The 72,089-nt window shown below is 45.8% G+C and overlaps 1 protein-coding gene and 2 pseudogenes across 1 annotated transcript; all 3 read right to left on the bottom strand.

The window, feature by feature from the left end:
- Window positions 1-15,062: 15,062 nt before the first annotated feature.
- On the bottom strand, window positions 15,063-20,514 carry LOC146196102 (uncharacterized; annotated as a pseudogene).
- Window positions 20,515-30,110: 9,596 nt separating this feature from the next.
- On the bottom strand, window positions 30,111-37,588 carry LOC146196101 (uncharacterized; annotated as a pseudogene).
- Window positions 37,589-41,094: 3,506 nt separating this feature from the next.
- On the bottom strand, window positions 41,095-54,991 carry LOC146196100 (neprilysin-2-like). The gene is made up of 3 exons (XM_084596915.1): window positions 54,908-54,991; window positions 48,708-48,854; window positions 41,095-41,436 (listed from the first exon to the last, which is right to left on the bottom strand). The coding sequence occupies exons 1-3, from the start codon at window positions 54,989-54,991 to the stop codon at window positions 41,095-41,097; spliced, it is 573 nt and encodes a 190-aa protein (XP_084453041.1).
- Window positions 54,992-72,089: the final 17,098 nt, after the last annotated feature.

Here is a 72,089-nt window from a genome sequence, read left to right as displayed (position 1 = left end):
ATTCGACAACCGTCCGTATTACGGCGAGTACCATCATCTCGTGCAGGAGCTACGACACACTGATCCGGAATACCATTTCAAGTATTTCAGGTAAACGACACGTAGATACCTATAACGAGTGCTGGCTATCGGTTGTTTTGCATGCCAGAACGTTGTTGCTCGATGAAAAGTGTGTTGTCATGCAGAATTTCGATTCATTTATTGAACGCAGGATGACGAAGGCTTCCTTCGATAAGCTGCTAGACCTCGTCTACGAAAGAAATCTGCGGGCTGACCCACCCGGGGGAAATCGGCAGTCGCCTTTTCCTATCCTCCCCTTCATCTTTCACGTTCCTATCTTCTATCCTACAACTCTCCTGTCCTCTACTCTCTTCCGGTTTTTCCTTACTTCCAGGTGGCGAGGGTTAACCTTGTGTGGCTGACTACCCTGAGTTACGCCATATTAGGTTATAGTTACGGTGTACAGCTGACGTGGACAGGACTTGCCTGCCAATTCCTGCCCCGTCCCCTCGTTGGGCTCCATGGTGGGTGGCTGGCGCCGCGGCCGAACATCATACATTATTTATGGCTTCTTCCTCCAAACAAACTGATCGCCTTTCCAAGAAAAGGCGGACCGATGTATCAGCCCAGTTCTTTTCAGCAAAGCATGACACTTTCCCTAAATATCATGTGATCCACAGTGAAAGCCCTGCCAAACAAGCTCGGCTAATATCCCCCTTTGCAGTATCTAGGTCTCTCACAACCATACTAGGCCCAGGATACAAAGTTAGTAAACTGGCTAGCGGGGATCTCCTGCTTGAGCTGCAAAGCAAACTCCAGTACAGCAACCTTCAGCAACTTACAACATTTGGGGATATCCCAATAACAGTCAGTGCTCACAGGTCCTTGAACACAGTCCAAGGCGTGATATCAGAGAATGACTTCCTGTCACTCACCGAAGAAGAACTTCTTGAAGGTCTTTCTGAGCAAAATGTGATCGGTGTACACAGGATCAAAATCCGGAAGAACAACGAAGAAATACCAACAAAGCACATAGTTCTGACTTTCAACTCCAGCAAACTCCCTGAATCCATTGAAGTCGGTTACATCAAAGTAGACATCCGGCCCTACATTCCAAACCCTAGACGTTGTTTCAACTGCCAAAGATTCGGTCATGGCTCCCAGAGCTGCCGTGGCCGACAAACATGTGCAAAATGTGCCTCAAATGAACACAAATCTGACGAGTGTGAAGCTGCGCCACACTGCGCAAACTGTGCAGGTGAACACGCCGCGTACTCACGGTCATGTCCTTCTTGGAAGAAGGAGAAGGACATCATTACCATAAAAGTCAAGGAAAACATAACGTTTAAAGAGGCACGACAGCGATATCTTGTTAAACAGGGCACTTTTTTGTTCACAGCCAAACCGAACTATTCCAATGTGGTGGAGCATGGGGGCAGCACACCACAACAGGATTTGGTCTCCGCCGAGGGTAAGCCTCAGGCAGGGCCATCTTTGCCCCAGGCAGAAGCAGCGAAAGCTGCCCTGCCATCGCAGAAACAGGGCACACTGGCCCCAGAGCCAACAGCCCAAAAGGCTTCTCCCCCAGAAGGGAAGCCTGCAACCAACACTCCTAACTATCCCCAAACGTCCAAAGCCCCTGAGGCAATGGACACAACCCCTTCCTCGTCCACGCTGCAGCGGCGGCATAACTCTCTAGAAAGAAAACGGAGAGAAAAACCTCGTATAACAGGACCAGAAAAACCTGAAACCTAAATTCAGGTACATTCCAAAAAAAAAAAAAAAAAATGGCGTTCCTCATACACTGGAACTGCCGAGGTCTCATAAACAACTACAACGATATAAAAGACATTTTACATTCATTTTCTCCTGTAGCCCTTTGCCTACAGGAAACTAACTTAGGACCACACCAAAACATTTTAAAAGGACACAACATTTTTCGCTGCGACCGAAAAGAAGCAAATAGGTTATCTGGAGGTGTCGCTATTGTAGTGCAGAATGGAGTAGCAACACGTGAAATTAGCCTCAAAACCAAGTTCGAAGCTGTTGCTGTCTCTATCATTCATTATAAAACAATAACTATATGCTCACTGTATCTCCAACCGCACCTAACTGTAACCCTTCATGATCTGGAAGAGCTTTTAGAACAACTGCCAGAACCATATCTGGTTGTTGGAGATTTTAATGCGCACTCCACTTTTTGGAGAAGCGATCAGACAGACACTAGAGGTCGTATATTAGAGGATTTTATATTATACAATGATGTCTGCCTGCTAAATACAGGAAAGCATACATACTGCTCCCCAAGCACGGGGAAAATGAGCGTTTTAGATTTATCATTTAGCTCCCCATCAATTTTTACTGATTTTAAATGGGACGTCTTTGACAATCCTCTAGGAAGTGATCATTTGCCTGTCATTATCAGCCTAACACCCTCACCCTCCATCACTCTAAACAAACCCAAGCGGTGGAAGCTGCACCTTGCGAACTGGGCTCTATTCCAGTCTGAAGCCAGCCTGGAAAAGGTCTTTTCCGAAAAACTCAGTGTTGACGAGATAAATGAAAAATTTACGGCCTGCATCATTGACGCAGCACTTGTAGCTATACCACAGTCTTCAGGAGTGGTACTGAAAAATCGCAAAGTCTGGTATTCTCAGGAGTGCAGAGATGCAAAGAAGAAACAAAACAAAGCTTGGGGAACCTTTCGCAGGTACCCTACAAACGAAAACCTCGTAAAATTCAAACAGGCGAAAGCTAGGGCACGGTACATCCGCCGAAACGCTGAGAAGGCTTCTTGGCAAAAATACATATCATCAATAAATAGCTCAATCACATCGAAAAAAATGTGGGAGCTTGTTCACAAACTGGATGGCAACTTCTCCCCGTACACAGTCCCCTTTCTAACATCTCCTGGCACCCAAACAAACTTACAGGAACAGGCAGATATTCTAGGCGATCATTTTTCTGCAATTTCAAGCTCACTACACTACCCAAAATCTTTTATAACATACAAAAACAAGGCCGAAAAACAAAAACTGCCAACAAGTGGAAGTACTAATGAAACATACAACAAGTTAATAACACTACAAGAAATAAACACTGTTCTATCTGCCGGCAAGAAGACTGCACCTGGCCCAGATCAAATTCACTATCAGATGCTAGCACATCTTTCTACACCTGCATTAGAAGCACTTCTGAAATTTTTCAACAAAGTATGGGTATCCGGGAGTATTCCTGAGGCCTGGAAAAAAGCTATTATTGTGCCTTTCCTGAAGCCAGGAAAGCCACCAACGGCCCCCAGCAGTTATAGACCCATAGCTCTCACAAGTTGCCTAGCAAAGTCTTTTGAAAGTGTTCTTAATACCAGATTAGCCTTTGTCCTTCATTCCCAAGAACTTCTAGACATACACCAATGTGGGTTCAAAACAGCATGTTCTACCACGGACCATCTAGTCCGCCTTGAAAACACTGTTCGTGAAGCATTTATTCACAAACAGCACTGCCTTGCCGTCTTCTTTGATATGGAAAAGGCGTATGATACTACATGGAGGTTTGGCATCCTCCGTGACCTAGCATATTTAGGCATACGTGGTAGGATGTTAAACTGTCTAAAGGACTTCTTGTCAAATCGCTCATTCCGTGTGCGTTTGGGCTCAACTTTTTCAAAGAACTTTGTACAGGAGAATGGCGTACCACAGGGATGCGTCTTAAGCACAACTCTCTTTATAGTAAAAATGAATTCCATAAGCACAGTTATCCCGAAATCCGTAATGTATTCAGCTTATGTTGACGATCTACAGATTGCATACACATCCTCTAACGTATCTACATGTGAGAGACAGGTGCAGTTGACCATAAATAAACTAGCAGCATGGGCAGACACAAACGGATTTCAGTTTTCTCCTCAAAAAACAGTGGCTCTCCTATTCTCTCTCAAACGAGGCTTACAAACAGATCCTACACTACACCTGAACAAAACGAAATTACCGGTGAAAAACGAACACAAATTTCTAGGCGTAACTTTTGACAAAAAACTCACCTTTCTTCCTCATATAAATGTCCTGAAGAAAAATGCTTCCAAATCTCTAAACATACTAAAAGTTCTTTCCCGTAAACACTGGGGCGCTGACAGGACATGCCTTAAACACATTTACAGATCTGTCGTACGCTCCACCTTAGACTATGGCTGCATAGTGTATGGGTCAGCTAGACCATCATATTTAAAAAAACTAGACCCGGTACATAACACAGGACTTCGACTCTCATGTGGAGCATACCGAACTTCTCCTATATCCAGTCTGCTTGTGGAAACAAATGAACCTCCTCTTGAAATCAGAAGAACTTCACTTACATGTGCCTATATATTTAAAATCAGATCTCTGCCAAAGCATATCTGCTATTCTCTAGTAACTAAATGCTCTTCTAGAACACTATTCACCAACAAACCCAATGCAGTGAGACCACTGCTCCTAAGATTTGAGCAAATGTGTCAAGAGGTTGAGCTACCGGATTGTTTACCTAGCATTGCCAAAATACCTAACCCTCTGCCTCCTTGGTACCTGGTCCCTGAAGTTTGCGACCTCTCTCTTACACAGTTCCAAAAAACAATAACCCCACAAGAGCACTTTATACAAGAATTCCTTCAGCTGAAAGAAAAATACAGTAACTTCACAGACTTTTACACGGATGGCTCGAAAACAGATCATTATGTCGGAAGCGCAGTTGTTCAAGGCGAATGGGAGGAAATAATGAGACTTCCACAGTGCGCGTCCATCTTTACTGCTGAATGCTATGCTGTCTCTGTTGCCATAGAGAAAATAATGAAAGAAAACCTCAGGAGAAGTATTATTTACACGTCTTCGTCTACAGAATGATATATAAAAACTGTGTAATCAGGGTCTCCATAATTTCTCACCGTAACTTAGTGCTCAAGACTTGGAACATGTAGAATTTGGATATATCTGCCTCAATTCTTGCATTTTAGTATTTGCCCTAGAAGAACGTCTTGAAACCCACATTTTTCTGGAAATCTCTTAGAAATTATGAATTGTACAGTGCGTATGGCTGTGCCTGACTGCCACCGTGTGCCTTGCAGAGCCTTTATGTCCGTAGAGCTAATGTGGTAGGCATTGCACCTCATTTCATTGACAAAAACTTGAGCAGCGTTGCCATCATGCGACTACTTTTTTGTGCTCCATATTCAATGCTGAATGCTGTTCCTGCATGTTAGTAAAATTGTGATATCAGTGCAGTTTTTTTCCCGGAGCTGCTTCTGTTGCTTGATTTTTCTCTTATTTGCCCGGCCACGAATTAATTTCACGAGACTTCCACAGTGCGCGTCCATCTTTACTGCCGAATGCTATGCTGTGTCTGTTGCCATAGAGAAAATAATGAAAGAAAACCTCAGGAGAAGTATTATTTACACAGATTCCCTAAGTGTAGTCACAGCCCTTCACACAAGAAATGCAGTTATACCAATACTTGGAAACATCATACACAGCATAGCAACACTTACAGATGAAGGACGAAGCATAAAAATTTGCTGGGTACCCAGTCATGTAGGAATCCGAGGTAATGAAAAAGCAGATATGTGCGCTGCCAAAGCTCGAGACAAGAAAATAAAACAAGTGCAGATACCATCTCAAGACTGCATGAAATTGGTACAGAGTAGACTGATACAAAAATGGCAGTCCACTTGGAACACTGAAACAAATAACAAGCTACACCTCATAAAGCCTGTAATAGAAGAGTGGAAATCGAGCACCCATCTTGAACGTTCCAAAGAAGTGGCTCTATGCCGTCTTCGCATAGGACACACACATTTAACACATAGTTTCATTTTAACTAAACAGGATAAGCCCCTGTGTGATTCATGCGGACACGAGCTAACAGTCATCCACATTTTAATCTCATGCAGACAACTTGAACAACTGAGGAAAAAACATTTTACACAGTTTTACAAACAACACATTCCTCTTCATCCAGCTTTGCTTTTAGGTGAAAATGCGCTTGTTGATTTGCCCTGTGTTTTCAGGTTTTTAATAGAAGCAAACGTCCTAAACAGAATGTAAGATTAAATTACATAAATACAACACTCTTAACCATGAAATTGGCGCATGATAGCCTAAGTTGCTTATGCGCCACTAAACCCAACACAACAAAACACAACACAAAGAAATCTGCACCCACCAACACACAGGAGGCCCATTTCTCCAGCAGAGAGGCTTGCTGTCACACTGAGGTAAGATGATCGCATTTGTCCAGTAACCAACAAATGGGGCTGTGTGCATGCGTACTGTGTTTGCACGATTATAACAGTTTTCCTCGCATCATCTGCTTGAAAACACCTCGCGTGGTGTTCGGCAACATGTAAATACGCAGCTTGCGCGTTTCTTTTTTTGCCTTTTTCCCTGGTCTTCAATGTGCCTATATCAATCGCAATTCTCATCAATACTCAACATATCTGCTACATATCTGCCTTGCAGTATTTTGTTCTTAATCCATATTGCGATGCATGATGTATGAATTTTTCACCGTATTATTAATGTTTGCAGCAATAAAGGTCATTGTGATATGTATTTGAACATTAATATGAAGCGCTTGTTCTGTTAATATTCCTCTGTAGATTCCTGGCCACTGGTGGATCAATACAAGATATCTCAATGAGTTACAGGATCCATGCAACTACAGAATTCATTGTTAAAATGAATTCTGTGGCAAAAATAATCCCACGGTCCATTATGTATTCGATATATGTTGATGACCTGCAAATAGCCTGCACATCCGCCAGCATACCAGTGTGTGAGAGGCAAATACGAATGGCATTAAACAAACTCACGGCGTGGGCAGACAACAATGGTTTTAAATTTTCCCCACAAAAAACAGTAGCTATTCTCTTCTCCCTCAAAAGAGGGCTTCACACTGACCCCACTCTGTATTTACAGGAATCTACACTGCCAGTAAAGCAAGAACACAAATTTTTAGGCCTGATCTTCGATAAAAAACTTACATTCTTATCCCACATAAATAACTTATAAAAGAAAGCTTCTCGAGCCCTAAATATCCTTAAAGTGCTCTCAAGAAAACGGTGGGGCTCTGACAGGACATGTCTTCTTCGAATTTACCGCTCTCTGGTACGCTCCTATGGAAGCATAGTGTACAACTCAGCCAGACCATCATACTTGAAACGACTCGACCCAGTACACAACACAGGCCTCCGTCTCTCAACAGGGGCTTACAGAACATCACCCATCAATAGTCTCTATGTTGAAACGAACGAACCGTCCCTTACCGACAGAAGAACCATGCTTACGTTTGCATACATACAGAAAATAAGATCTCTTCCGAAACACCTCTGTTATCCTATCGTTACCACATCACCATCCAGAATTCTATTTAACAATAAACCCCGAGCAGTCAAACCAATCCTTCTCCGATTTGAAGAAAAATGCAGAGAATTAGACTTACTAGATGCCCTCCCCAATATTGCCAATAGACCAGATCCACTTCCACCATGGGAGATTTTTCCATGTGTGACTTCACACTGGTACACTTACATAAAAAGCAAACTCCTCAAGAACATATACTACAAGAGTTTCTTTCACTAGATGAAAAATACAAAACATACAAGGCCTTTTACACAGACGGATCAAAGACAACTGATTATGTGGGGAGCGCAATAATCCAGGGAAGTTCGGAGCAAACAGTGCGATTGCCTCAGTGCTCGTCAGTTTTTACTGCCGAAGGGTATGCCATATTAGTAGCCGTAGAAGCTGTACTGCAAGAAAATACTAAACGCAGTGTTATATATTCTGACTCTTCATTGTCATTGCAGTGCTGCACCCTAAAAATGCAGAGGAGCCCTTAATTGGAAATACCATCAACAACGCAATAAAGGCTTACAAGCAAGGACAGGAAGTCAAATTTTGCTGGGTCCTTAGCCATGTAGGTATCAGGGGGAATGAGAAAGCCGATGAATGTGCTGCACGGGCCCGTAACGGTACAGTAAAACAAAGACATTCCTTACAAAGATTCCATGAGGATCAGCCCGCAGGGGGCATCTGCTAAAGCAGATGTTTGGTGTACCGTGCGACACCACGGACCCCAGCACCCACGCTAAGCCGTGCGTGGCATCGCCGTGTCCGGGGAAAAGGGGATCCTGGTGGTTGAGCCGAAGCCGAGTGTTCGGACCTTTAAGGCCCCTCGGCGGAGGCAACACACCACTTTGGCCCCAGCTTCACGTAGACGGCACCTCCGGGCTGACCCACCCGGGGGAAATCGGCAGCCGCCTTTTCCTGTTCTCCCCTCCATCTTTCACTTTCCTATTTTCTTTCTTAGAACTGTCCTGTCCTCTCTTACCTTCTTCATTTCTTCCTACTTCCAGGCGGCGAGGGTTAACCTTGTGTGGCTAGCTACCCTGAGTTACGCCATATTGGGTTATAGTTACGGTAGACAGCTGGCGTGGGCAGGAATTGACAATTTCTGTCCCGTCCCCTCGTTGGGCTCCATGGTGGGTGGCTGGCACTGCAGCCGAACAATACACTTTTTTATGGCATCTAAACTCCTTAACCCCGATCGTCCTCCTTCTAAAAGGGGGCGCACCGAGACCACCATGTTCTTCTCAAAGAACATAAACAACTTTCCTCGTTTCCACGTGGTCCACAGTGACCACGAGGAAATCACTGCACGACTTGTGTCCCCATTTGTTGTTTCCCGAACGTTGACTGAGGCCATTGGCCAGGGCTATAAGATAAAGAAACTTGGAAACGGTGACCTGCTACTTGAATTAATATACAACCATCAGTATCAGAAGCTAAGTGCAGTCGAATCATTTGGAGAAATACCGGTACAGATTAGCCCTCACCGATCACTAAACACTGCCCGAGGAGTCATCTCTGATGACGACCTTAGGTACGTGAGTGAACAAGAACTTCTTGAAGGCCTGAAGGAACAAAATGTAACAGATGTTTACCGGATAAAAATCAGACGAGATAACAAAGAGATAGAAACAAAGCACATTGTACTCACCTTTGCTGCAAGCACTCTCCCAGAATCTGTCGAAGTAGGCTACACAAAGATAAAACTGAGGCCCTACATCCCTAACCCACGCCGTTGCTTCAAATGTCAGAAATATGGCCATGGCTCTCAGAGTTGCCGTGGCAAACTCACATGTGCAAAGTGTGCCTCGCACGAACACTCTACAGACAACTGCGAAGAACAGCCGCTTCTCTGCTCAAACTGTGAAGGTAACCACCCAGCTTATTCACGCTCATGCCCGTACTGGAAAAAAGAAAAAGAAATAATTACACTGAAAGTCACCGAAAACATATCTTACGGAGAGGCACGAAAGCGGCTTTCTCTTCCTCAAAAGCCACACTACTCCGTTGTGACGCAGCAGGGCGCGGCATCACAGCGGTCGTTGGCACCTGCCCAGGAAGCACACAGTTCTTCCAGGGCAGCGCCACCTGCGCCCTCGGTGGAGTCAGCTAGCGCTACTCCACCACCACCCGCAAAGATGGCTGCGCGGACCCCCAGGTCAGCCGGCCCAAAGGCTTCGACCCATGAGTCGAGGCCTAAAACTGACAATTCTGTGCTTTCTGCACAGTCGTCCACCGCATCTGAAGATGTGATGGACACAACTTCTTCACCCCAGCTGCCTAGGCGGCAAAGCTCACTGGAGCGAAAAAGAAGGGGAAAAATCCCAATAACAGGTCCCAAGGACCTACAAACCTAAGTTTAAACTTGCCCCCTAAATAACTTTTAATTATGGCGCTCCTCATTTATTGGAACTGTCGAGGACTCTTAAAAAATTTAGATGATATATATGAAATTCTTGCGGACTATCAACCAAACATACTATGTCTGCAAGAAACCCATTTAAAACCAGCAGACTCAAATTTACTTAAGCAATATAATATATTCAGGAACGACAGGCAAGGAAGCTCTCACTCCTCTGGTGGCGTTGCCATTGTAACACAAAAATCAATCGCCTCTCGAAACATCTCACTCAACACAGACTTAGAGGCAGTGGCAATCAGAAGCTTAGTTTATGGTAAAATAACAACGGTATGTTCCCTGTATATTGCTCCAACTTATAAGCTAAGTAGCGAAAGTTTTGAAAAATTGATTGATCAACTTCCGGAACCTTGGTTGCTGGTTGGAGACTTTAATGCTCACCACCCATTATGGGGATGTACAAGAACGGACACCCGAGGTGTTCTAATCGAAAAATTCTTATTGTCCTCGGGATCATGCTTACTAAGCACGAAACAGCCAACTTACTACAATATAGCACATAACTCTTACACATCCATAGATCTAGCCATTGGCTCCTCGATGTTCCTGGCAGCTACAGAGTGGACTGTCATTAACAACCTATACGGAAGTGACCATTTTCCGATCTTAATAAAATATACTGGGAACGGAAATGAAAATGTGTCGAATCCCAGAAAATTCAAAGAAAATGCAGCCAACTGGAAGATGTTCAGGGAACACTCATCACTGCCTTGTTCATCCATTAGTGGTCTAGATGTAGATGAAACTCAGCGCTTGATCACACTGCACATTATAGAAGCTGCAGAAAATGCATCCCACAAACGTCAAGTAAGCCACGAAACAAACGAAGACCCTGGTGGAATGCAGAATGTAAGACTGCTCGTGAAGCTCAGAACAAGGCATGGTCGAACTTGCGAGGACACCCCACTGCCGAAAACCTAATAGCCTTTAAGCGAGCAAAGGCAAATGGCAGGCGTGTTCGACGCATCTCCAAGCGAGAAAGCTGGGCCTCGTTCCTTTCGCCTGTGAACTCTTATACTGACGCACACAAAGTCTACAACAGAATAAGAGCACTCAAAGGATATAACACTCTCACACCTCTTGTCAGCACTAGTGGCGACACACTAGAACATCAAGCAGAGACACTAGGGAAACACTTTGAATACATATTTAGCTCGGCACACTATACAGATTCCTTTCTGCGGCACAAGGTGACCGAAGAGAGTAAACCTATACATGATAAGAGACCATGCACAGGAGGGTACAATAGCCCGTTCACACTACAGGAGCTGAAGAGTGCACTAGACACATGCAAGAACACAGCAGCTGGTGCTGACAGGATCACATATGCAATGCTCAGGCACCTCCATGTGGACACCCTCGAAACCCTACTCTGCCTGTATAATAAAATATGGGCCACAGGACGCTTTCCTCAAGCATGGAAGGAAGCAATCATTGTCCCGATATTAAAATCTGGCAAAGAACCCACACTTGCACAGAGCTATCGGCCCATCGCCCTAACCAGTTGCTTATGCAAGCTTTTCGAAAAAATGGTAAACCGTCGTCTTGTTCACTTCCTAGAATACAATGGCCTTCTTGACACAAACCAAGCTGGTTTTAGGGCTGGGCGATCAACAGACGATCAGCTCATTGCATTTGAGTCCTATGCAAGGGATGCTTTTGTACACAAACAACACTGTCTATCTGTCTTTTTCGATCTTGAAAAAGCATATGATACCACATGGCGCTATGGTATTATCCGCGACCTCTTCTCTCTCGGTATCACAGGGAACATGTTGAACACGTTAAAAAGCTACTTGTCTGAACGAACCTTCAAAGTTCGTGTTGGCAATACATACTCGAAGCTGTTTATACAGGAAAATGGTGTCCCACAAGGTGGTGTCCTCAGCTGCACGCTTTTTATTGTCAAAATGAACTCGCTAAAGGGCGTGCTGCCAAGAACCATCTCTTATTCTTTATATGTCGATGACGTCCAGATAAGTTTCAAATCTTGCAACCTGGCCATCTGTGAACGCCAGATTCAACTAGGCGTCAACAAACTGTCTAGATGGGCTAACGACAATGGGTTTAACTCTGCAAAGACCGTCTGCGTGCTTTTCACTAAGCAGCGTGGCATTAGACCTGAGCCCAACATTACACTGAGTGGTCAGAGCCTTGCAGTTCAAAAAGAACATAAATTTCTCGGTGTAGTTTTTGATGAAAAGCTTTCCTTCATATCACACATAAAACAGCTGAGATTAAAATGTCTGAAGGCAATGAACCTGCTAAAAATTCTGTCCCACCAGTCCTGGGGCACAGATCGTGACTGCCTCTTGAGCCTTCTGAATAGCGTAGTTTTGTCTCGTATTGACTATGGCTCAATGGTTTACGGGTCAGCATCACCTTCTGCCCTAAAAATGCTCGATCCAGTGCACCACCTTGGCCTTCGCCTTGCCACAGGTGCTTTTCGAACTAGCCCAATTGCTAGCCTCTATGTTGAGGCTAACCGATGGTCATTACAGCGAAGAAGACAATTTACTGCTGTAAGATATGCTACCAAAATATTGTCTCAACAGGACCATCCTTGTCGCCGGCTCCTGCTTGACACAGCTAACACAGAACTTTTCACAAGAAAACCGTCACTAACACCACCATACCCAATAAGACTAGCCACTCATATTGAATATCTGGACATCCCGGTTGGCAGCCTCCATACAACTTCCATAAAAGACTTCATCGCCCCGTGGGAAATGCACACTGTTAATTGCGACCTAACATTCCTTCAAGTCGGAAAACATGCCCTTCCTATAGCCATACAACAGCACTTCATGTCTCTGCAGGCAAAATACATTTGTAATGAGTATTACACTGATGCTTCAAAGTCGACTCAAGTCTCATGTGCCGCACATGGACCACAATTTTCACTAACAAAAACACTGAACAGACATACAAGTATATTTACTGCAGAATCCCACGGTATCCTGTTAGCTGTGAGACACATTATAGAAAACAAAATACAGTCATCGGTCATCTACACAGACTCCCTTAGTGTTTTAACCTCCCTAACTTCTTGGAAATGGCACAATAAGAACCCAGTCCTGAATACTCTATTTAACAACCTTGTCACTGCCCATAAATTACAACTTAAAATTACACTTTGCTGGGTGCCAGGCCACCGTAGCATACCAGGTAACGAGGCGGCTGATAGGCTTGCTGTGTCAGCTGCCTGTCGAAATGCTACAGACATCGACAAAATAATATACCAGGACCTCAAGCCACACATTAAAAACAAAATTCGACAACAGTGGCAAGAGGAATGGGACACAGCGACTGAAAATAAACTACACACTATAAAACCTATCGTAGGCAGGTACACTACAGACAAAAGAGACAGATTGAAAGAAGTAGCCTTGTGCAGGCTGAGAATAGGTCATACACATACTACACACTCATACCTTTTAACAAACTCTCCTGCACCACACTGCTCGAGATGTGGTGATCGACTCACTGTCATTCATGTTTTAATCACATGTGCACAACTGGAACCAGAAAGAAGACGTCATTTTCCCTCCTTGTTCACTCATCAAATACTTGCACACCCATCCATTTTTATTGGCGGCAACCCAATGTTTCCTTTAAAACAGGTGCTTAAATTTTTATCACAAGTAGGCTTTTTACATGAAATTTCTTATCGACGTGGGTCTCAGCCCGCTCCTCCTTGAGAGGACGGATGAGATCCTTTAAAACATCTACTTATACATTGCATATCCATTATATATCGCAAATGAATTTTAGGCCCTATACACCATTGTTTTTAGCGATATTACAGAGCGAATACATTTTTAGGCCCTATACACCACTGTTTTTTATCCCTTCATGAAAAATCAACTATTCCATTATATAAACTTGAGTACACCGTTAACCTTGAGTTTGGCGCTCTTTGGCCTGAGTCGCCCTTGCGCCATTAAAATCCACCATCATCATCCATGAGGATCATACGGAGTAAACTAAGAACAAAATGGCAGACAGCTTGGGACAAGGAAATAAACAATAAACTACACCTCATAAAACCCATCCTAGGTGAATGGAGGTCGTGTACACATCAGGAGCGTTTCACTGAAGTGATTTTAGCCCGTCTACGCATTGGACACACACACCTTACTCATAACTTTTTACTCACAAAAGAAGTCCAGCCCCTATGTGAGAAATGCGGAGCTCAGCTCACAGCCAGTCATGTATTATTTACATGCAGACACCTAGAAACACTGAGGGAAAAATATTTTACCCGATTTTACGATGAACATATCCCTTTCCACGCAACATTGATTTTAGGCGAAGAAGCACTTATATATATATCAAACATTTTTAGCTTTTTAGGAGAGGCAGGCCTACTTAAGAAACTATAATTCACACCCAGCGCCTCAATATATATCATGATACACCTCATCCACTTTCTCATTTCTGAGAAGAAGACTGAGGTCCTTGATTTATATTGTTAAGTTCCTCGGAGGTCCTTGTCTGACCAAGGACTGCACCTAAGGAAGCCTAACATTTTAAGGGAGTCATACCTTGCCTTTGGCGCATGATGGCCTCAGTCGCCTATGCGCCATTAAAACCAACACAACACAACACAACAGTGGGAGAGATCCTAAAGGAAACTCTTCCAGCAATCTACGATTGCCGGAAACCTATTGTACTTGGGTGTCCAAGTGAGAGAGATTGGGAGAAAATAAGAGAAGAATATGAAGAGAAGTGGAATTTCCCAAATTCGATAGAGAGTATTGACGGCAAACATTTCGCAATCAAATGCCCTGAAAACAGTGAGTCAGACTACTACAACTACAAGGGGTACTACTCACTACTCATGCTCGCTATTGCAGATGCCAATTATCGCTTTAATATGGTAGACATCGGAGCTCAAAACCGGCTTTCAGATGGCTTATTCTTCAGAGAGAGCGTCTTGAAGACAGCCATTGAAAAGGGAACCTTAGGATTCCCTTTAGGAGTTTCTAACTGGCCGGTTTGTTTAGTTGGGGATGCAGCATTCCCCTTGCAAAATTATTTGATGCGTCCCTACCCTGGGAGAAGGCTAGAAGAAAGGAAAAAAGTATTTAACTACCGCCTGTCAAGAGCTCGCAGATGCACTGAAAATGCTTTTGGCATTTTAGTTTCGAGGTGGCGCGTTTTTGGGAATAGTGGAGGGCAAGCCAGAGCTCCTTAACTCTGATTGAAGCAGCGGTGGTCCTGCACAATTTCCTCATGGTTGACAAGGCATACTGCCCTGACAATTACGGGGACATGCCAAGTGAGGAAACTGTGCAGTATGGAGAGTTGCGGCACATGGTTGCCCAAATTGGCAGCAGTGCACCATCATCAAACCACCGGCCCACCTCAGCTGCCATAGCAATGAGGCACGAAATTGCACTATTTCATGTCTGCTGAAGGCTCATTGCCATGGCAGCTGAGTGTTGTCAGGCGGAGCTGATGTTATTGCATGCGACATTTTACACTATACCACTTTTGTATCCTTACAGCTCCGAATGGTTAAATTTCGTTCCTTTGCACGTATACATCTTCTTCCATTGCTTTTTCAGACATATATTACTTTTTCCTCTTGCCGCAACATAACAATTACATTAGTTCTTGTAATTATGTAAAATTTTTGCCCTTGCTATTTTCTTTCTTAACTTTGTTTGTTTATAAGAAAGAACTAAAATCAAATGCTTTAAGGTCACCCTGACAGCTTCGGGCCGCCCTGTGGTTTATTACCAATATATGTTTGGATGTACAATGCGATAAACAATAAGTACCACATAAGAAAGAAAATGAGTGCAAAACAGGTGCTAAAACTCAATATTAAAAACAGAATTCTTCACTTAGTGCAACAATGAGACAGAAAATATAAATGAAATACATATTATATGAAAAAAAAAAGTTCACACTATGTGCACTTTGCGATCACATGCTCCATGATTGACTTAGAACTGAAACAAAGTAAAGCTGTTGCGCTGGAGGCACTTTACACAAGTTTAAACAATGCATTTCTGAAAACACTAATGTGGCAACTCCACTTGTAGGCCATAAAAAAATACCTGCTACAATAATAATATAATATACCATTACCTGTAATTACAAATAAGAAGCGCTAACAGACATACACAGGAAAGGTGACACGGACAAGCGCTTACTGACAACTGATTTGTTTTGAAAAAAAAACACAATGTCTAGGCGCACCGTGGTGGTGCTAAACTAATCAGAGGCAGCAAATGTCACATGGTGTAAAGGGACGCAAAACCGATAAGAACAAAAAACTGTTGCACCAACTAGCCCAACAGAAAGTTCATTACCTGTAAACTTAACACGAATCCAGCAGAAAGTTCTTACCTGTAAGCTTAACATGAATGTTCGACAGAATAGCTTGGATTGACATTTGCACCGAGGATCGTTGATCACTAGGTCTGAGACTAACTGCACGGTATGTCTGTGATGGCCAACTATGGCAGGTGCTTTGCAGCTACCCGGGCATGGTCTCGGACTAAGTGACCAACATACTCCAATGCAGACGTCAGCAATGTTTTTGAGCATCTGTGTTAAGCTTGCACGCAGAATGAGGTACTTGTAAAGAAACTATAGTTCTGAAAACAGTCGAACTACAAGGCATTACTGCTAGCGTGTGTGGGGATTCACAATCCCCTTCCTCCATTATAACGCCCGCGCGTAATTAACACGCGTGATTACGCGCGCTGGCAGAGAGGTTGGCGGAGGAGAGGGCACGCTGGCCACCCCCCGCCGCCTCCAGGGATTGCGGCGACGCTGCCGCGGGCTTCCCTCTTTCCTGCCGGCGTAACCGGGAGGCCTCCTCTCCCGTTCCGTGTCGAGGAGCGCGACTGTAGCAACTCGCTGGTGTTCTTCGGCGAATGGGCGCGCACGCGCGCGGTTCATGATTTCCGCCGAGGAGACCACCGCCGTCACCGAGAATCGCACACTGACCGTAGGCACCGCAACGGGATGTGAGCGAGAAGCTGTGTCAGGTGAGCAGACACTTCCTCTCACCTACTTGACGCGCTTCCCTATTAGGTGGTTGTTATTGCACCCCCGTACGCGGCTTTCGCTCGCTACACGGCGGTTGTTCTTAATTGCTATTCTCTTGCCGTGTACTCGAGCAGTGCAATAAACTCTTGTTCGAGTACGCAACTCGGTGTTTGTCCCCTCTGGCCCGAACCCGCCGCAGTGGCGATTTCTCGCACCGCGGGTTGGGGGTCACAGCTCTGTCTGCTAGGGCTGGCACGTCGGGGCTAGAAGGCGACTCTCGCGTCTAGCCCCCCCGTGGCGCATTCTCTCTTCTTATGAGAATGAACACCCCCATACGTGATAGATCATAGACTGAGAAGGAAAAAACAACACGACGAACAATTCTTCATTCTTATTTCATGCGCTGTCATGCTGACAAGTCTTTTTTGCTATTCTAAAACCAAGTAGTGAAATTCACTCATTCAAATGGAATTTACCTAATTGCACAAAGGAAGCAAGCAGCAGACACGTCATTTAGTGCTTCACTGAAATGAGATCCAATATTACAGTACACATATTTGTTTGCATTGTCTTATCACAAGCTTCAGTATGAAATAGGGACCAAACATGAAAAACCTGTATATCTAGTACATTAAAAATGTCAGAAATGGAATACATATCACATGAAAAACAAGAAATAAGTTCACATTATGTGTTGCTCGCAACCATGTGTTCCCATGGATTACCTAGAACTCGAACAAAATAAAGCTGATTTGCTGTAGGCACTTTACGTAAGATTACAGAATGCGCTTTTGTGCTCCCTGACAGTAAAATAATATCTTCTACGACAGTAATATATATCACGGCCTGCAAGCTTAAAACGAATGCTTGACAGCATGGCTTGTACTGACATTTGAGCCGAGTAGCATTGGTCACTGGGTATGAGATCAACTGCAAGGTATGTTTCTGGCGGATGACTGCAGCAGGTGTTTTGCAGTTGCTCTGGCATAGTCTCAGACCTAGCGGCCAATACTCCCCAGTACTGATGTCAGCTCAGGCCATGTTCTCGAGCATCTGTGTGAAGTTTCCATGCAGCATTTAGTACTTTACAGGAACAAGATCCAATATCACAGCACACTTATTTGTTTGTACTCTCTTATCACAAGGCTAAGCATGAAAAATGGATTGCAGATCAAAAACTTGCATGCAGCATTTAGTACTTTACAGGAACAATATCCAATATCGCAGTACCATTATTTGTTTGTACTCTATTATCACAAGGCTAAGCATGAAAAATTTATCACAGATGAAAATCTTTACCCCTCTAATGCCCAGGCATTAAAAACGCCAGTCAAAAATTATGAACTTCTAGGATCCTGTTCCAAGATGTCCCATCATTGCAAAAATGTCCGTTTTTTAAGCGGAATGTTACAGCATACTTAATTTAAGGTGATTATGAGGATTTAAAAAAAAACCATAAGGCAATAAAAACTGCGTAAACATGCAGGCTCAAGTGGTAAATTAAGAGAAATTTAAAACATACAAGCATTTGAACCATGCAAGCTGTTTTGCCCTCAACGCAAGCATTTTTTTTTGCACGATTTTATCTTTCAGCAAGCCTGCAACATTTCTGGCCACAAACATAACTTTTCTTTTACAAGTACCCTTTATGTGGTTCAGTGGTTTGGGCACTCGGCTACTAAGCCAAAGGATGCGGGTTCAATACAGACCACGACAGCCATGTTTCTATGACGCAACACAAAAAGCACCCATGCACTGTGTGATCCAGTGGACGTTAAAGAGCCCCAGGTGGTCTAAATTATTCAGAGCCCTCTGCTATGGCCCACCTCTCATGGCCCATGAGTCGATTCAGAATATTAAATCTCACACTTTGCTTTCCTGTGAAAAATATTGACAAAAAAAACTTTCTGCATTATTTTAGCAATTCAATAGTTCAGCGAACAGAAGTAAAAAGTATCCATTTTTTTACACTGTATCACAGGCAATATGCTGGGCATTACAGAATTAATATGACTAAAAAATGAAACAATAACAATAATCAAAAAAGTGCATTTAGCTTAAATTACAGATTTCATTCCAGTTATTCAGCCTGGGATATTAGTGTCATCATTTGCACTTTCAGCCTGGATGCGATTTTCCTTGGCATCTATCTAAGCTGAGGCCTATAGATATTGCAAAAGCCTCATTTTCATTCATTTTTTTTTTCAAGTTGTCCCAAAAGCTGATCTTCAAAGGCGTCTGTTTTTTTTTTCTTTTTTCGGTTTTTCAGTTTGATGTGCATGACCTTGTGTTGGCGGTGCTGTGACGAGTGATGTTGGAGGTGATGACCTTGGTGCTGATGGTGTTGACATCGATGTACCTGGCATTGGTGTGGCTTCGAAAGAGCTTTCCAAAGTTGTAGGCGATGGTGGTGCGCTGTATTGTGTATAAGAATGTCCTCCGCAGTCTCCACATCACCGACAAAAGAGGATGAGGCGTCCAGGCTGCATACGGTTCTGCAGAGGAAAAGTTTACATAAACTGAGGAAAAACACACACTCGCGTTAGCGAGGCTCAAAAACTGTTCGTGTAGCAATCGTATTCGGCTGCGTCAATGGCGCTTGCTGCTCGCGCTGAAAACTTCCTGGGAGGAATAATGTACGGAACATGGGGAAAGGCGTCTTCCGGATTTTTAGCACTGATTAATATTTATATTCGCTCCTTTATCCATTTATAGTTTCCTACAAAGAAGACTAAATGGATGAGAGAAAATGTGCACAAAAGCGACTATCTTCATATCTTGCATAATCCGTGCTAAATGAAATCAGCACTTGTTGCCAATTTCAGCACACGAAGTATTTTTTTTTATTAGTACAACAAAAGCGGTAGTAACGCATACCTAAAAAATGCAAACGGGACGGGCAGGGAAAAAAATTCACACTCGCAAGCTAGGTTAGCTTTACTGCATGACAGCTGTGTGGTGTCAGGACGGGGTACACCGCTCCGAATGCAGGGAATAAAATATAGCTCTTTCAAGAAAAACTGCGAAAATACGATTCAGAAACGCATCATCAGAGGTGACGTAAGACTAAACAGCAGTAAATGGTGTCGCACAACACTGAAAATGCATAAAAACTCACTTCCTCGCACGGCCGCAGTCTCTGTAAAATGCCATAGACTCCGCGAACTCCCACGTTCGCCGCGAAATGTAGCCGCTGCCGCTCCTTTTGCTATGTTCAATAGCTTTTAGCTCGCGGGTGTACCTGTCCCTCAAATTTTTCCATAACTTATGGCACTCTTCAACTGAAATCGGAGAGGCAAGAAAAAAATGAGTAACGGCGATGACATACTCAATCACAGAAGTGCTCGCTACTCAAAGCGCATCAAGCAGTACGCACCTGTTGCGAGGCCGCATTGGATGCGGATTAGTTCCCAGGCATTGTTTTTGCGCTCCTGGTCCCTGTAATCCATGCGCTTCGTGTTATACACGCAAGGATGTTGTTGGATCAAGTCCAGGAAGCGCTCGATGACAGAGCTGGCGACGTCCACCATGCTGTCACTGGAGGCAGCCATCTTGTGTTGGTAGTGAGAAGCGGCAACGAGAGAGGGCGCGCGATGCGGACGAACTCCGCGCGGCCGGCGCGAAATGGAGGCGGCTGCATTCGGCGCCGGGTGCCATCGGATCGCGTCGGAAGCCGTCGAACACGCTGGCGGTCAGGTGCCGCCGGAGTATAGAGGGCCGCGTTCTGGCCGACGTGACGTCGCCGTGCCACGCTTGCGCGCGCTCGCTACGTCGGAGTATATTGGCGCCTTAAATACTGGCTGGCAGGTTTTCGTGCCTCTGCAGCTGAAGTTAGGCAGGCGAAGGGAGACATGCTTTTGTCACACTGCCATGGGATGCATTGTTTGGAGTAGGGGTCGAGTGGGGTGAAAGGGGGACTTGAATGAGGAGAACCAGTCAGAAAAGGACGAAGAGAAGAGCTGTACACCAGGGCCACTGAGGTAGCCCATTGTCCACGGGCAGGGACTGAGGCCAATGACCTTCGCCAAGCCTATCCGGGCACAGTGTCCTTTGTTTTGAAACAGTCATGGCTTCTTTTCCACTGTGCACTGAGTCTCTTCACAACTTACTGATATCGAAGAATCAGTGCTCGGCTATGCCAGGTGACAGATATCCCCTGCCAGCACCATGCCTTTGATTTTTTTTTTATCACGGCGCTGAAACCGACGTCGCAACTGCCATTGAAATTCCTTTGCCTACCACAACACTCTTTGCAGTGGCGTAGCCAGAAATTTTTTTCCAGGGGTCTGGCATTGCTGCTCAGCCTCCTCAGTATCGAGATACCTGTCGCCAACCTGTCACCTCTCAACTGCGCCATAAATTCTGCATGCAAAGATTGCACGGAAGAATAGTAGCATCCGGGACTTTCGTGATCCATCGAGTATCCTGCACATGAATTGTTTCAGACGAAAATCATTCGTTTAATTTAACAATTGCAGAACTGAAAATTCTTCACAGGCAGTTTTTCAGCCATATAAAATTAACATTAGCTCGAATACGTAGTGTTCTTGACGGACCCGCGGATGAAATTGTTCTCTGCACCCTCTCCAGTGTGCTTATAATTTTGATTATAATGCAGCATCTGCACTCTAACAAACTAAAGTGTTACGAACAGACGAGGACTCTCAGCAGACCACTTCAACATAAAAACACCGAGATTCAGTGCGAACAAGAGGCTCGAGAGGGAGAAGACAGCGCGGCGTCAGAAGATCGAGTTTGGCCTGTGGAGGCTGCGCACGTGGCGTCACGCTCTCTCCTAGTTTTTTTTTTATTATTATTTCCCCACGCATTCCATCTCTGCGTGCTTTTCAGCTTATCTAGTAGTATGGCTTGTCTCCTTTGTATGGTCCGATGGATGATTTCAGAAAACTAAATGCACCTTTCGCTTTTTTTATTCCCGCAGAAATCTCTTTTTGAGCGTGAAAAAGACATATTGGAGACAAAGTCCAGATTGATTTCCGGCTCTGGTAGCTGTTTTGGTCTGCGGTGTATGACAGTACAAAAAAATATCGTGGGGGCCTAGAGCCCCATAAGCCCTCCCTCTGGCTACGCGCCTGACTCTTTTTGTAGTAATCGGGCACTCACTTCTGAAACGCATTTGGTCGGCTTCTGGCGATCAGAGCATATTTCTTCTGATGCTGCTGCCCCTGTGCTGTGGCCTGTACCTACCAGACGGGAGTTCGCTAATCATTGTTTATTGTTATCCATTTAGCGATAATTGAGGCAGCACACTTAAGGTTGCACTATTTTGTGCACGCTCAGCAATCGGCAACTTTCACCTAGCCTCATGGGAATCCCGACCTTAACTCTATGTCAAGTAGTATGGAGATAACAGTCAATTTGTTTCATAGAAAGGCGCAAATGTTAGTTATAGTACTACTATTTGCTGCTCGTGCTTTTTGCAGTTACCACACCGGCCCTACGATGAGCTCACACTGAATTGCTATAAGATGGCGTGACTGAGCGGAATATTTGTGAAAGAATCAGGGGGAAGACGAGACAGCATATCGTGGTGGTGTCTCTTTTTCCTGCAGCCTTAGGCGGAAAGTAGACCTTCTTCCTATATTTGGCTGCCATAACTACCATATCTGGCTTCTAATCAAAGCAGCGCCGCTGAGATTTCGTGCAGGAAACTGAACTTATGGTCTTCGAGACTTCACTTCTGCTTTGCTGCAGGAACCTTTCCGTCCCGTCATCCCTTCGCTTACGGCGCTCTTCATGTTTCCATTTTCAGTGGGTATGCCTCGTTGTGCTAAAAATTAGTTGTTTTACTGCCTTCTAACACCACGTACTTGATCGAGTAGGGCTCTAGTTCGCTCCCATCCGTTAGACGAACGAAACTTTTTCGAGTAGCGCCATTGTGTATGCCCGAAAGCTCCTTCGCCGATTTAGCCGCGATGCCACGCGCAAAGGGGAGTTCGCTGTAGGTGCTTTTTCAGGAACCGACGTCCCTGGCTTCATGGACGCCACAACGCTGCACAATAACTGCGTGTAGTTATTGTGCAGTACTGGAATACATAAGCCCAGACTCCAAACACACACGTGTCATGCACCGCCGCGCCAACGTCGTCGCACACGTCAGCCAAAGCCAGTCTGCGCATGCACGCAACGCCGGACGCGTGCATCGCGAGCGCTGACGCTGCGATCTGTCCCTGCCAGACGCGCTACACGCGTCGGAAACTAGCGAGGGGTTTACAACAATAGGAAAGCACCACGCGGCTGTCCCCTACTCCTTTCTTCTAGTCCTGAAGTCCTCTTAGCTCCCTCTGCTTCTTTTCTTCACAGAATGGTTTTCTTCACGGTTTTCAGATTTTCTGAGTCGGTCGAGAGGGTGAGCGAGCCAGCACGACGAACATGCAGGTGCATTCCCCTTTTGCGAAGCCTGCCGTGACGCCGGCGTCGACGCGTCGCGGTGCGTGGAAAGTGCTTTGGAGTCCCCGCTTTATTTACGGCAGTTACGAGGGTTTAGCTACAGAGGGAATGTGAGAATTGGCAGCCATGTTTGTCAGTTCTTCGATTTTTCTTACCGTTTCCTTGGGCTGGATTTCTTTTTTTTTTTCATCAATGATGAACCGAACAGCCTGCCTTCACACATTCGTGGGGACAATGTTTGCAAACAGTGTAGGTTCGCCAGTACTAGCCTAAATGGGGCGATCCCCCCTCCGCCCCCCTCGCCTTCTTCCCCCAATCTTCATTGGAACCGCTGATGAACCAACAAGAGTATCTTATTGTACGATCCCCAGACATGTAAAAAGAATTTCGGGGCTGGTAAATAAAATTCAAATTATGAAATCATTGTCAAGAAACACATGTGCTAGTTGCAAAGCGGCGCATATTTGGATAACTGCTCGTGATGTCTCACTTTTCTGGTCATCTTATTGCTCAAAATATATTTATTTATTTTATTTACATTACCCCTCAGGGCCAGAGGCATTACATATATTTTGCATATATTTTACATTTATTTCAGCAAAATCATGTTGCGCTAACGCTCTCGAGTGCTGCTAGTTGGCAGTCCGCTTTCTCAACATACCTTATAGCTAACGGTTGACCATGCGCGAACTAACAAATGTCGCAACAAGAGCGCATACTGACTTGAAACTAGAGCTCGCGGTAGTTATTATAGCTGGAGTACCATTACCAATGTATGCTTACTACCAGCGCTGGTTCATTCGCCTTCAGCTCTCCTGCTCATGTTGCACAAACAGCTCAATCTAAAACATAAAAACAAAAATGGGTGCGGGGGGGGGGGGGGGGGGGTTACCGTTAGCTTACCGTCAACGCTATATAGCGTCGTGTGTTTCAATGTTCAGACGGGTACAGCACTGATTTTCAAGTAAACTTTATTGGCAAAGAAAGGGTTTTTGTACAATCTTTGCTGTCATGTGACTCAGCCCTTTGTCTTCCAATAAAGTTCGTCAGCGTTGTCCACGTCTATCTGCGCTGCCATACCTGTCTAAATGGACTACCAACCAGTCCAACAAAAGGCCTTCCACTTTTATTACAACAGCAATTTGAGCGCATCTCATTGGGAAACAGCTTTCGATACATCGAGACAAATATTTCGAGCAAGACATGTATATACAGTTACAGACAACTTTTTTTTTTAATTTTCACACAATTCTTCAAGAAACACTCCACTAACAATTCTTGACCGGAAGGCAGCGAAGAGGTAGCAGTGAAGCGGTAGCAGCGACTGACTGATGCCGCTGACGCCGGTAGCGAGTCAAGTCAACGTGGCTCTGCGTTTCGGCTTGGGATGCATGCACCGTGATCCGCTTAGACCGGAGAACACCGTCGCCGCCACAAAGGAAAAAGGTGGAGTAGAAACACGCAGCGGCGAACGGTGGCAGGAGTGCGCGCTGCACGCCAATTGGCCAAATCAGGGCAGCGCGAGGAAGTACATGTCCGGAAAAATTCTAGGGGCACTAAGTAACCAAAGTGTCGTCTTGCATTATTCTTTTGTTGGACATAAAATGACAGAAGTAAATTATTTGGCTCCAAATGTCTCAGTGGCAGCCAGTTATACATTTTACCATGGTTATCGCTAGTGACTGCCGTTCTATGGTTGGTTTGAAAGCAGGTGATTCAGATAGTGCATAAATAAATAAGTAAATAAATACATAGCAAGCACACTGGATTCCCATGCAGAAAAGACGTACCTCTGACCAATGAAGAGGACAGAGCAGATTCAAAGGGGAAGGAGCGGTCTAACGCGCTTGCGAAACTAACCCGCTTCTACTGGCGACGTCGCCTCATAACTACCTGTTACGCTCCCCCCTCCACCTCATTTCCCCAAAAATTTAGCCTGAATGCATTGCGCCAGCTGTGTGGTGCTTACCCCCTTGGTAGGTATTTCACACCCATTTCGCAGTGCCGACTCTTTTCTCTAAGGTAAAATGAAATTGGCCATCACCCTTTTCTCAACTGTCACTAGATTACCAACATCAATTTCTATAGTTAGAAAAGCCCGAACTAAAAAAATGATGACTGTTGATTGAAACCGACTTTATTGCAATTGTATTATATTGAACGTTTGATAAAAATAGTTCTGCGCCAGAGAGCTCGCAAGAATATTATGTACTTTCTTACTATAGCTCCCCTCTGCACTTCCCCTCGTTATCCTCTCCCCATCATTTTACTTTCCCGCCGGCTACAGCTCGGGTGCTTCAGATTTTAGACAGCAGTTGAAGTGGATGGCAGCACTCATTTCCTTCATTTTGTTTGAATAACCACTACCCACATCACCTATAATAGGCAATTGTGCTCCCAACTGTCGCCTTTGCCGATTCGAGGGGTGCGTCGGAGCACAATTACCTATTACAGTGCGCATTGGAATGGGCCAGGGAGCCCCTGCCTTTCCCGGTGGTGCAAATCTTTTGTGAGTATAAGTATAGTATACAAGGGCCACATAAATATTTTCCATCATATCGCACCTTTCCATTTTTGGTATCCACTTGAGCTATCTTAAATGTATGTCCGCGATGTATCATCAACTAGCTCAAGCTTCTACTCTATCAAGAACAGTGAACAACAACAAAACGAGGTGACGATCAAGGTACTTTTCACTTTTCAATTACGTTACGCACATTGCCCTGGTAAGGCAAGCTAGCACCCCGAAGTCCCACCCTCCAACAAAAGAAAGCTTCTCTACAAAGCAAAGGTTGGGTCGCTCGGCCAACTGGGGGCAAGGCCGGTAGGCACTTTCTCAGTCCTGAATCAGTGGCGTAGCCTGGTGACAGGATTTGAACTAATACCAAGATGGCCGCCGTGGGACCCCCGCCTTAACAGCGTCATGTTTGAGGTTTTGAAGCAACTCGGCTGGAATGCCATCAATTCCGCTAGCTTCGTTCTTAGCAAGGCTGGGTAAGGCCCACTCAACTTCACTCTTCAGGATGTCCGGCTTGAGACTAGTAATCACAACCGTCTTATGTTGGGTTTGCACATCCGGGTCCTTGTACAGTTCTGTGTATTCCTGCCACCTCTTATTTATCTCTGAGGCTTCAGAGAGGTTCCTGCCTCGTTTGTCCTTTATCATGCCCAGCTTAGCACAGAAGCTTCCTTTGATATCTTTGATTGTCTTATACAGAGCTCTTGTGTTCCTCAATTGGCTGTTGTCCTCAACTGCTTGGCACTCTATTTTCAGGAAGGCATCCTTATCTCTCCTTGCTATTTTCTGAAAATCCGCATTGAAAATCTTGTACCTTTCTCTTCCCCCATAACTTTTGCCATTCTCCTTTCCTCAGCTATTTGCAAAGCCTCTTCAGATAACCAGTTTGCTGTCTTGCATTTCTTTTGCTTTGGAACTACCTTAGTAGCAACTTCTTGTATTATACTACAAATATCAGTCCACATATTTTCAGGCTCTCTGTCTTCTAGATCTAATTCTTGAAATCGATTCCTCACTTCCAGAGTATATTCTGATGGAATTTGATCGAGATCATACCTGAAAGGCCTAGTTTTCTGCATTGTCCTCAATCGAAGCCTAAATTTGGTAACAAAACGCTGATGATCCGTGCCACAATCGGCCGCAGGCCTTGTTTTTACTGCTTGTATAGCGCTTCTTCATCTCTGCTGGCAAAAATATAATCAATCTGATTCCTCTACAGACCGTCCGGTGAAGTCCATGTGTACAGGCGCCTGTTGTGCTGTTGAAAATGAGTATTTGCTATGGTCAGGTTGTTGTCTTGACAAAACTCTACTAGCCTCTGCCCAGCTTAATTTTGCTCACCAAGACCGAACTTGCCTGTAATTCCGGATATTTCTTCACTCCCCACCGTAGCATTCCAGTTTCCTATGAGAAAAAGGACGTCTGATGATGGAGTGCGGTCTAAAAGGCATTGCAGGACAGCACTGGAGAAGGTAATGGCAACCCACTCCAGTATTTCCTGCCAAGAAAACCCCATGGCCAGTCACTAGTTTACATTTGTTAAAGTTCAGTTTCATCTGCACCGTGTCATTTTGCAGTACCATCACATGAAACGAGGTTAGAAATCAGAAACGTTAGTGATATCACAATATTACTTATGAACAAGAATCAAGATAAAGGTTATCATTTACAGGATGCATAAGAGAGACGGGCTGTCTGACACCGGAAGTGTTATATCTGCACTTCATGTAAAGCGTTTGAGTGTGAAGATACCAGTATATTAATTTTCCTCCACGGCATTATAGACTGTGCAATAAAAATGTCTATTTTCACACATAATGAGCTCAGCTACAATTAGTTTTGCTGAAAGTTGTACCCTGCGTTCTATATGAAACCTAAGCATTCTAGCGTTTCAGAAACTGAGCATGCTTGCCCGAGAACCTCCTCTCTCTTCATGTGGTGAGCTGCCTAGATCAGTTGGTACAGCTGAAGGTACTGCCATCTCTTCCTGCTTTGATAAAAAAAAATTTCGTGAGTCCAGCGGTCATCTTTTGCCTCACTCAATAGTAGCTTAGTTCAGCTTTTCATAATTATTGAAGCAGCCTAGAATGTTGTCATAATGAATGGTAATTTTGTTGCTGCTGCGAGGAATAGCGAAACAAGTACCTACATTTATTCACCTCGTATGTGCTGCACTGACAGCATAGCACACTGCTCAAATCATCAAACGACAGTTGTAAATGATTCAGTAATGCATGGGACCTCCTTAAAACCCAGTAGGAGGAGTAGAACAGTGAACGTAACAGGTACAACCCCATGATGAGCCTCAGCCATATACCATATCACTAGGCTGTGTACTTTCCGGTTTTAACTGAAAAAACGGAAATTAGAACTGGCACTAAAAAAAATGATGGAATCGGCTAGAACAGAAAAAAACACTCGTTTTTGGCATGTTCATGTTAGCCTAGGTCCTATTTTTGATGAAAAACTAATTTTGTTCTTTTCAGAGCAGAGAAATGGGCTGCAATGGCACTCAGAGAGAGGGGGGGGGGGGTTGACTCCGCCATGCCAGCAGCCTCATTGCACTCACATTAGCATCTTCTTTGCTGCAGCATCGAACCATATGAGGAAATCTAAGTGTCAGCTTTGCTACAAGGTTTGTTTTTCAACCTAAGAAGTCATTCCGAGATGACACTCCTGGATTTTTTATGGAAGTAGTGTAAGATGCTAGGAGAGCTGCCGGAAGAATTCAGTTGATCTAAACAGATCTAGAGACTTGAACCTGGTGCGGGGCGAGGGCAATATGAAGGAGCTCGATTCAAAGTTCCGCAATTATGGTCAGTATACGGTGGTTGCTGTTGTTGAGCATATTTTGTTTTAGAAATTGCATGCATGCCATTGGCTGGTATTAGCCCAGCTTCTTTGCACATTTCGTTTTGATTCAAAGTTCCGCAATTATGGTCAGTATACGGTGGTTGCTGTTGTTGAGCATATTATGTTTTAGAAGTCATTGGCTAGTATTAGCCCAGCATCTTGGCACATTTCGTTTTCTTTTGTCAAGCGCTGCTGTTCAGTGAGCATTCTCAAAATTGCGTGCTGTCAACACAAAAGAGCACGCTGGCATGGCTGATGACAGTCTATGTGCCCTTTTTTGACCTTTTTGCTTCTAAAATCTTTTGTACCATGAGATTTTTCAACGTTACTCGCCATGTTTTACAGTTTGCAACATGCAACTAGCCAAAAACACTAATCTCAAGAATGTATATAGAAGCCGAGAAATGTTCGTCAAATGTTCGAAAAATAAACATCGGAAAGTACAAAGCCTACGTATAACCACACCCGTACATAGGCCGTACATTTTCGATAACTGAAAAAAAATGCAGTTGTACGTTTTCTTTATTGACTTTATGGACCACACCTTGCAAATTCACACCGAAATTTTTAATAAATGTGGCCCTTACAAAATGTTACAGGGTAAAGTTCTTCAGATTTTTAAAGCACGGGATGACCATTACATGCATGCAAATTTCATTGTGTTAATGAGCTTCAGCAATTATTCAACAAAAACAATAGTATAGCTGTCCATGCTAGTTTGCTACAAACTAAAGAGGTTTAATTACACTTTAAATTCTCACCGTAGCAATCACAGCTTTCAAGCTTTAGAAAGAATAATTATATATTCGAAACTGACAAGCACATACCTTGAGACATATATGCAGACCTCGACCATTTATTGGGAATCAATTAGAGGAAAACGGGGGACGCCGTTGGCTGAAAACTGACCGACCAGATTCGCTACACAGCACTTCACCAGCCACAAAGTATCCCCTAGTGTCGCATTCGGGAGACACCAGGCTCGACCCCCGTGCAGCTGGGTATCCACCGGTTGCCAATGGGTACAAGATTTCCCTGGCCTGGTGCTCAGCTCTTTGGGGTGAAATGCTTGGGAAAGGGATCATAGGTTCCAAATAGTTGCACCGATGGGACAGTGATCCGTTTCACCATCGTACAACAATAAGTTTGCCTCGCGTGGCAAAATTCCATTTTGTGACCCTTCGTTGTCTTTTTTATAACCAACATTCTCGTTCCATAGCCCCTTCTCCCAAGTATTTCTCCCCAGACAAACTAGGCACCAGGTTGGGGAAAAGCTTGTACCCTCTAAAAAACTGGTGGGTACCCAGTGGCACCAGGGATCGAACTTGGTACCTCCCGAATGTGAGGTGGATGCTCTTCCACTAGGCCACTGGTTTGTGTTGTTTTAACACAGCACTAATGGGATAGACCACCGGACACAAAATAAAGTCCTACACTAACCAAGCCACACGAATATGCCTGTCTAGCGTAGAGTCAGCGTGCTGAACTTGCAATCCAAGGATCTTCGAAGGATAGATTGTGCTCACCCTCCCATCTTGAAGCGAAAGCCCGAGTTGGCAGCAGCTGTCAACTCGGCAGTGTCATAAGGTCCTGTGATGTCTAGCAACCGGCAAACAGTCATGTATAGCCTGTTGCCTGCCACCTACACCCGCCGAGCTTGTAGTGTTTTGCTCACAATGCCGTCAAATTTTCTGAAGATGAAAAGTGTGAACGCTTTAATCACTGCTAAGTTGCTTGGATGTCAAGCAACAGTTGATGAGGTAACAAAGTAATTAATGTAACCCCTCCCCTTCCAAGACCAATCCAAGAACAGTGTCCTGCACCTTTGCTATCTTAGCTTAATGTCTGTCGACATGCATAGGAACGCAGGCAATGTACAGCAAGAAAACTGCACAAAAACTTGCTACCAGTAAAAGATTAGCTTTCACATCACGTCCATATTAGCACCAGAATCTAAAGCACTCGTCAAAACAAAACATACTAGGAACAAAAGGTTAATTGTTAAGCTTCTATCACAGCAAAATAAGATTTTAATGCCGCTATTTTAAAACTTGAAATGTGAGACGTGTATCAACAAAGCAAATGCATACCAGCTGAGCAAGGATGACAGCAGGACTTTCACTCACCAAACGTGGTAGTGCCATCAAAACTGCTGCTGCATGGTGATCTGCAGCAAAAAAAAAGAGGAACTTGAGCAAGATACAGATATGTTAATGGTGGAAATCTTGACATGGCTGAAAGAAAGCACAAAGTGGGTGAGTCATATAGCCACAAGGCCACACAAAGCTCTCTGTTTATTAGTAGATTTCACTCAGTCGTGGAGAATGAAAGGGTGAGCTCCACTAGCATGCCTGCTTGGAAAAATATTAAAACAAAAATAAATGTGATGAGTACGCAGTCACCACACCTGCATAAAATGCTTCCATCGTTGGTGGTGCTTTCTGTAGACATCATAAATATTGCAATAAAGCTGCCTGAGTGTGCATGGATTAACTCCACATAAACAAAGCTGAAATGTTTTCGAGCAAAGAAAAAGGCAGAAAACACATAATTTATTATTTGCACCACTCCAAGCTCACAATTTTAGTGAGCAGTGGCCCTTTCATTAAAGCTAAAAATGAGATGAGGTGTGAGAAAGTCCCGAGCCGAAAAAAATTTCACAGGAGAGTCACGATTTCTGTGCCACTGGCTCATGGCTCTTCAGAGAAATCTGTCTTTGGTTTGAAATAAAAATAAAGAGCGCTTTGTAGCTATAAATACATACACCCAAACCGTCTTTTAAATGAAGTACACTGAACCCCAGGAAACGGATGACACTTGGGCCGAAATCATACTTCAGAAGATTTGGGCAAATGAAAATATTACTTGCGACAGAGAAACCATGCTTTTTTATGAATATAAAAACTGCACTTGCATGCAACTAAAGAGTACAGCGGCCAATTCCCTGACAAGTTACCTTTCAACAAATGGCATCAGCCTATTGTCATGACTGCTATTAATCACAAGATGTTGGCTGGCAAGTGCAAAGCACATGACCATGGTGTTAATTATCAGCTCCTTTCGTGAATGCTTCCTTTTAGAGGATTTGCCATTGTGTTCTTGAGGGTTAACTGAAAAGAAACAGCAGTGCATTTGAGCTATCTTAGACATGCCACTACGCATAGGCGTGCGCAGGGTTCTACATTAGGGGGAGCCAAGTTTCACTGCAGTGCCCCCCTCCCTCCTGTAGAAAACCGACGATATGGATGTTAATGCTATGCCGCCAGTGCCCTTTGCATTACCTGCTACATGGCGCCAGCTGTGCATCTAAAAAAAAGCAAACAAGCAAACCAATCAGTAAGACATTCAGCTTTATACTTTTCTTCAATTTACTTGAGATCATGCTACTGGCAAAAACAGTTGTTATTGGTCACTTAGTTGAGAAAGAAGGGGTTCGACCAAATGCAAAGAAAATTGAAGCTGTCAATGGTTTTATGGTGCCCCAACCAGTAAAAGAACTGCAGAGCTTTTTAGGTCTATGCTCGTACTTTCGACGCTTCATACCAAGGTTTGCATATATCGCTTACCCACTCATGTGTCTGCTGCATAAAGATGCACCATTTCATTGGACCAGCGAATGTGACGCAACTTTACGTCATCTCAAAATGTTTTGACCTCGGGACCCATCCTACGCCACTTCTGCCCATCAGCTGCCCACACAATGATGCAAGTGTTACCGGTATCGGCGCTGTACTTATACAATGCCATGCCCGCGATTAGTCCTAGCATATGCCATAGTCACAGTAATAGCATATGCCAGCCGCTCGTTGATTAAGTTCGAAAGAAATTACTCGGTTTCTGAGCAAGAATGTCTCGCCGTTGTTTTCGCTATACAGCGCTTCCGCTCCTATCTGTACGAGAATGCTTTCACCGTCGTGACCGGCCACCAATCACTTTGCTGGCTCGTTAGTCTTCGTGACCCCTGTAGGCGGCTCGCTCGATGGGCTTTACGCCTAAAGGAGTTGAAGTTTACTGTGGTGCATAAGAGCGGCCATAAATACTCGGATGATGATTGCCTTTTGCGTTTGCCGCTTCAAACGATTGATGACGACGCAGACAGCTTCGATGAATATTTGGCTTTTTTCGAATATTTGGAATTATTTCCAAACCGAGTAACGCAAAGACCAAACATTAACCTCTTTGTTTGATTCCGCCAATGATCCTATGAATAATATTTTTAGCATTCGCGAAGGATTGCCTTACAAGAAGAATTTCGCCTTTGGGGGAGCACGCATGCTTCTTGTCGTTCTGGAAAGCCTACCTACGCATCACAGTTTTACCCGTTGGCTATGTACAGCCTCGTCCACTTCTAGCTATAAGACGGTCACTGCTTTCAAGGTGTCATTGCATCCGACCCGGCCACGCAGTAAAGTGGCTGGCCATGTGAAGCAGCACATCCGTCTCTGTGTGCTTGCATCGCTTTGCATCGATATCTGCCTGCGTCAGATACAATGTTGCTTTAAAAGCAGTGACCGTGTTCTAGCTAGAAGTGGACGACCTTGTACGTCGCTGGGACTGGGATGGCGTTCTTTCGTTCATTACTCATGGATCCAACACAGCGCAACATGAGACAACCCCTACTACTTTATGCTCGCTCGCCTCGCTGTGGCCTCGATACCATATTGCCATTAGTCATATATGATGAATCTTCTCTCGCTACCGCGCTCTGCAGAGCTAAAGAAGCACGCAGGCTTGCGCGCGTTCGAATTTTATCTATGCAAGAGCGTTCTAAGAACCGCTACGATGCGAAATGCATCCACTAAGACAAGAAACACATGAAAGCCTTTGGAGGCAAAATCGACATGCACGCGGCCCCAACACTTTGCCGGATAGTTCCACGGCTGCAGTGGAACAAGGTGAGTGGCGGGTTGAACCGCCTGGCAGATTTTACACCTTGCTCCGTGCTGCTGGATGGCCAGATCAATGCCAGCCCTACTGAAAAATCAAAAGTTCTACGGGGCAATAACCTCATAAAATCTCATTTAATCGCATAAAGTCTCATACGGTGCACATCATTATCATAAAATATCGTACATAATTTATGATAATGTACAAGAAACTATGAGAACTTATGCAATTATATGCGACTTGTACGTGATTTCTTATGTGAATTGAGTGAGATCGTGTGAGAAAATGTGAGGTTATTGCCCCTTACAGTTTTTTCAGTAGGGAGGTCGCCAAACGAAACTCCTAGCCAGCATCTTTACGCGACTGGCGCCTGAATGCTCCTTATGTAGCAAGTTCATCGCGTAATCCTTCATTTCTTTCAGAATCGCCACTTTAGCACCCCAGGTTACAAAACCCTGTTCCAGTGAAAGTTCATCGCGACGCCTGTAATAGGCTCGAAGTTCTGCATACTGCCTAGGCCAACCGTTCAGGGTGAACTCCGTTACACGAGACAAAACCCAGTTTCGCCTTGTCGCCTTAGAAATGTCAGCGGCCGTTATCGGCAGGCATTGGAACCCTGCGAGATACTCCCTTGGAACTTCCTCAGCTTTGACTCACAGTGGTAATCTAGAAAGGGTGTCGGCCACTTGTACATCTTTCCCCCGGCGGTACCGGAGGCGGTACTGGTATGCTGCCAGTATCATAGCCCATCGCTGCATTCGCGCTGCGGCTAACGTAGGCGTTGGCTTCTCCTACCCTAAAATGCCTAGTAGTGGTTGATGGTCTCTGTAGATCATCGAAATCCTACCGTACAGGTAGCGATGAAATCTTAAGCCCAAAGATCAAAGCTAATGCTTCGCGCTCGCAGTGACGCGAATGCTATCGGCCTTTCATCGCCGGCAGCCTTTTCATGAATTACAACCGCCCCCAAGCCATACGCTGACGCGTCACAAAGCATCGCTGTCGGCTTATCTACATCGTAGAACATCAGTACCTGGCTGCTAGCGAGCAGCTCTTTTGTTGGGGTAAAAGCCCGACGGCATTCCCCTGTCCATGCCCATTTTTGACCTTTCCTTAATAGCCGATACAGCGGCTCTGCGACGGTGGAACCATTCTTTAGGAATTTAGAGTAGAAGTTCAGCATGCCTAAGTAAGCCCTTAGTTCTGTCACTGTGGTGGGTTCCGGTGCCTCCAAAATTGCTGTCTTCTTTGTGTCTCTGGGATAAATTCCCTCTGAGGTTACCGTGTGGCCCAAGTATGCCACGGCATTTTGAAAGAAACGGCACTTCGCTTTTTTCAGCGTGATACCGTGCTCCTACAACCTATCCAGGACGTGTTCAAGGGTCTTTTGGCAGCCCGCCGTGTCAGACCCCGCCATGATTATAGCATCCGACGTGCGGAATGCCTTTCAAAGCCACGTCCATCATGGATTGAAAAATCGCTGGTGCACTGGCCACACCATAGGGAAGGCGTTGAAACTCGAAAAGTCCCAAGCTGGTATTAATGGTCAAAAGTGGTCGTGACTTCGATCGGTCGTTACCAAGGTGCGCCCGGCAGTCCCACCGACTTCGAAGCGTAGTTAAGAGGATCAAAACACCTTGCCTCCTGTGATTTGCGAATATAGATCCTCTGGCCTGGGTAAGAGATAATGATCGGTTTTCATGACTGGGTTCACGGTCATTTCGTAATCGTCACACAATGTTAGACTGCCGTCTTGTTTCGAAACAATAACTAATGGCGTTGCCAAGTCACTGTGCGCGACTTGGCGAAGAATTCCTTTTTCCACCATGCTGTTCATCTGGTCTGTTACCTGTTTCGAAGAGCGAAAGAAACAGGTCTTGCGCGGCAGAAGACTGGAGCACAGCCAGTTCGCTACACTACCTGCACCTCAAACTTCTGTATGGTACCTAGGGCGTCGATAAAAACGGAAGGATATTTCTTCTCCAGTGCTCACACCCTATCTTCTGGCGTAATTTGACCAAAATCGAGCCAATCAAGATTTATATGTTCCAACCAATTTAACCCCAGGAGCGCTGGATGTTTCCTTCCGTTGCTCTTGACAATTATCAATGGTAAAGTGGCTCTGTTGTACTTCAGACGAATTTGTTCTGCAGTGTACTTGCGGAGAGATATTTTAGATGGTTGGCACTTTACACGCGGAAAAAGACTCGTATACACTCTCAGGGATAATTGTTACAGCCGCCCCGGTGTCAGTCTGCATGCTTAAGTCTTTCCCTTTGACTTGCACATTCCCTTCGTAGGCTAAATGGTTGGAGTTTATGAAATGATAACTTCCTGCTCCTCGTCTTCGTCAGAACACTCGAGGGCATTCATTCTCCGGTAACGACTTTCCCCATTCGGACATTTTTTTTTTCAGATATCGTTCTCTTGAGCATTTCCGGCACACAAAGGTTTTGTACCAACACGCGTCAGACAAATGTCCTTTGCCACACCATCCGCATTTCTCTTTCTTCTGACCTTGGTCGTGTTTCACTTCTTTAGACCTGCCTAGCGAACGTCTGCTGGCCGCGTTTAGCGACGCCTCTTGGTCTCTCGCTTGCATTAGCGCCGAGGTCCGTTCCGCTAGTTCTCTATCGAGTGCGGCTTTGCAGGCGCCTTCAAACGTCAGGTTTTCTACGGCGAATAAGGCACGCTGACTCTCTTCATTGGGTATGCCTGCAACTAGCCGGTCGCGCAGGGCATCTCGCAAAAATTCGCTCTATTTGCACTTCCTCGCCAAATGCTTCAACTAGACTGAAGTCTTCCACGCTTTCAAGGCCCACTGTCCACCCTCCGGTCGAAAATATTTTCTTCCCCGGTGACTGTGAGACTTCGCCCCTAGATCGCAAGGCCGCAAAATGTTTTTGAAAAGAGTAACTAATAATGCAGTTATAGCCACCGCAATCACCCGATTCTGTAGTGCTTCTCTCCTTCCGTTCCCTCGCAAATGTTTTTCACTCTCCTGCCCGAGGTAGTCTAGCCTCCGCAAGACAAATTCCCCTTCCTCCGCAAGACAAATTCCCCTTCCTCTTCCGCGGAGGTGGGGCGTGGAACTCCGCGAGCGCAAAAAAAAAACAAACAAAAAAAAAAAAAACGACCGAGGGAGCGCGCGCCGCTGGATTCAGTCTGGCCGTGGCGAGGGAAAAGCGCGTAGCAAGCAGTAGACATCCATCCTTCTCCCGTTAGTCAGCGAGACGGACCAATGGACGTCGTTCGCGGTACGTACGTCATTACTGTGGCCCGGCGGGCCAGCGGCGGAAACGGGGAAACTGGCTTCCCAAAGGAGAGCATGAGAGAGCTTTGAATTGTATTTTCGATGCTTTGCGGTGCGCGTGTCACTGTAGCGTTTTGTAGACTATCTCCGGTACCTGATTGAAACACCGGGCTCCTTTGCTTAAAAGGGCCTTCCCTGGGCAGTGGCCCTTTCATGCTCATTCTGAACACGCCGGTTAAATTTACAGTGCTCCGCTATCACTGACCTCTTGGGGCTGTAATGGTCTTTCAAAAACTTGGAAACCTCGGCGTAAGGCTTCTCGCTTGGCGACGCCCGCACAACCAAGCTCTTCAAGACTTCATACGCTTCCGGGCCGATTACTGTTAAAAATACTGGTAACTTCTTTTCGTCGCTTATGTCGTTCACCACTAGAAACTGCTCAAATCTTTCGAGGTAGGATTCAATGTTCTGTGTTTTGGGGTCGAACTCTGCTATCCTTCCTACGCGCGACATTCCGTAGCCGAAAAGAAAAGGCAGTACTCATCGCCTTGGCTCCTTCCCTTGAGTAGTGCTCCTTGGTCGGCGCTTCTCCGTTCTTTTTCAGTGGTCGTTTGACTCTGCCATCCGTCGGTAATCCCAGGCGTCGGTCAGTGGTCAGGAACGATGTCCGGGAGTATGTACTTCGCTAACGGCTTCGAGCGCCAGACGAAAGCTGCGCTTGCCGTTCGTTCCGTGCCTGCACTGCCGACCCGGCGCCTGTTGCTGCATGCAGCAACATGATATAGCAGCAAATGATATATCATATCACAAGGGCCTCCTGGAAACAACTGAACGTTTATTCGCGACGCAGTACAGATATAGGCAACTTGCAATGAAGTTTGCTGTGTCGATCGCCGCGCCGTAACGCACATCCTAGCGAAAACAGCAAATACTTCTGAGGCGGCATTTCAGGGCGTTTTCACGCCACTTGTATGAGCTTACAGGAGTCAGATTGCACGTTTTGTCGAAGCTTTGCGTGGCGTGTGTCAGATAACTCGGCTGCATCGAGAGCGCCTTGTAAAAGGCATTATCTGCCACACGCGTAACTATAATGCTGCTGTACATGCTCGACTGTGTATTGCGAACCAAGCGGCTAACAGCAGCATTTTTGAGTCACACTGCGGGACAATTGCAGCGCTACCTACGCAGTTGGTTGCCTATATATAGCCGACAGTGACATCATGCACTCAACATAAGGGCAACGCTTCCGCTACTGATAACGTGACGACGCGCTATAACACCACCGTCTCGCTTTTCTGGGAGTTGTTACAGCAAAAACGTTTAAAAAATAACAGCTTGATACTTCACACTATTTCAGATCAAAGACGTGAACTACCAAACACACAGATAGCCCAGCCGCTTATGAAGCGCACGTCACAGCTACAACAAGTATTTAGGCAGCTAGCCTAGTAAACAGGAAATGGAGTTTTCTCCTCAGCCGATTAGTGAAGAAATTTCAGCACCTTCAAAGACCCCGCGGTTTCTAATGCTTACGAATACCGTTGAAAGCAAGGGTTCCCCGGTGTTACAACCTCCATATCTAGGTGAAAACTAAGTCCTTCCAGTTTCGTCTCTTGAGCCAACATCAGCCCAGCACGAATAGGCTAGCTAGCAGTATTAGTGTAGAATAAGGCAAATAACTTGCATATTGCCGCGAACTGTTTAAATCGTTATTTGTTCCTGTTCGACAGCCACTAGCATGCGACTTTATCATTTTGATTCTGGCGCGCTTATCAATTCTGTATCCCGTGTTCATGCTCGCTGTCGCGATACGACGCCTTATCATTTTCTTTGTCGAGAAAGGTGTGTCGGGACGGATATCGAAGATGCCAGCGTTAACGCGTGTTTCTACAATGTTCCAGGTCATGCTAGTACCGTTTGCGACATTATCTAGATCTTTACTCGCCGCCTTTAAATTCAGTGCTGACAAGTCAAACAGGCATTCTTAGTTCGACGATCGACGAGCCCGTTTGTTGCTATCGCCGCCGCTGAGTTGCTTAGTTCCTTTGGGGGCGCAAGTCAGCCCAATAAAAATTTTCTTCGGTGCAATCACCCACTCTTCATTTGTGCCATCGAGATTGTCACCACGACGTGACAATATGCAATGAGTATTACACTGGTGCTTCAAATTCTGCTCACTCCTCTAGTGCAGCACATGGACCACAGTTCTCACAGTCGAAAACAGTGAACAGATATACAAGTACATTTACTGCTGAATGCCACGGTATCCTTTTGGCTCTGAGACACATTACATAAAAGAAAACAGACATCGGTCATCTACACACGCTCCCTCAGTGTTCTAACGTCCTTATCTTGGAAATGGCATAACAAGAACCCAGTCCTGAATTCCCTTTTTAACAAGATTATGTCTGCCCATAAACTAGAAATTAAAATTACACTGTGCTGGGCGCCAGGCCACCGTTATATAGCAGATAACGAGGCAGCTGATAGGCTTGCTGTGCCAGCCTCCCTTCGAAACATCCCATACATTGACAACATAACATATCAGGACCTCAAGCCACACATTAAAAAATATGATTCGACAACAATGGCAGGAGTTATGTGACCCAGCAACTGAGAATAAACTATATACAATAAAACCAAGGAATAGGTCACACATATACAACACATTCATACCTTTTAACAAACTCTCCTGCTCCACATTGTTCGAGATGCGGTGACCGGCTTACAGTTATCCATGTTTTAATTCAATGTTCGAGACTTGAACAGCAAAGGAGACGTCATTTTCCCGAATCGCACAAGAAACAAATACCCACACATCCGTCCATCCTCCTTGGTTATAATCCAATGTTGCCTTTAGAAAGGGTTTTTAAATATTAAAGGTAGGCGTTTTATGTGGAATATTTTATACACTGTTTTTAGATTATAAACTGCGAACGAAGATTTAGGCCTTATATACCATTCTTTTTAAGTGCATCATTAAATATCACACTTGGGACATTTTATAGAATTCTGTTTACCCTTCACCTTGTGGTTGGTGCTCTTTGGCCCAAGACGCACTTGCGTCATAAAAAAATCAGTCTATCATCATCATAATCATGTATAAGTGTAGAACATTATCTATGCAAATTGAATCACTGGTGCAGGATGTTCCCCTGATTCCTAATTCTTTTTGTACCGTAAAGCTACACTGCGCGGACCAGAGCAGTTTCGCGTGAGCCTGGGCCACCCGTTATACGCATGCGCGAGAGCCGCCAAATTCGAAGCGACGAACCAGATGTCTCATGCCTAATCACCATTGAATCGATACTTAAAAATAAATTAATAAACCTTGTCTTTCACCAGGGAATCGAACCTCCATCCCTAGGACCTTCAGCCCAGAGCTATTACCACTTCGCCACGCCGCGGATTTTTTTTCTCTTTGCCTGGCTTTGACCCACGACATAACACGAAAGGAAACTTTCACCAAAACATAAAAAGGGACACAAAAGGAATTGTACATGAATGAATGTCATGATCAGCCAAAGTTAGACTGGCCTAGTCGCTTTAAAGTTCCCGCAGCGACAGCAAAGGCTGAAAGTCATTCTGGAGGCTCTGCGGCCACGTTTTGAATCGCGATAAACTACTACATACTCTCTCGAAAATTCAAGCAGGTCTGGCATCCCTGTCACAGTGATACTGCCATTCTGGAGCGCCATTTACAGTGGAGGCTCATAAGCATAATTACGTCAAATGGAACCCCATTCCCATTCTCTATGCTTAAATATCGAATGCCGTGGGAGTCTAATGGATGGTTTGGTTTGATTTTGTGGAGTTTAACGTCCCAAAGCGACTCAGGCTATGAGTGACGCCGTAGTGGAGGACTCCGGAAATTTCGACCACCTGGGGTTCTTTAACGTGCTCTGACATCGCACAGCACACGGCCCTACTGAAAAAACTGTAAGGGGCAACAACCTCACATTTTCTCACACAATCTCACTCAATTCACATAGGAAATCACGTACAAGTCGCATATAATTGCATAAGCTCTCATAGTTTCTTGTACATTATCATAAATTATGTACGATATTTTATGATAATGATGTGCAGCGTATGAGACTCTATGCGATTAAATGAGATTTTATGAGGTTATTGCCCCGTAGAACTTTTGGTTTTTCAGTAGGGGGGAGCTTGCTTTTTGCCTTGAAAAGCGAAAATCCTTCTTTATGGTCCGTGGTAATGCGTCCCAATAATATAAAAGAAAAGCATCATATATTGTTTCCGGCTGCACACAAAATAAACAATACAATACATAAGCATAGATTACAGGACATATTCGAAAAGAAAGCTGATTCATCCTAAGAAAGCAGTGGCTTCTGCCATCGCGTCACTTCCAGAAGGTGCATTTGCTTGGTGGGTTCATGTATGATTTGGGCGGGCAGCTGAATGCGGCCGAGAACTCGGGCATGTTCATGAGGGGCACGATGCAACGCGAGCGACCGGGGGCGTAGCGCTTCGCCTGGTTGTCCACGCGTGTGCACCACTTTGTGCAGAGACCGACGAAGAAGAGCCGCTCCGCTGTCAGGTTGAGCTCCGGAAGCCTCACGCTGCGCTGGTCCACGGGCAGTGCCTCGAACGCAGCGTATGCATTTATGGCTCCCACAAAGTCGGCGAGATTCTCTGAATCGAGCGTGTCGTTGAGCACATCCTGCCGAGCGGTAGGTCCCAGCTGCAATAAACAGTTATGTGAAGGAAGGAAATTGTAGCTACATATATACACATTCACTTCTGATTGCAAAACAAAAAAAAATAGAGGGGTTCACGGTGCTGAACCATATGTAGAGCGAAAGCTTTGGCTGCGGGCGACCGAGCATTGCATCGAACACAACAAGCGTTCCTTCGAACGCATCAAAGTTCACCGGTGTTTTCTAGACAGAATCAACACTCATGCCCTACACCTGGCGATGCTGGCATATGCTTTACTGCTCCACTTACAAGCTCTCCGCGGCGGCGCGCGCATGCAAAGTGCAGGCGGGAGCTGCACCATAGCTCGGAACGCGTGCGAACGTATATACCTCGCATGGGCTCCGAATTCTTCCTTTCCTGGCTTTAGGATTTCGCAACGTATCTTCACCAATGTTTGTCAGCCAGCCCGTGAATTTGCAAGGATTCACCTGACACCTCATCTGCCGGTATCGCAGTGCCATCCGTTAATAATTATGTTATTAACGACGCGCCACTATCGATGCGCACATTCACACATACTTAGGCGGAGTGGGGTAGCTGCTCCGGTCGCAAAGGAGATGCCCGCGACTTGCGTGGTAAATTCAACCGGAAGTCAGCTACCTTGTAGTGACATAACGGGGTGGCCGTTTGATGCTCAGCTTGCGCCGGTTCCAGCCCGAGTATGGGTCGGTGTCAAAATTAGCAAAACAGACTTTGTAGACAACAGGAAACGATACAGAGGTTAACAGAAAGGCAATGAAAACATGTAATTAAAGAGGCTTAAATAAAAACAGAGGCTTACAACACTAAATATTACACGACGGAGTCAAACAAACACCAAATTGTTTAACGGGCACTCTCGCAGACCGACGTCTGGAGTGTCACGATGTGGTCGCCGTGTAGACGAGCGCCATTCTGTCGCAGATTTTGCTGGCTTGCCGAACAGCGGGTTGATCCAGGAGCCGAGCAGTGGCACTGCAACACTCGCTGCAAATTCGCTCTAACACTTGCTGGCTGCTCAAGTGACACGACCTCAATAAATAGGGCGCGCCGCGTCTGTCTGTTACTACGTGTTAAGGCAGGCGCGCACTACACGTAACTTCTCTGCAAGAAACATCTCCTCCCGCAGAGAAGAGCGCCGTCATTGGTTAGCTTCCACCTAACATTTTAGAGGGATCGGGTTGCTTCTGCGGCAGTGTGTGCCACCATCACAGCCGCGTGGAGTAGGGTGTCGCGTCAATGCGCGCAAGGCTACGGGATCTAGCACGGAGGCGTTTCTTGAATGTGCTTGAACGCTGGACGCAGATGTTGCGCGGCCTTCCTTCGCGCCGCGCTGACCCGAATAGTTACGGCCCAGCGTTCGGCCTACCCGATGGAAGATGCTACCCTTAAAGCGTTCCCCTCAAGTCCGCCATGACACTCTCGCCATTGCCGAAGGCTCCCCGCTTACGTCGCCAGGTCTCAATAGCTCGACTCCTAGCAGAAGACTCGTAGATTGTGTTCAGCCTCGTCGGCGGTCTCGGCTTCCGTACCACTACTAATGGGGCCCTCCTGACCTCACTTTGTGCCATCGCCAAAGTTGACTATGCCACTGCCAGTACCCATATAGTGCAGAGCACAATCGTACCAAGGGCAGCGTACGTATTAACCCATACAACTCTTTCAATGTCAGTTCACTCTCTACCAACGCACCCGATTATATGTCTGAACTACTGAGTATTGCGTCTGACAGCCATTTCGTACCCCTGAGCGCTCATAGTGCCGCTCCTGACAACGCTCTCCGCGGCGTAATCTACAACGCCGTGGACAAACAGAGCCAAGAGAAGATCATCGCAGACCTTCAAGCAATGAAGCCCCGCAACACCTACGCCATTGCCGATTCAAGGCAGATGGGAGGCACCCGGTTCATCCTGATCATCGTCGGCACGAAGGAACTACACCGCACCATGGTATTCAACTGCGGTCTTTTCATCTGCCACCCCTTGCGCCGCAGAGCTGAATGCTGCACTAATTGGTGGAGCCACGACATCGCTCAGACGTATGTACCCAGCCCAGATCCGAAGGCTGCCTCCGCTGCGGAGCCGTGCACGAGATTCGGAAGCCCCGGACTGCGCACCTAAGTGCGTCATATGTCACGGGGTCCCGCCCGTATGGATTGTGCTGCGCTCAGACGGGTCCCTCTCCAACCAACTCCAGCCTCAAGTAAATCTCCCGCTTCACACCAATCAACACCCTCCACCAGACTCCCGTCCATCTAGACCCCCCAGCACTTCAACTCTCAAGCTAAGAACACAGCCCGCGCCGCCTTTCCCGCCCCTGCCTAGGCAAGAAACTTCATCGGCTTCTTTCCAGCTGAGCCGGCCTTCGTAACCTCCCACCACCAACCCCAAAGAAGAAGAGCCAAAACTCTAGTTCGCTGCCGGGAACAGGAAGATTGTCCTCCCAAAATAGCAGCTACAGGGGATGCTAGGACACTTTCCTTATTGCAAATCGAGGTACCCCCAGGGTTCTGTTCTTTCTCCCATTCTCGTCAACATCCTCTTTTCCCTATGGCACCTGCTCTAGCTACCATCCCTAATCTCTTCCATGCTTTCTAGGTCGATGATATTCCCCTCTGAGGCACCACCGGCAATCTTGAAGAGATGGAAGCTGTCGTCTAGGCGGGCGCGGACGCCGATCATGCTCGAGCAGTCATGCTGGTCTACTCCCGGTCCATGCTGGAGCTCCTGCTCCTCCTGGCTCGAGGCATGGTGCCCACCTAATGCCTCACCCTTAACTTTACTATCGACGCACATCCCGTCCCTTCTGTCTCCTGGTCCGTATTCTTGGTCTCCCTTTCCAGTCCAATCGCAAACACACTGCTATCATTTCCCGCCTTACCACCACCGTCCAGTAGACCATGCGGCTCACCCGGCGGGTCGCTAAAGGGAACCACGGCATGCGTGAGCACGACCTCCGTCGTATTGTGTAGCCTTTGTCCTCAGCTGCCTCGTGTACTCCCTCCCCGATCTTTATCTCCTGGCGAGGAAGACAAGGTCAACCGTTACATCCGCCAAGCCTACAAGTCGGCTCTCGGGCTCCCCACTTCTAGTCTGTTGGCGATGGGTGTCCACAATTCTCTTTCAGAACTCCTGAAGGCCCATCGCATGACACAACTCGATCGCCTATTTCGTACTATTCCTGGAGGAGCCCTTCTCGTTTCTGTCCACTTGACCCCCGTCTGTGTCATCCATCCCTTACCCTCCTCTATCTTCTCCATGTTCACTGACAACCCCCTTCTCAAGAACATGCACCCTGCGCATCACTCCGCTCGCCTATCTGCCCGCGTCTTCATCCTCTGCTGTCAATACGGTGCACGGTCCGACGCTGTGTATTTTGATGCGGCAACCTACCTCTCGCATCCCGGCTATGCCCTGGCCACTGTTTCTAATACATGAGCTCCCCTCTCCGTCACCACTATCTCTGATCTCACTTGCACTGCCACAGAGGAAGCAGCCATCGCGCCATTACCAATACCCCGGTTCTTTTCATATTGTCACGTAGCCGTTTAAGCTCGTAACCAGAAGGTTGGTTTTTAATGGGGGGTTGATCTAGCAGGCACAGGAGAGCAGGTCCAGAGCACCGAGAGACAGCAGCCAACTTCAACCTCTTCGAATCGAACGCCACGGGGCCACTTCTTTAGTCCGCGCACGAGACTGCTGTTGCACACGCTACAATATTTCCCTTCTCGTCCTGTGCAACGTTTCTGGGTTCCGGCTCATTCGGGTCACCCTAGAAATGAGGCGGAAAATTCCATCCCTCGCGAGATGACCGACCGAGCTGCCCCCCTTCAATCCGGGATTGATACGCGTTGCTCCCCCTCACCTTCTATGACATTACCCGCCACAACCGCAATTCCCGCTTATCATTCCCTCCCCCTCACAAGTCCCTATCTAAGTTCGAACAGAATACATGGCGCCAATTACAGGCCCACACTTTCCTCTCCCCTGCATGCCTTGTCATTATTCACCTCGGTGCCTTCGCGCGCAAATGCACGTAATAACGGTCCCCTAGCAGACTAATCACATTCTTTACTCATGTCCGGCGCACTTTCTCCCGTCTCCTGGCAGTTGAACAGTCCACAGCGGTGGGACGCTTTTGGACAACTCGGTGCCGCATCTTCAGCGACGGTTTACAGGCTGGGAAGCGGAAGTCGCCGCCACTCGTGACCTGGAGGCCACGACCAGTAGCGGGAAGGCCACCCACCGAACAGCGGCAACCTGATTTTTCTTTTCGCCTTCACTGAATAGTTTTCCCCACCACCACCTATTCGAAGTGCAGAAACTACCATTCTCCTGCCGCTACCCTCCTCCTCCTCCTCCTCTGTGTAGTGAGCGCAGCGTCAGAACAACCGTGGAACGGTCCAACTGGTTGTCATAGTAACGGCACATTGGCACTAGTGGACTCGGCCCGGCGCCGCGAAATGGTCGGGACGATACACCTGTATGTGAATCCTGTCGTGATGAGATCACTGTAATCACATTTTAATAACGTGTACAAAACTCAAAGGTATGAGGAAACAATATTTACTTTATTTTACAGTGAACGCATCTCATTTCATGCAACACTGCTTTTAGGAGAGCATATGTATTTTTCTATTTTTCACGTGTTTTATGTTTTCTCAAGAAAGCCAATTTTTTAGGTCAACTATATTTATTAGAATGCTAACCGTGTGTTTAGCGCATGATAGCCATAGTTGCTTGTGCGCCAAAAATACGGATGGTTTAGCACAGTTAAGCATGGAATATCGCGCAGCAGCTGGGTGTTTTGACTAGATTGTTTGCTGTGTCTCAATTATTAAACGTTATTTTGCCGTGTTAATCAGGCGGCATGCTTCCAGACCACACATTGAAGGTGTTCTACAGCTCAACGAAATCCGAGGGCACAGCAGGATCTGCAGCGGAGAAATGCGAAAGCCCAAGCGCTGCGCTGCTACACTACATCACGCGCCCCTCATCAAAGTTCTCCGGCGTTCTATAACTGGTTTAGAGAAAACGAAAGGGCTCAGTATCTGTCACACTTGTCTCTCTGGACACGAAGTCCCTTGGAAAGGTCAAAGGGCAAATCGGCTTCAGATATTGTTTCTTTTTTTAGAAAACGCGGGTAGTAGTGCTGCAGCGCTAAAACCCCATATAATTAAGTGAACACTATCGGTGAGCCCGTGGAGCAGCTATATAGTGCGCGCTACCTGACTCTTGAAGCTACTTCGCAGTGTCTGCACTGGCGCAGTACTTTATATGCGACTGGATCACTGCTTCATACAATACGTTCAGAACCTCCTTGGCAGCGATCACAGGTGACAGATAACCAACCACTCTATGTAAAGCACCACGTTCAACGCTCAGTGGAAGAAGCAGAGCCCTCAATCCTGCTACGCTCGACAGGTACGCTTGAAGCTTACGGGTACGCAAGTACGAACTACCATGTTTTATATACCAGCTTCATTCGTCCAGCTTTGCCTGGTGTACGCCAGAAATGCTCATATACAGCGCTTTGCACAATTACATGCATGCCGCACAATACTACTCTCAGCTGAACCGCTGAATCTTTGCAGCTAAAATTTCGCACAGAAATTGCATTTGTTCATCATTATTTTTAATATCAGATTTCTTGGGGCCGCTTGCCTCATTCGATCAAAAGAAGTCGAATGTTCCCATGCATCGTGTGCGGCGGGGGTACAGCAGGACAAGCCGCTGCCCCAGTAGTGGCACTGGCGGCGCTATGTAGTGCTGTTGGCAGCAACTCTGTCACAATGAAAGGAGAGGCGCTGTTTGGCCGTGTCTTGCTTTCCATGCGTCCATCCTGGGGCAGCGCCGTGTCTTGCTTTGCCCCTTCCGCATAAGATGGGAACATTCGGCTTCTGACCGAATCAGGCAAGTTGCCAATCACATTTTACTTTAAAAAATACTGATGAAGAAATGCCATTTCTGTACGAAATTTGAGCTGAGAAAACATTGTAAGGCACGAATGTAATTGCGCAATGAGCTGCATAACGGAAGAGGTGCCGCTTCCTTCTCTATCAACAGAACTCGTGGTCATTCGCGACGGTTTGCCCGCATTAGCAGACCGGCTGTGTACTGCCACACCGGCCCATCTGCTCTTACATAAGATTTCACACAAGCAGTCTGCGCGCCACGACGGCGCTTAGTGAGTGCCACAGACATCATTGACGATGCCTGCCTCATAGTGCAAGCAATTTCGCGCACTGTCCTTGCTGTGCGGGTTCGCCGCACTATGCGCCATCTCGGAGGAGCTGGCGATGCATCCTACCCATACAGGGTGACGCATCCGCTGCCTAAGCTGAGACTGTCTGCAGCTACATGAATAAATTGCAGAGGTTTATTCCGGTTAAACCTAGTTACCCGAACGTGAGCTCTTTAAGCATGGCTACACATCAGCATGATGCCTGCGCCAAAGAGTTGACGTTCTCAGAGCGGCACGTAGCTCATCTGGTGCTTGGTTGCTCAGTCTGAAAGCCAAACCCTGGCGAAGCAGTTGTCAAACTTTCGCCTAGTCACGTAGTCATTGTACGTTAAAAATTTTGGTCAAAATTTCCAGAGGCCTCCACTACGGCTTCTCTTGGTGCTTGGCAAATCCACAAATGAATGACCTTGAGAGTTGCAGTACGAAGATATAGCCTATATTCTAAAGGAATTTATCCGCTTCTTCACGCGTGCTTTAATTTCGCAGCGCAGATCCACTTTTCCCAGCCGTCTAAGTCGCTGTGAGAACGGGACGTTGTAAAGAATGCGCGTGCATGATCGGAACGCATCAAATACATTATTAATGCGGCTGACTGTTAAACTTTTGGACAGAAAATAAGGAAACGTCTAGAGCGAACTATTTAGTTTCGTTTGCAGAGTTCAACGTCGTAGAGCGACACAAGCAATAAAGAATGCTGTATTGTCGGTCTACGGAAATTTCGACCACCTGACGTTTGACGGGAACTGACAGTGCACAGTACACGGGAGCCTTTCTTTTCAGCTAAAAAATAAAGCTGTCGCCGCTGCTTGCATCGAATCCGCATCCTTCACATCAGCAATTGAGCACATTGAGCACTTAGCTACCACGGCGGGACTCGGGCGCTAATGTTTAACGTTGTAAACGCGAAGTCCTAGATTATGGCAAGTATGCCGCGACATGTGCTTGCCGCCTGAATAGGTAAGGTTCACACTCCTACGGCAGCTATTCTGATAATTTCCATACGTTGTCATCTGTATGCGATGAATAACTTACAGCGGCTTTATGCGATGCGCGAAGGCAGAGACTTTTCTTCAGGAAGACTTCCCCGGACTCCTTTGTGCCCCAGGGTTGTACCTCATTGTTTTCATCGTACTGCACACCGGTCACGTCGTAGCCATGCATCATTTCGTGGCCCATTACCTGCGACGAGCAAATCAATGTTTTTCTGAACTGCATGAAATCCAGTAGTATTGTAGTGCAAGATTTAAACATGAGCTAAAGTGTTTTGAATTGTACTGAGAAAAAAAGTGGAATGTACTTGGTTGATTCTCCCTCAACGTAATTAGCAAGGGCTCATAACGGGAAATTTAACAAATGATCATTTTAACAAATCTGCCCCATCTTGGCGGAATCCTTTAACCACTGCATGACCCAGTGCCATATACAACTTTCGTACATTACAAGCAAACTATAGTAGACAATCTCCTCGCAGACGCCATTAAAAATATTCTACAAAGGTGCAGCGCATCTATAGGTCAGCTCACAGGTGATGAAATCTGCCCATGAATACAAGCAAAGTCATTACGATACAGAACATGACCTTTCGCCGGCACTTCTTTTCTGCAACTTAAGAAGTGCCTTTACGGCACCCCAGGCTACTTTCGGCGACTTCAAGAACTTCCACGCCTCCTTAGCAGCACAAGCCGCGTGTCATTCTGTGCAATTTTATTTATTTTTTTTTGCGCTTTATGGGCCATAAGATGCGACCAGTTATCTTATTGCGATAGCGTTAACGGACTCATTCACCAGAAACCTAACGTCTACGTTGTCGGCGTGTGCTACAGCTTCAGCTTTGCTAGCGAAAAATTACGGATACATGGCTCTAGAAAGTGGTAGTTAACAGCTGACATAGTCGGGCACTGATTGTTCCTAGGGCTAAGCGACATCACGCGACCACGTGATGGACCGATTATCAGGAGCTGCCAACTCCGACTCCTGCTTTCAGTGCAAGGGTGAGATGAATCCAACTCTCCACCACCCTTGAGTTTCGTACCAGACGTGCTACCCCTTCGCCATGGAGGTACATTCGTTCACTCCCTCGCATAATGTGGTTTATATGTAGGGTAAAAAGGCACAAATCAAGGGATGACTGAAGTGGAGGGGTGAGTAAAACACTTGAGGACGCTCGGCGGAGGGCGCTCGGAGTACTTGGAAATATTCTCAACGTTACTTGCTGCCTTAGCATTTTGCTTCCTATGGCGTTACCAGCTTTTCAGTGGCCTTAGCGAACACGGCCGCGAACAAATGAATGGGCGATGTTCAAGAAGACGAAAAGTTTGGATGGAGAGAGCGAGAAGTTTCTCATTAGAATACGTAGCGCAAGAGGCTACGTGAAGCCCTAGAGTCAGACATCGGTACTCGAAAACTACGTATCTGACGCGGATGATTCGAAGTCTGCTGCTGTTTAACCCCCGTGTGGGGGTCGCACCGTAAATCAACATCTAATCATGTGACCGTATAATGATGGTCACATAAGGAGGGTGGAACGTTGTTCAAGAACAAATTATGTAGTTCACGGCGTGGAAAAGAAAACAAATCGAGGTTAATGTGGATATACCTATTTAGAAAAGATGGAAGAGTGTACTTAAGGCATTCCCTACTAAGATTTTGTCGAGGTGTTGGCACTGTACATTCTTCGCCACGTCTTGTTGGATAGACTGATTCTTTTTTCCTTAGTTGTGCTAAATTCTTGAGATTTGTTACATTATTTCTGATTTCTGTTTTGAAAGTAACACTGAGGCGATATTTATAAAGATTATATGCTTTAATAACTCTGGAATGACAAAAGAAAGTTTCTTTTGGATGTCGGAACGGTAAATTATATGTATTTCGGAGATATCTTATTTGCATTAAATGAATACGTTCAAGGTTAGTGAATGTTGAATCATACGCGCTACAATAGGTAAATGTGCTCACATGCGCCTCTCGCCGCATAAATGTGTGGGGCGACAGTAAGAGCACACTTATCTATTCCAGTGCCCAGGGGCAGGAGGCACTTAGAGCTGCAATGACCTATTATAGTGAGCATTATCTTAATAGTGCCATGGTTCCTCTACTTTTTGTAGTGCTGCGAACATCTTGTGAGACGAAGTACATGTTGGTAACGATTTATTATCAGGAACTATAGTCGTTTTTCGTTCGTAACACTCATGAAGATACAATGTCGCTAGCATCTTTGTCCCGACGCCGTTCTTTGAAATACGTTTTATTTTTAAATTCTTCGAATTTGAATTGTTTGCTTTAAAATTTACCACAATACTCCAATCTGAAAAAATGCACTTATCACGCCATTGGCATATGTACCATCACGTATCGATAACTTTTGTAGACTGGGAATACTTAATTTTCGAACTGCATCTCATATATCTGTATTCTTTTATAGCTTAAACAACGTCGGACTGGAACTGTCCGCCTGGTACACTGGCGCTTACCGACGATATCGAAGACTTCAAACGAAAGCTATGTGTACTGTGCAACAGCACTTGGTTTTTAATAAATAATTTCAACTGCATGATTTAGCAGGTTCGATTGTGTACTTCGACCCACTCGCGATAATGCTACGATTTAATTCATATCTGCTTCCTTTTTTATTTTATTGAGGATGCTGACTGTACACTATATCCTGATCATCATTCATGTCTGTTTATTTTCCCGATTACACCTCGTCATATGCTTTTGCCATGTAACCTTTTGCTACTTAGGGATGTAATCTTTGTTTTGCCTGCTGTTGTACTTCATTATGGAATTTCTGCATTAAGATCATTTGGCTCTATAACTGACCATGTATTCAATCTCTATTCTTTTCTCCCCTCTTACTTTTTTCTTTACGTCCAATTCCACTGCTCTCTATATTGCCGACATTTTCAAACTGAAGTTGGACTGTCTCAAATTACATTCCTGCGCACACTCATGCAGCTATGATTGAAGCAGTCGACCAGAGCCAGCATATGTACGCAGCGGGCAAGGGTGGCCAGCCTGGGGATAAATAGTTGGCCTGAGTGGTTTATTGGTTACTCCATTGAAATTCGTTCATATGAATCAACACTTGATCTTGAGGTAGTAATATTTGCTCTCCCAAAGATCATTTCTGATCATAAACAGTTAATTATGAGGAGGTAATATTTACATTCTGTTAAGAAAAAGATGGACTCTTTTGCGGGACGTTGAAGAAGAGGAAGCAGTCTGTGGAAGTGTCGCGTAGAGCATCGTGCCGATCTAAATCGCCCCGAGTCCTCACCGACCTTGACGCGTCCTCGATGTATAAAATAAACCTTCTCTTAAATTTGGTGGAGGTGTGGCTTGATACCCCTGCCTCACGCTGGAGCTTCGCACCCGCACGCTACCGGCAATTCGCATGGCCGAAGATGAACGCTCACAAACCAGCCCGATGACCCCGCCGGTCGTCTGCTCTGGCTCCTCACGCCAGCGAGGCCCTGCGCTCTTCAGTGGGACAGACGACACTGACTGGGACGACTGGCTTGCTTCATACGAGCGAGTGCGTTCGTACAATAAGTGTTACGACGCCACAAAGTTAACGAACGTTATCTTTTATTTGACCGGAGTTGCCAACCTGTGGTATCGTAACCACGAAGCCGATATCACAAATTGGGACCCGTTCAAGGCGAACCTTACCAGCGTGTTTGGTCGTCCTGCTGTACGCAAGCTGCGCGCCGAACAACGCCCGCAGGATCGGTCAAAGCGGCTCGGCTTGGCGAGACATTTACCAGTTACATTGAAGATGTGCTCCACATACCGTTACAGCGGCTCGTCTTGCATCGCCGCCGCCGCATACAGTAGGAACATCCGACTTCTGATCTAATCAGGCAAGTACCCCCAACAAATTTGATATTACAAAATATTAACGCCAAAATGCCATTTCTGTGCAAAATTTGAGCTGCGAGGATACCGCGGTTTAGTTGGGAGAAGCATTCTACAGCGCGCTGGTAATTGTGCAGCACGCTATATGTATGTATGTATGTATGTATGTATGTATGTATGTATGTATGTATGTATGTATGTATGTATGTATGTATGTATGTATGTATGTATGTATGTATGTATGTATGTATGTATGTATGTATGTATGTATGTATGTATGTGTGTGTGTATGTATGTATGTATGTGTATGTGTGTGTGTGTGTATGTATGTGTGTATGTATGTATGTATGTATGTATGTATGTGTGTATGTATGTATGTATGTATGTATGTATGTATGTATGTATGTATGTATGTATGTATGTATGTATGTATGTATGTATGTATGTATGTATGTATGTATGTATGTATGTATGTATGTATGTATGTATGTATGTATGTATGTATGTATGTATGTATGTATGTATGTATGTATGTATGTATGTATGTATGTATGTATGTATGTATGTATGTATGTGTGTGTGTGTGTGTGTGTGTGTGTGTGTGTGTGTATGTATGTATGTATGTATGTATGTATGTATGTATGTATGTATGTATGTATGTATGTATTGTGGAATTCAAGTTCCATCGCCCGCACGACGCGGAGAACACCCTCTCTTTCTCTCGGGAAGCCCCGATATTTCCCCTCCTGGCCTCCTTCCCGCCGGCTCTGTGACGGAGAGGGCGGGGGTGAGAGAACGGCCCCTCCTTCCCTCTCCCCTCTTATCTTGGCGGACATCAGCTTCACCCAAAGAGATGACACCGCGTCGCCGGAGCGCGCGGATGTTACTGCGACAGCGAGGAAGAACATTGGGTGTTCCCAATAAACAGCTTGGACCGCTGGCTGTGCCTCTGTGTGTCGTTCTTCACGGCCACGGCTGTAGTCAGAGCCTAGCGGTGTGGCTTCGGTTCTCACATCGGCCCCGTGAGAACCCCCACAAAAATAGCGCCCAACATGGGGGGCCAAAAATGTGGGATTCTCTACGGGGTTGCGGCTCCGCTTTCAGAGCAAACAACGCTCCGCTAGCTCTGACCACAGCGGTGGCCCCAGTGAACAACACGAACACCGAGGACCAAAGGGTTAACCGTTCATTGATATTCCTCAGCAGCACGCGCGATGAAGCAATGGCTGTGTTCACCTGGTCAGTCCGGCTGGCTTTGTGGATGCGTCCGCTCTCTCCGCCCGTCCTGTCCGCACTGCTTTCGGTGCAAACGCGCACTCATGCACTCACTTCCATCTGCCCACAAACCACTCAGCCAACACACACAGCGCGCCCCCTCGCCACAGCAGTAGAGAGAGAGGGAGGAGGAGGCTGCCACGTGATTTGGAGAGGTGCTGCGCCTATCCTTCGCCGCCGCGGCGTAGCCAGGTGGGGAAGTGCCCAGAGCCGGTGATGTATGTATGTATGTATGTATGTATGTATGTATGTATGTATGTATGTATGTATGTATGTATGTATGTATGTATGTATGTATGTATGTATGTATGTATGTATGTATGTATGTATGTATGTATGTATGTATGTATGTATGTATGTATGTATGTATGTATGTATGTATGTATGTATGTATGTATGTATGTATGTATGTATGTATGTATGTATGTATGTATGTATGTATGTATGTATGTATGTATGCAGGTGTATGCATGGTTTGTGGGGTTTAAAGTCCCAAATCAACTCTTGCTATGAGAGATGCTGTAGTAGAGGTATCCGAAAATTCGACCATCTGGGGTTCTTTAACGTGCACTGACATCGCACAGCACGCGAGCGCCTTACGTATGTATGTATGTGCATGCATGCATGCATGCATACGTATACTGTGACAGGGGCAGCGATACATGCATATCGAAAAAAATGGGGCACCGCCATGATTGTCTCGATCCCAGATAGCCGTTGCTAGATAGCTTTGCAATGCTGTTTTTCCAAGCTCCAGCGCCGGATGCGTATTGTATACCACTCCTACTCCTGACTGTGCGTACATGATGCAATGAGTACGTTGATACATAAAGCATACCGCGTGTCACTGGGCTTAACAATAGTCGATGAGCCGAGGAAGCTGTCACATGCCCATCTTCCTTCCAGTCTTGATAGGAGGACGTACTGGAAACCCCCTATTGGTTCCGCAAATGTAAGCATGCGGGTGCTAGAACAATTACACTTTTGCTTCGCATCGCATGACCAACCGGGAATTTCGTCCCACTATAGCCACCTCGAGCAGGCGGCGGACCAGTACGCGAAGATCGTCTCCAGTGGCCTGCGCCTGCATGTGAGCTCACCTGTCCGAGGCCACCGTAGTTAAAGCCAGCTGGGCCGTCTCCAAAAAAGAAGATTGGCAAGATGACGGCAGTCGGAATGACCATGATATTGTTATATTGTGTGTAGTAGGCGTTCACGATGCCGTCGTCGTACAGATAGTTTGTGCGGTCAGCGAGAGCATCGTGAGTGTAGAACAACCGAGCCCTTCGCCATGAGTTGAAAAACCTGTCAGAGGGCATGTCTGGAAAGGACTCTGCGCCAAGAAATTAGAATAGAGAGGTATATTGTACCGCAATCTGCTATCTGTATCGTGATCCGCCACCGCACGTTCCACTGCGCACGACCAGATCCCCTTGACGCCAATAGACGTCTTCATATGCTGCAAGTTGGCACATAGACTAACCGCGCCGGACCATACAGCGCACTCGTGCCGGCCGCGCGCGGTAGAACTTCACGGTGACGGATCGCAGATCACGGTATACTAAATCTTTCTTATAACGCGTGCAACAAGGTCAAATGTGTATTATTAGCGCAAAGTTTAATGAAACTGATGAAAGTTGCAAGCACGTAGCATAATATTGCCATGACATTCAGTCGAGCCTCGCGCGCATACACACACACGCACACAGACAAACCTTAAGGCTGCGAAGTGTAAAAGAATACGTGGTGTAAGGAACTGAAGTCAGTGCTGAATTACAGAAAGAAAACCGCTCTCGTGTGACTTTTTCCCACTATTGATATACTATTAAATATTTCGTTTTAAAGCACGAGATGCACTGACCATAGTATTTGTTCACGCTGGCATCGTCCCTCCGCAGTAGAGAACTGCCCACGTACTGCTTCATCTTCGCCAGCTTTCTAAGGGCCACATCTCGCACTCGCCCTTTGACCCAGCTGGATGACATGAACGCCGCTCGGAAGGCCGCGCGGAGGTTGGTCGCCATTGCGTCAGCTTCTCGGATGGCTCTCTCTGGTACGGCTGCATTTTGTACGCACCAGATTAAGGTCAGTGCTTAGGTAGCGCCGAAAGTGGGTTATGTACAGCCTTTGCCAGAAGTGTAGAGCCCGGGGAGTCTGCTTCTGAGCCGTGTAGTGGCGCTGATTTCGCATTAGTAGAAGTCCTTTCTAATGGAGAGGGTAGGGCAAAAAATCTTACTATCAAGAAATTCGGAACACTGCAAATGCATTAAAAGCCACACGAAGTGGCTCAGAAGCGGACCTCCTGGGCTCTACACTTTTTGCAAAGACTGTACATGTATTATTCAAATGTTTCTGCCAGCGGGCTAACGCTTTGATAAGCTGGGCAAGAAACGCTTCCCTTACAGTTTTTTTAGCGAAATCTACATTGACCACGAAATTGCGATTTCGCTGTAGCGGTGCTTCGAGGCGGCAGAGAGCCGTTGTCTAGCAACCGCCGCAGCTGGCAGACGCTGCGCATTCGCTGCGCCATCTGGCAATCAAGAAGCAACCAGAAGAAGAAGAAAAAAAAGTCCCCATCGGGAATCCAACCTCCATCCCTCGTATCCCTAGCCTAGCACTTTAACCAACTGCTGCACCACGCCAGGGATCGTGAGTAGCATATCTTAATTCTCCTCTAGCGTGACAATGATAGTAGTCATGGTGATGGCTAGTCAGCGGCGCATTTCGGGCAAGCATGTGCTCAGAATTAGACAGGATTGGATTGGACTGCATTGGACTCCGTTGGACTGGCTCTGATTGGACAAGTTTGGATTGACTTGGACAGGATTTTATTGGACTGTATTTGACTGGAATGAACTGTCTGGATTTGGACTCGATTGGATCCCAGCGCCAGGCACACATGCTTTCGCTACGATTATCCTGGCCCAGCTGAGCTAAGCCATGGCCAATTTTTTTAGTTCTTGGCGTTTTTTTTTTTGTTTTCTGTTTCAGAACCTAGGTTTCGTTTTCTTATCAGCCAATAACATTTCCAGAGCACTAATTTTCATTTGGTTGCTAAATATGCGCCTCCTTTCACCTCTACAATATCGTATATACCTTGTCACAGCTTTTCTGCTAACAAGGATAGCTTATGTAGAAGTCGTCAACAGACAAATAGTTGCACTTGGAGTAATTTGAGCATACAAGAACAGGCTAGACGGGTTTGTGTCTAAATGCCGGAGGATGAAAAAAAAAACTGAAATAAACAAAATATAAAATAAGCGGAAACCACAGGAGCAACACGCCAATGCAACTGACTCACTTAGGCAAGTGTAGTATTGTTTAATAGCCTTAAGTGTTTTATTGTTGCGATAAATGCCAGTGTATACGTTGCTTTTGACACACTGCTGACTAATTCGCGGAATGCACCGTGAAAACGGCGAATGTTTCCCGAGAACCAAAAAAAGAAACCCTCTACGAGACAGTACCCGCAAATGGAACCGGGAACAAGTGTAATATTTGGAATTATTAAAAGTTTGCACCAATCGAAGCCACAAGCACACAGCAGATAGAACAAGCGCTTTTTAAACTCTGACATGAAACGGATTCAACGGGTTGCTTCCAACGGAGCAGAACAGCCAAGCACTTGCTAAAGCATCATGATTACGGCTCCCTGTTCGTTCTCTCTTCTTTTTCCTGCTACATTATTCCTCTATCACGCCCTATCAGTATAAACTGCTACATTATTGGGGACACTTAAGCTCACCCTTTATGAGTATGACGCGAAAGCGTAAGTTGCCAGTCTTCTTCTTTTTCTTCTTTTTTTTCCTGCTTCTTCGTCTTTTTAATCGCCTTGTGACGTCACGATCTGTCGTGACGGTACATCGCGCGCCCCTTATCGAACACGACCAGCATTTCACTGAATGCATTAAAGTTCACTGGCGTTCTATAATTCATCTACAGGGAAAGAAAGGCGCAGTATCTGTCACTTGCGGAATCTCGCTATCGTTCTCACTGTAAACAAGGGGATTGATTGAATGTCCTTTATTGAATGGGAAGGCTCTTGGCCATGGATGGGGATAAAGGGGAGTAGACATAATCTTCATTGTTTAGGTCGTCACTCGAATCACATTGCTATGAAGAGCGTTTCACGATCCGGGGCGTTGCGCAGTGGTGAAGCGCTGGGCTAGGGATCCAATGTATGGAAGTTCAATTCCCCGATGGGAGACACGGTCTATTCATTCATGTTTTAAGTATCGTCGCCACAAGCTCCTCCTCCTCGGCTGTTCAAGGTCAGGCGTGGCGTCCGCCGGTGATACGTGATGGCTCGAAACCTGGCGCAGTATTGCTATCACAATAAAAAATGGGCATGGGCAGAGCATGTAGGGCGAAGAGAGGATACCGACGGTCGCTAAGGGTAACAGGAAAGCGTAGCAGGGAGCGGCAGAAAGTTAGGTGGGCGAATGAGTTTAAGAAGTTCGCAGCGGTCAAGTGGATGCAGCTAGCACAGAACCGGGTTAATTGGAGAAATATGGGAGAGGCCTTCGCCCTGCAGTGGGTATAGTCAGGCTGATGATGATGATACTACTTTAACCGGGTCCTGTGCAAGTTGAATCCACTTTGCCCCTGCGAACTTCATAAACTCATCCGCCCACCTAACTTTCTGCCACCTCCTGCTACGCTTTCCTTCCCTTGGAATCCTGTTGGTTACCCTAAACGACCATCGGTTATCCTCTCTTTGCAAAACATGTCCTGCCCATGTCCATTTCTTCTTCTTAATTGTATATTAGAATGTCAGTCTCTTGAGTTATTTTTCTGACCCACTCTGCACGCTTCCTATCTCTTAATATTACCCCTACCATCCTTCGTTCCATAGCCCTCTATGTTGTCCTCAACTCAAGTAGAACCCTCTTGGTTAGACTCCACATTTCAGCCCCATAGATTAGTATAGGTAAGATGCGACTGTTGTACACTTTCCTCTTGAGCGATACCGGTAAGCTGCTAGTCATAATCTGCGAGTGCTTGCCAAATGCGCTCCATTCCAATCTTATTCTTGTTATTTCTTTTTCATGGTCCGGATCTGCGGTTACTATTTGTCCTAGGTAGACATATTCGCCTACTACTTCCAGTGCTTCGCTACCTAACGTAAACTGCCGTTCCTTCCCGAGGCCCCTGGGAAAGTAATATGGGAGAGGCCTACGCCTTACAGTGGGTATATATATATATATATATATATATATATATATATATATATATATATATATATATATATATATATATATATATATATATATATAGTCCGTGTGATGATGGTGATTGCATACTCTCGTTAGCTCACGTCCTACCTCTTAGCTGCAGAAGCGATGTGCAAAAGTGATTTCAGGTGCTTCTTTAATTTTTTTAACTTAATTGCCTCGTCTATCAAAAAGCGTTGCTCTGAAAATTTGCGGTGAAAGAAAGTCTGACACAGTAAAAACTGGCAAAAGACTTTATATCAAAGTACGTGTAACCTGATGACGCTACAGCTTTTAGGGGAGGTCATTTTATAGATCTGTTCTTCATGCCGAGACTATGAATTTCGCCAGAGTAGGCACTTACCAAAGTGCAAGTACTTGCCGGTGAAAGCAAAGGGCATGACCTGTTTTACAAGTTCGGTGCAAGAACTTTGCGGGCTACCTGCGAGGGCCTGCAGGCGGGCAGGCACCGTGTAGTCAAGGTGCTCTCTGAAGACAGTCCACGCGATGAGGTAGCGTACACCTTGCACACCCACCCTCGCAGAGTCGAGCAGCTTCACCAGAGCTTCGAGTATATACTTATGGTAGTAGATGGGATCTCTACCGCCGTACATGTTGTTGGTGTACTTTGAAAAAAGGGCAGCCCACTTGTCTGCAAGAAAAAAGGAATAGAGAAAACGATGGCCGATATAGCATGGTTAGAACGAATGAACATTAGGTGCAATAGCACCTTTGTCTGCACTTTGGTTTCCAGTCGCACATACTCATTTTCATACTATATTAATCTACCACTTTATGTGAGGAGCACTCGACGCAATATAAAGCACCGATTTTCAATGGCGAACGGGAGAGGGGGGGGGGGGGGGGTGACTTAGCTCTGGCGTACAAAAAAGGAACTCGTAATATGGGCGCCCTAACAGAACGCTGAATTCTTTCAAGCTAGGCGATGCCATGAAAGCCTTGTAGCTTCCTCTTTGACCACAGCGGGCTATTCAGAGAAAAAATCAGGACGTACCGGACGAAGCTGACCTGCACGAAAATACCTCATTGTGGACATAAAGTTCTAGTAATGCATTAAAACCCAAGAAGTGAGGTGCTTAATTTTAGCAATTGTCCGACTGTCGCGGAAAAGGAGTCCATTTCGTTGGCTTAAATACCTGCACTTTAGTTCCTATTTTGTTGCCCCAACATGGAAGCAACAAGTTCTACGTTATGATTGCAGTGATTATGCCAAATTTTGTTCGTGCATTTGTGTTTTCTATTCGGGGAGAAGCTTTGAGCGTCTCTGCAAACACTCATCCGGTAAAGAGCGATACAAGTGTATAGCTTTCAGTTACTCTTTTTCTAAAAATCAAAGCTTTCACGCGCACGAAATCCACTTGCTCAATATAAAGCACCTGCCGTGGTGGTGCAGTGCTTAGGGCGCTCGACTATAGTGCCCAAGGATGCGGAATCTCATCTCGGCTGCGGTGGCTGCTTTTCGATGGAGGCGAAAAGCCAGGTGTCTGTGTGCTGTGGGATATCAGTGCGCGTTAAAGAACCCGAGGTCGAAATTCCTGAGCCCTCCACTATGGCTTCTCTCATAGACTAAGTTTCTTTGGGATGTTAAACCTCCAAAATCAACCAACACTAACCAACCAGCACTAACCGATCGACCGACCTATACCTATCGACATGCAGCGGTCCGTATTTCCTTTTTGTCTTTACACTCACGGGGCCATTGCGCGAGGCAGTGCCAAAGCGTACATTTCAAGAGCCTCTAAATTGGGAGACCGCTTCAAGAAAAGTCTGAAGTACGCACTGCATTATGATCTGTCGCTGCACAAAAGTCTCGATCTGGCGACGCACTACATAGCGTTGCGAGCGCAGGGGAGCGAGCAGGTTGTCGGTGGGGTCGCAAAATACATCCGCAATTTCAGTCATCTGCAGTTGATATGTCTACGCGATGAACAGTGAACTATCTACAAGGAAAGCGTCAGAAATGCTTCGATTCAGGAGAGGCACAACAATGGCATAGAAGACCGCGCTAATGAAACCGGCGTGCCAAGAGACCAGCGCTCCCTTAGGTTGCCTCGATACCTGCACCGCCTAGCGCTTCTTGATAACAAAGCTACCTCTCAGACAAAACGCCGGACTCGACATATTGGACAAGTAGCCGAGACAGTGTGGCAAAATTTGAGCTCAGGACGAAAAATACGGGCGTAAAAAACTCGCACTTGGAACGCATTCGAACCAGTAGTTGCATCGCATTCACACGTGTAGACAGCACTACGTGTCTATACCGAATTTCTATTAAGTTAGTTATCACCTACTTCTGCTGCCGGCCGTAGCGAGCACCTGTCATAGGAAAAAAGGCCCGGTTTACAGTACCAACGCGCTTACATGGCATATATGTAGCGTGCCTGATTCGGCATCTAAGAGAGGTTGATTATTATCCCATCCTCCCATCTCAAATGGGCAGCCAAAGTAGGCAGCTTCTCTACATGCAACTGACAACTGACGAAACTCGAAACGACACCATATTGTTTTAGTTACTAATTAATAACGTGGTTACGGCGCTCTGGGAAGCTCTCTACAATAATGTATATCGACCGCAGCCACAAAAAAGCGCGGACACTGAGAGCAGGGTGCACAGAAACAAAAAAAAAACGGATTTATAATCAAGCGAACACGTGACGCAATAACTGGGACGCAGTCTCTTCAAGCGGTCTCTGCACGTACCAATTATTCACTTGGCCACATGGCACTGACAGCTTCTGGTACTCTTGCGGCCTCCAGTGAAGAAATAACTATCGCAACGTACTATAAATGTGCTACGTACCTTGAGCGCGCAGTTAAAAATAGGAATCCTTCGAAGAAAAAAATCCTGACTAACCACTTAGCTGCTCACCTGTGTACTGGTTGTAGCAAGGCAAAATTGCCGAGTTGCCATGTTGACATAATTGCCATAATTGGCACTGTGCTAAGTTGCGTCTTACGGTTGTGCATTATCACCATGGATACAGCGTGGGTCAAGACGGAAATCACTACCAGAGTGTGTAGGCTAGCGAACCGCTGTTAGCCCACTGTATATATGACACACTGGGCCACCCAGCGAAGGTTCATGTATGAACACGACCTACGATTTTCTCCTTGCACGCTGCACTTGGAGTGAAGCGACTCAGTGTGAGGCTGGCAGAGAAAGGGCTAAAACGTACCCTTAGAATAGCCAGCTTAGCTTCTAGCATATGCGGTACTCACATAGTTGTAGGCAAAGTTCTCTGCTTTATAATGATTCTTGTTTCGTTAAATTTTACAGTTGGGGATTACAGCCTGCTTTAACGCACAGTGCACGCGTGTTTTTGCTTCCGGGAGGGGGCATAAATTACTGTCACATGACAGGGTGATTGTGGCATGCGCTCTACAGGCTGGTCACGAATCAACGAGGGAGGATACTGATACGAAGTGCTTACTACACGCCTGGTAAAAATGACCACGAGTGCAAATCGGCAGACGCACCTGCGGTTATACGTGGCTGCGTATAGTTCCCCAAGCTTCGGATCGGTCCGCTCAGAATCTCGGCATCAAGCTGGGATGTTCCGTTCAAGGCGATGTCCACTGGAACGGTAAAAAGACAAGAGGGCAGACCCTTACTTTTTTTCCACAATATTGCTACGATTTCTATAATCAATGTTTTTTCGCAATAAAGAGAATGCATATTCGGAACTCAGCCCATTAAATAATTTCAAGGAAATATGCTGTATGGAACTCCAGTTTCGGTTTAGCTTCATAACAGCATCACTTGCCGCCCAGGCAGGCGATGGAGATATCGCTCTATGTAATGGAAGATCATTTCCCTTACCCAGATTCGCAACAATATTGCTAGCCGGAAACGGCAAACGATGTTGCCAAATCAGTTAACTGCTCGGAACCTGCTGTGCTGACCCCTGTAATACGGCTGTAATACTGGTGTACTCAGCGGCCACAGGTAACCGCGCTACCGATCGAAATTTTAGGGGAATCCCCCAAGGCGTAGTAGTTTTGAAATATGGAGTAATGACTGATATCTACTCTAGCCCAGTCATACAGCTATAAAGGAAAGCTTCTCAAAAACTTCGTAGCTAAAAATTCGTCCTGGTCCGGGTATCGAAACCGGGACCACCGCCTTTTGCAATTCGTTGTGTGCATATCTTTCTGCTGTTGCGGTATGGCTGCGCTTCGGTGGGTGCCAGTGAGCAATTGCTCTCTACTACAGGTAACCGCATATCTTGAATAGGCCTCCGACCAGCTGATTTTCCCAGCGAAAGCCTGAACAAAGGGTTTTCGTGAACTTCACGCACTTAGAAGGAACGTGAGGGGCTCGTAATGCAAGAAGAGACCTACCATACACTGTCTACGTACTCTTAGTTCAAAGTTGAAATGCAGAGCCTTCTCAGTGTCTTTCAAAGCGTGGACAATGGCTCAGATATGAATATCTTATTTTCTATGAAGTAGTCATGCAGCCCTGAGATATACGTACCACGATTTCAGTGCAGTGCCCGAAACTAAAGTAGGCAATTCCCAACGTTGACCTGAAGTGAATAATTCAGGATTTACTTTTCTTTTCATCTTGTTCGTGTGGGTAAGTTGCAACTGGGAGTGGAAGTCTGTGTACAAAAAAATCAGTCACAGTGTCCGCTCATGCGTTATGTATGTAGTCCAGAATTCAACTCTATCGTAGGATGATTCAATGAATGCGTAGTCCGTAAGCAGCTCATAAATTTTGTCACCTTAGTTTAGAAAGCAAGGAGTGTTTCAAATGTATTTTATAAATGAGAATCCTTAGAGAATAGCGGTTTGAAATTACCTAGAAATAGCATAGACCAATGCTGCTGAAGTCAGATGGTAATAGTGCCATATTGTACGATAGTTGACTTGTAAGGACATGTTCATTATTGCACTGACTTATTTTTCTCGCAGTACAGCAATGCTTGCTGCCCAAATAGATGTACACCCGGCGGTGTTGTAGAGAAACAAAGCAGAAGAATTGGAGAGCTAACTTTTCTTCTCTGATTATTGGCGTCTGAGAGCCTCGTAACACGGAACGTAGGATAGTGCTGTCATTCTATGCAGTTTTGCGACCACTGCGCGTGCACATCGTATAGGAGGCGTGCAATGACAATTTCATAAGTCGGAATGACGGGCTTTATTGAAGCTACAGTTGGCATTACTAATGTGGGTTTTAAGCTACATAAAAGTGCTACTTATTGCCCCTACCATAACCCCCTTCAGCTGGTTATGACGAAAGCAGCACTGCATGGCCTGCAGCAGCGTCGATTGTCTGATTTGTTCTTCGAAGCTATCCTGAAGGATATCACCATCATCATCATCAGCAATACCCACTGCAGGGCGAAGGGCTCTCCAATATTCCCCCATTAACCCTGTCCTGTGCTAGCTGCATCTACTAAATAGAAAAAAAAATACTAGTAATTTTAATGACTAAAAAGCATCAATTTTATGTTCATATTGTCTGTATTTCTGCGGTGAAATAAAGGAAACTGAAAAATTCTATCCTGCTTAGCTAAATTAGCCAAATGCGGAGTGTGTCTGCCAACTAGTATCCTTTCACTTCGCTTTCGGTCTGAGGGTGGAGTTTCAAGTTCGGTGTTCAGGAAATATTGTGGATCACTAAAATTTTGGGGCCTTTTAAGATACTTTAAATGGACATTGCGGTAGCGATTAATTCTGAATCCATTGTGAATATTTGCAAGTCGATAAATACTACGACATCCAAGGCTCTGGCGCTACTGTTGCTATCGGCCAGACTTTGAGGACTAAACGTTAATTTGTTTATAGGAGGCCTTTTGACGGGCACCGATACTGCACAGTGCATGGGCATTCTTGTGAGTCACCACAACGAAAATGCCGCCGAAACCAAATTTCCGTGTCTGGTGTGAGCTCGGCCATCCTGTATATCGATCGAACTGATATGATAACTAGATCCTCGACTACATCGCTGCAGCATCAGAAGCGAAATACGTTTCCTTAACATTGTCATTCTGGAAACATGTCAGGCGTGAAAACGCTAGCAGATCAGACTCACGACTTTTCTTTTCTTTTTTTTTCGGGGGGGGGGGGGGGGGGGGGGGGATGGGGACGCATGTTTTGATTTGCTGCGTTGAAGGGCTTTGAAAATATCCATATCATGTAATAACAAAAGATTGGATAAAGTTAAGCAGCGGAGAAAATTACCGGAAACAGAGTGCCACATCGATGCTTATGTGAGGTGCTATTGCAGAGCGAATGACGTAAGGGCCAATGACGTCACAGTGTGCAATGAGCACATTTAACTGGAATGGCTATCGCAAAAACCGATAATACAACACAGTGAGTACAGTACAGCGGAACACAGCACCACACATTTCACTGCGCCACTGGCCGTCTGAAGCAAGGAACATGCCGTGTCATGTGCTGCACCAGAAAATGTTTGGTTTGGCTTCGTTTCTGGGGTTTAACTACCAAAGCGACTCAGGCTATGAAGGACGCTGTATTGGTGGGGAAAATGTGGAAACTTGATTGCCAAAGAAAGATGGCTCTCGAAATGTGAGTTAAATAACCTCCGAATATGAAACGAGCAAAGGAAACGACTTGCGGCTTATATTTGTTCGATGGTTCTATAACTAAACTCACAAACATGACCATTTTCCAAAATACGCTTAAGTTACACGCTTAACTCTATATGCACAAAATAAATGATCGCAAGTGTCAAACCGAAAAAAAAAAAGCTTTCGAAACGACCGTGAAAAACAGCATTTTAGACTCTACAATAACAGTTGCAGTTAAGTGATTATTTCTAATTAATTATATATTTGAGCCCCGCCGGGGTGGGCCAGTAGTTACGGCGCTTGACTACTGTTCCCAAGGATGCAGGATCGAATCCCGGCCTCGGCAGCCACTTTTCGATGTCGGCGAAAAGCAGGGCATCCGTGTGGTGTGCGATGTCAGTGAACAATAAAGTACCCCAGGTGGTCGAAATTTCCGGTCCTCCACTACGGCGTCTCTCATAGCCTGAGTCGCTTTGGGACGTTCAACCCCACAGAACCAACCATTTATATACTTGAGTAATTATTAATTGATTACTTTTTTCACACAGGAACGTATCAGGTGATTCAGTTATATTTTCAAGTAATTGATTAACAGTTGTAAACTACTTCTGTGCAGAAAAGGCCACCGGGGCGACGCGTCCTTCACGTTGTGATCAGATTGCTCGACCAAACAACGATGCGCATAGCTGCCTGGCATGTTGCGTTCTCTGCGGTCTTCTTTCTTGGTGTAGCTTCTGCTAGCATCTGTTGCAATTTCTTGATTTAAGGACAAATGTGAGCCTATTGAAAGCCGAAGAAAGGCACTCCACCAGCTTTTTGCCGAACAATTCAACCGGCATTCCTATTTTCACACGAGACACCTACTTCGACGTTGCAGAGCAAACAGTGACACGATTTTTCCAGCTTTTTAGCGATCTTATTTGACGGGCCTTTTTAGAGCTCCAACAATTCATAGAGGATGTTACGTTTGTAGGGTTTAACGTCGTAAAGCAACTCAGGGTATGACGTAGTGGAGGGCTCCAGAAATTCCCACGACCTGGAGTTCCTTACTGCACTCTGATATCGCAGAGTACACGGCTGTCTTGCCTTCCACCTCATCGAAAAGCTGCCGCCGCGGGCGGAATTCGAACCCGCCTCTTCGAATTAAGCACTCGAGCTCCCTTACTCCTGAACTACTGCTGCGGATCATAGATGATGTAAAAACTGGCATCGAAGCATGCCAGCATACCGCCTTACCTTCTACAGAGAGTGTTCAGAGTAGCGGTTGCGGTCTTCACGAAGAAACGGTACAAAATCAACGACGACAACTTTGGAACACAACTCTTGTGGAAAACTGGCTGCGTGCAAAAGAATTTCAAGAAAGCTAGCCCAGCTTATTGGACTTAGAGAGAGACTGTGGTATGGCGATACATCTCAAATGAAAGCAACGTAATTGTAAACGATTACTGTTCCGTAATGATCGGTTATCTTTCCGGGACTGTGAATCACCGCTATAATAACTTATATTTTAAACTAAGTAATTGCAGTGGTAACCCGTTAGTTCTATGTAACGTGCACGAAACTGATAAGAGAGAACGTATGCTGGAGATCGCATAAGTTACACACTGGCAAGGAGCTCAGCGAAAATCGCGAAGGTTCTGTCTACGAACATACAACGCTACGGATAATGCCAGACTGCGCGAAATCGTAATGCGACACGCGAGGAAAGTTTAAAACTCTCGCGGCTATGCGTATTCGGGCATACAACACTATAGCCAATCGGCGTAGTTGTGAAAAGACTTCCGGAAAACAAGGTCGCCAGAAAAGGCAGAAATGAAGCTACACTTACCTTCACTCTCGTAAGTCTCGATGGTATCCGCGACTTGGGCAATAAAGCCTGCATCTAAGCCATATAGGGCTAGTGTAGTATGGTAGTAAAGCGTCCGCGCCGTTGGTTCGAGCGTCAGGCGCTTCACCCTCCAATTAACGTCCGTTACGCTCTGCGTCACCTGCGTTTTAATACACCAGTACTTTGCCATGGGGAACATGATTAGTACCTTGATTAGAACAGAGTCATTAACACCTTTAGCGCATGAGTAGGCATGTTTGTACAGAGTTGATCACACTTGTCTAGAGCGCTGTGCAATGCCCTGCAAAGCAAAGTAGAATTTTGAGTGGCTTTCAGTGATAATACTTGCCCTCTAGCAGCCGAATCGACCTTCGAATACCACAAGTACAAGCTTGTTGATGCCACTTGGAGAGCATCCAGCTGCGATTTTACTCTATTCGCTTCACAGGAAACCGAAACCGCTCGAGTCCTCTGGACAAGTGCGAGTGACTCTATACATATTGAGGATACATTTCTTTGGCGTGACACTTAGGTTATATAAAGACACGAGCGCAAATTAAACATTCAACTTGCATTTTTATGAGCCCAGGAGTTACGTGCGGTCATTGTACGCAGCAAGATTAGAGCCGGAAACACTCAATGGCATTCACGCTCTCTTCCACCAGCTATAGGCATCTAGCGCAGGAGGAGGAGGAGGAGGCAAAACTTCATTATGCGAAGAATTCGAGGCACGCAGGCCTTCTGGGTCCCCGCACGACCCCACTCGCGATCTAAACGTTCATGTGATGTTGATATATGACGTATGCGGCCCGGCTGACGACGATCATCTGCCTGGTCGGGCCCGCTGACCGCAGTGAGGTCTCCCAGTCCTCCCAGGTTCAGAGAGGCACCGGCCCGGCGGGGGGCGAGGAGATGCCGGACAGGATAAAAGAATGTAGGTAAGGGTGACCTTGGGGTGAGAGCACAAAGTGCATAGGGGGATACCGGCTTAAATTTAGAAAGTAGAGCTGGTGTTGGTAGCGTTCGTGTCTGCAGGCGACGCCAGATTGAATGTTCTCTGGTAGTGAGGGGATAGGTGGGGTAACGGATAGATGAGGCGCTCAGCGCGGGAGTTTGCAGTTAACTCGGCAAACTAGTGCATACGCTCCTTCGAGATTTTCCCCACGAGGTCTGCCTAGACCCTCGGGATAAGGAGTCGGCGGCCTCGTTGCCGGGATTTCCCGAGCGCGCAGGCACCCAGATGAGCTCAACCCGTCGGGGGAGGTGGGGGATGGGCCTGTGCAGCAGGCAGTGCGCCGGAGGATGAACCCAGCCCCTGGCATAATTTAGAATGGCAGTTTTGGAATCACTGGCATCTGTGTATGAGCAATAGCTATAGCGGTCTCCTCGGCTTCTTCAGGGGTGGTGCCTGAAGGAAGCTCGAAAGTTAGGGGGGAAATGTGGGGGTTGTGTACAATCGCAGTGGCTCCGCTCTCATCGCAGGCGGCATCCACGCAAACTGCATCGGGCTCATTCCCGTACCTTTTGTGGAGCGCTGCCGCGTGAGCCTTCCTGCGACCTTGGTCATAGGGGGGCTGCAAATTCCGTGGCAATGGTTTGGCATAGATTGAGTTGTAAATGTGGTAGGGAATGTTGCTAGGGATGAATTGTTTGCGGGAATAGTGATACCTAGCTTACTGTGCATGTGTCGTTCGGTAGTTGTAGCGATCAATCTGATGTATTGTGCTTGTAAGTGGGCCTCTCGAAGGTCATGTATTGTGTTATGGACTCCGAGTTCGAGTAGTTTCTCGTTGCTACTGCTTTTCGGTATTTAAGTGCTGCCTTTGTTGCTTGCCGAATTAAGAAGTCTATTTGCTGGACCTCACTGCGTGATAGTTTGAAGTATGGTGTTTTGTTGGCCGTTTTTTTTTAACATCAGCCTTCCAAGTGGCCGCTAACTTCTGCAGGCTACGATATTTCTGAAACTGCAAAGCCTGGTGATTTGTTCTCGCAGCACGCGTTGGTGCAGATACGTGCATGCAGGCATGCACGTGACTATTCGTGTTAATTATGTCTTTTTGAGAAGGAAAAAGCCATTTGGATTTAAGGTACGGTCAACTCAGCTGAGCGTGCATAAGCTGAGCAGCAGTTCATGCACATAGCTCTCATTCTGTAAATAAATGAAACAAAGTTCGCAGATCATTGATCGTCGCTTAGAGACTGGTGCGATAAATCGCCTATATTCAGGTCCAGCCAGTAATGGGCCATTTCCATGCTCTGGCTGTGGCTGTAAGCAAAATAGTCAACGAGAACATTTAAACAGTATTATACACACAGACTCGTTAAGTGCTATCACAGCCCTGCACCACAAAATTGCAGTTGCACCATTACTCGCGAACATCATACACAACATATCAACAGCTTCTGCTCAGGGACATAAAATAACGTTTCGTTGGGCCCGAGTCATGTCGGCATTGGAGGCAATGAGAGAGCAGACTTTTGAGCTGCCCAAGCCATGAAAAATGAATAAACCTAGATATGCCGTACAGAGACTGCATGATGCTAGTGCCCAATAAACTAAAGGAAGAATGGCAGTCATCATGGAGTGTGGAGGTAAATAATAAACTGCAGTTGGTGAAGCCAACTTTAGGGGAATGGAAATCATGTCGCCATCAAGAACGTTTTATAGAAGTGATTTTATGCCGTCTCCGCATTGGCCACCTACACATGACACACAACGTATTGTTAAGATAAGAAAACAAAACTCTTTGTGAAGAATGCGGACGGGAACTCACCATAAACCACATTTTAATTTCGTGCACAAGATTTGAAATGCTAAAGAAAAAGTATTCTACTCGATTTTGCGATGAACACATTCCTTTCCATCAGGCTTTGATTTTAGGTGAAAGCAGACTGGTTGATCTGTCGTGTGTTTTTAGCTTTTTAAAGGAAGCAAATGTTTTAAAGAGACTTTGGAATAAATAGTATATACCACTTAGAAGCTTGTGACGTCTCTGTCCTCGACTTGTCGTAGAGGTTGGAGGCATTTGCTTGCCGCTTTGTCACAATATTTTAGTCTTAGTGTCCATTGGATTGAACAATAAAACGTAGCAAAGCCCGCACTGATTACGGGCAGGCTTCCAGATGATCAGTCAGAATAAATAGTAGCACGAACAAAGAGAAAACGTTTGCTCCTCCGGGCTTAAAGAAAGCATGAAACGGAGAGGATAGAATCGAGCTGCTGCAGACGTATTTCGAATAAGCCTTAACTATATAGCTTTGGCCATGTAAATTTAAGAAGCACGGCTCCCATACAATTTTCAATCGCACTCGCAAATAGCGAGATGCTTGGTTCATTAAAGAGAGAGTAAACTTCTCTTCAATTTCACGCCTGTCCAACATTAAAAGGGGTACCACAATTGCACGAAATGGCAGAATGTAATTCTTCAATTAATGTTCTTAATTAATTTCAAATAATGCAATCCACGGCAACCAAAATAAATTTCAAAAGTAAGTTTAAAAAATGTAAGCTCAGATTGTTACGGAACGATAAGAAAAATGGATGGTAACACATAACTAATCATCATCACCAGCAGCCAACTGTACGGTGAACGCCTCTCCCATATTCCTGCAGTCAAACTTGCAATGTGCTAGCTGCATCCACTTCGCCCCTGCGAACTTCTCAAACTCATCATCCCGCCTAACTTTCTGCCTCCACCCATTATGCTTTCCTTCCCTTGGAATCCATTTTGTTACTCTAAGCTACCATCGGCTATCCTCTCTTAATACTACTGTCCTGCCCATGTCCATTTCTTGATTTCCGCTATAATTCCATTAACTTGACTTATTTCTCTGACCCACTTTGCATGCTTCTTATCTCTTAACGTTACGCCTAACATTTTCCGTTAAATATATAGCTCTCTGCGTTCTCTTCAACTTTGCCACAACCCTTTTCGTTAGCCTCGACTTTCCAGTCCCATAGGTGAGTACATATAAGATGCGGCTGTTATATGCTTGCCTCTTGAGCGACACCGGTAAGCGGCTGGTCACAATCAGAGTACTTTCGAAATGCACTGCATGTTAATCTTATTCTCCAACTTCTTTTTCTTTCGTGGTCCGGATACCTGTCCTAATTAGACATATTCGCTTACCACTTCGAGGGCCTCGCTACCTTATTGCAAACACAACACCGCACATTAATATTAAGCCTGCCTTTCTGTTTTTCTTATCTAGGTCATGAATTGTTCGTTGCCATTCATCCAGCTTAGTTACTTAGCTAGGCAATGTCACTAGCGAATTGTAGATTACTAAGGTTTTCTCCATCAACCCTTATTCCTAGCTATCCACAGCTTGCTTAGAGGAAGTAATTAGACTTGGAGCACATAACTATGATATAATTGTTAACTGGATGTTGGAACACTGTTATATGGATCGAACTGTGTTCGTTTTTGAAAATATATTAGGCGGTAATTGAAACAAGCTCTACAACAGCATACGACCAAGTGAGGAGGCTTTTAAAAATTTAACCGCCTTTTGTAGTTGGGTTATGTGCCTAGTCGCAACTACTCTGGACCTTCTCCCGCATCTCATAGCGGCCAACGTGGCCTGCAACACGTTCTAAATAATGCAACGGGGACGACGATGAGTCCGTAAGCGCTCATCGCATTTATCGTATTTTTCACCCTAACGCCATCTATCT

Source organism: Amblyomma maculatum, chromosome 3 (assembly GCF_055883805.1).
Source record: "Amblyomma maculatum isolate TAMU_Amacu chromosome 3, ASM5588380v1, whole genome shotgun sequence".
NCBI classification, from domain to species: Eukaryota; Metazoa; Arthropoda; class Arachnida; order Ixodida; family Ixodidae; genus Amblyomma; species Amblyomma maculatum.
Note: the sequence above shows the minus strand (reverse complement) of the source record. Positions and strands in the feature narration are given on the sequence as shown.

Coding starts and splice junctions, on each gene's coding strand:
- LOC146196100 (XM_084596915.1), bottom strand. CDS start 54,991: ATGGTCATTCCGACTGCCGTCATCTTGCCAATCTTCTTTTTTGGAGAC. Junction 48,855..54,907: donor ACTACGGTGGCCTCGGACAG/GTGAGCTCACAT, acceptor TGCTCGTCGCAG/GTAATGGGCCACGAAATGAT. Junction 41,437..48,707: donor GCGCATCGCATAAAGCCGCT/GTAAGTTATTCA, acceptor TGTTTATTGCAG/CTGGGACCTACCGCTCGGCA.